General features: G+C 42.2%; 1 protein-coding gene across 1 annotated transcript; it reads left to right on the top strand.

Moving 5' to 3' along the window:
* Positions 1-8,392: 8,392 nt before the first annotated feature.
* Positions 8,393-52,399, top strand: ST8SIA5 (ST8 alpha-N-acetyl-neuraminide alpha-2,8-sialyltransferase 5). The gene is given in 8 exon segments (XM_026865528.1): positions 8,393-9,361; positions 24,874-24,981; positions 37,670-37,762; positions 40,140-40,304; positions 40,480-40,515; positions 44,980-45,150; positions 49,016-49,108; positions 50,102-52,399. Coding segments are annotated over 8 exon segments (1,266 nt in total). The 5' UTR covers positions 8,393-9,230; the 3' UTR covers positions 50,571-52,399.
* The last annotated feature ends 11,097 nt before the right edge of the window (positions 52,400-63,496 follow it).

The following is a 63,496-nucleotide window of genomic DNA, read 5'->3' as shown; positions in this document are numbered from 1 at the left end:
TTTTTTTTTTTTTTTTTTTTTTTTTGACAGCTACTCTCATAGACTGCAAGGACCCACAAACAGTACTATTATAGTAATGATTTTTGTTACCACATCAGAGGAGAGCTTTCCTCATCCGTTAGCCAACTTTTGGACCTTTGAAACTTCCAGTGTCAATTTGGCACCATGGTTCATTTTCTTAAGTGCTGCATGAGTTGTAAAAGAGGAATACTGATTTGGCTGTGTGATCCGCATCTGTGAAATGGGAACCAAGGTAATGTCACAAAAGGAAGATCCAAAATGCAGATACAGTATTTAAAGTTATTATGAAAAAAGCAGCTAGATGATGTAGAATATCTTCCTTGGTGGCTTTTTGCTGTTTAATGCCCCAACTTACTGAATCACATTTGAAAGTTAAATGCATTGAAGAATATGTGTGGAGAGACTCAGCCCAAATAACCATGTTTTTTAGTTGAGCCCCAGATTTATCTTCTTTACCCAGGTCCAAAGCCTTACTCAATCACTGCCACTAGCTTTTTCATTGCTGCTGGTTCCTCATGTGGATCCTATTTGTTGTGATTTGACAGAAACTAAAAATGCAGTACAGAAAATGTTTTATCAAGTGTAATTTCTTCCCAGCAAGACCTTTTTAACTACACAAAAACATGAAAGCATCAAAGTGCCAGGAGAACTTTTTTAAACTAAACTGCCCTGATACTAAAATAAGCTTTAATTGATTGAGAATTGCGCTGAGCCTGACAGTCTGAACCATTTATTATTATTTTTCCTTTCAAGCTTGAGCTTCGTGTGATTTAAAGTGACTGAATTACGGTTCCCACATACCTTTCTACCCACACTGCATTAAAAAAACCCCACGCACAAACTTCTTAGCTCCAAAGGAGCTGCTGGATGCACCTGGAAGAAAATAAAAAGCTGATTGAAAGTGAAGTTTACATAAAGGTGGTGATGATGGGAATGTTCTGCAAAAAAGCCCTATTCTGGCTGAATGCCATGCTGTGCTTCCCTCTCCTCAGGGGAGAGCTCTCCTGGGGATGTCTCTCCCTGTCAAAGGCATTTCCTTAATGTCTTCTTGTAGAACACTGGATCCCGTAGGCCAGATGCTGTTGCAGTTCCCTGTGTTGGAGATTAATAATAGGCTGTGGATAAACTACCACTCTGTGTTCTCCGTTTTAGGTTTTTAAAACAAAACCACAACCGAGTTAAATAAAAAAACCTCTTGCAGGCTCTCTAGCAAAAGGCCAGGACCACCAACAAAGACTGCTGATAAATGTGCAAAACTTCCAGGCTGATGGAAAAGAGTCTGTACTGGCAGTCCAGTGCTAGAGAGAAGTAAGCACTGGAAATCAAATGGAGTATTGTAAATGGGGTCAGTTATGGGGTTTCTTCTTGGCAGTATGTTGTGGAGGATGGAAGTCTGGTCAGACATTCATTAGAGATTAACTAGTGATAAAGGTATTTCAGCCATACTCCTGACATGCTTGGGTGTGCAAGCAGGGAAAGCATGGATCACAACATTCAGCCTGGGGTGTGTTTTTAGACCCATGACAGTACAGTGGGGCTCATGGGACAAGGGTAGCTGCGATCTCCCCACGGGCTGTGCTGTGTTCGGGTCAGAACAACTCCAAAGCTAGCCCCAAGCTTCAGTTGAGTATCATAGCTCTGGACAATTCACTGCAGCTAAGAGTCAAACGAGGATTTTAATTTAACTCCCAAAATTTCAAGAGGAGGAAGATGCTTAATTACTCTTTTGGCTGTGGCCAAAATCTCCCTGCCCATGTCAGCACTGCCCGTGACAGTGCAGTGACGTTTATGTTCACAGAGCCAGCAAAGCTTAAACTGCTGGTAGAGGTTAGGGGTGATCCAGACCCCGTCTGTGGATTTGTTTCTCAGTTTGGGTGGCCAGCTGTCCCCTCGTGACTCCCAGACTTGCTGGTCAGCAGAATGGATCCTTGTTGCCTTGGGTTTGCATCCTGGTACATATTTGCGAGCTGATCAGGTTGCATGCTGTCAAACATCACTTCTAAATTGCAATTCCTGCTCTCTGTCAAGCGGGCTAGCAAATTCCTCTCTCACCTTTCCTTCTTGCCTGCTGAAATTATAAATTCTCATGGCAAAAACTGGCTCTGCTAATGCCCATCCACAGTGTCTAACACTGTCCTGTTCCAGGAGTGGTCTGTATTTCCTACCCTAATACAGATAAGCATGACCCAGGAATTCACGGCAGATCACAGATCCAAAGGAAGGAATTTGAAAGGGTCGCCAGTTTTATTAATAGCCATCTCTGTAACCACATGCAGGTCAGACCGGACACTGTGCAGAGCTTTAAAGCTGAATCCATGCTCTCGCAAGAGGCCATAAAGATGTGCCTAGTGTAGGGCTAGGGACTTGTTTCTTTAGGGTTGGTTGTCCAGGCTTCTAGTGAGCACTTCCACAGTGCCAGAAGAGCAAAATAAAATGTATTTCAGGAAGAGAGGGGATTTTTGAAGACCATAGAGGCCAGCTGGATTTTTAAAATAATTTATAATTTTTGTCATGGACAAAGCATGGACTATTCAAAAATCTGGATATGTCTGAAAACACTTGTTGCCTACAGGGTGTAGTTAGTAATGTAATCAATGCTGCAGGAGGACATAATGAAGAATGTTTTGAAAGCAGAATGTCTGGGTTGCCTGAAAGTTTGTGTGAATTGAAGCTGATGATTAATTCAAGAGGAATATACTTCATTCCTTTGAATGCAAAATCAATGCAGAACTGTGGTAAAAAGGCAAGGTAACTTTTTCTAAATAATTTTCTGTAGTAGGTCTCTTCTACATCTTGATTATAACAATAGTGTAAAATTTACGTGGAAGTAATTAATGAGCTGATTATTCAGACGAATATTTTCTTTTTTATATTTGCCCCCATTCTGATTAGTACTACTCACTGACACAGCAAAACGTATTCCAAGATCAGATTCATTGTCTCTGTGAATTAAATCTAACTTTATATACCACATTATAGTGTTTTTTTAAATAACTCGTATGAACAATTTTATTTTTGATGTAAAAAATATTGTTAAAATAGTAAAATAATTATTGAGTTTTTCAGCATTAGATAATGTGTGATTCTTATTCCGACCATGGGAAATATTTGTTCATTGCAGTGTTAATTCTAGAATATTTTCAGCAAAAAGAAGTGTCTTTCAACTGCCATTAAACTTGTAAAGTGAGTGCCACTGACTCTAGCACTTCCCAGGTTTTCACTATAAGGTTTTAAGTGTGGTTTTTATGAACTAGGTGGGAGTTACAACTTGCTTGGGATTAGAGGCAGGATCATGCCCCTATTATGAGAGCAAGTGTCAGCCATGGAAACCCTTTGACCCCTCTATGGTTCTGCCAACATCTCAGTCCTGTTGATTTGGTGCTAAATCCAGGGCTCCCATGCAGCGCTCCGAAATCAAACTAATGTTTTTAACAGATAATTCCTGTAAAAGCAATTTGATCCTGTTCCTTTTTTCCTTCAGAGAAATGGAGCTTTCATCATTCTCAATTACTTACAGGGTTATTGTGAGCCTGTACAGGATCATAACCATCCCACTAAACTTCCTTTATTTTCTAGGGATTTGGAAATGCCTCTGGGAAAGCAAGGCTGTCCCTAGTGCTGAGCCCAGCTTAGTTTTGCACTTTGCTATATATTTTAGCAAGCCCTGTTCTAAGGAAATGTTAATAGTAAATGTACAGCACTATAGCCATGGCAGCCTCTGCATCAGAGCTTCCTACTGGCGAGAGGAAAACCTCATTCTTTTTCTAACAGAGATGGTGTCATCTGTGTAAAAAAAAAAAAAAGGTTATTTTATGCACTGGGTCATTTCTGACCCAGTGACTATGTGACCCATAATAACTGGTCATGATTCAATAGATGATGTAATGTATATCCCATGTACAGACCATATGTTATCTTCAGGACACTTCCTCTAATTCAGGTGGGTCCACAGGTAGGAGGCCCGGTGCCAGATTAGCTGTTGTCATCTCCTTGTGGTTTAACCCAACCCAGAAGGAAATAAATGTTTACATCTTAGCTGAATTCAGCTTACTTCAATATGGATTTTTGGCAGTAGTGGAGGACTAGACATTGTGTTAAGCACCAGATTATGCTAATAAATTCATGTTTTATATCTGCAAAAGAATTAATATTGATAAGCATATGTTTATGAGTTTCATATTCAGCAGAACCTTCCAGGCATATACCTATGTACCAGTGCTTTGCAAAATCGGGAATCTAGCAGTTGACATGAGCATAGTAGAAACTGTAAATAGACTTGATTTAATTTAGGGGAAAAAATGAGATGTAAAAAGTGTTCTGCTAAAACCTTTTACAGCCCATAGTATTCTGCTGTGCTGTGTGTGAAGTTCATTAGCCTGCCTAACAGTCATGAAGAGGAGTGGAGAGTGGCTGAGCAGGCAGGGAGAGAAAATCCTGAAGGGCAACGCAAAGCATGTTTTGCTTTGTTCTGAACCTGTAGAATACTGTGAGTTTAACACGTTCAGTTATCTGTACCATGATCTAAACAACCAACAGACAGATTCTGCTACCCGAGACACTAAGTGCCCTAGCTTTCAGTTGAAATTAGAGTGCATAATCAGTCAAACACTGATTCAAATGACAGGTTCAGTGAAAGGTACTTAAGGAAATTCCCAATTAGACCTGCCCATCAGACATGAATTTTTCTGTTTCATTTGCATTAAAAAATAAACCACAGGTTAGAATTAAGGCATGCATATTGTCCTTTCAGCAGAGAGTGATGTGCTTGCTCCCTGCAGAAGAGTCTGACTTCTATCAGGTTTTGTCCTTTTGCTAATTCAGCTTTCCTTGTGTGGAGATTCAGAAACATGATCTTGGAGGTTAGCCAAGGTTTCTTTGACTTTGAGATTCAATGTTAACTCTTTTTTTTAAAAAAATTGGTTCTCCTTTGTTTGGATTTAACAGCAAATGATGAACTCCCACTGGAGGGTATCCCTGTCTGGAACATATTCATATTTGTGTTAGAGGGCTCAGAGTCTCACTGCTCAGGCTGGAGGAATTTCTTGTGATAGATTAGCTCTGATGTTATTTAGCAAGCAGCTCGCATACAACAAATAAAGGCCAGCAATGTGTAAGACAGACTGTGTCTGGCAGCTTCATATTATGATAGGCTATGAGCAGTTCCATTTTGCCAAGTTTGCTTTAGCCTCTGAAATCTATGCTCCAAGAACCGGTGTAAGAATACCCTTTCTGAGACTGTAAGTACCATGCAGCTTATCTGTCTCTCCCTCACCATCTCATAAAATGTGTTTTGAGTAGCTAATACTAGTTAAGTGGATATTAACTGGTGATGGAAGAGATCTTATTTACTGGGTTCCTGTGCTCTGGCATGATGCTGACTGGAGTACAGTGTGATGTGGCCTGGACTCCCTGTATGTTCCCAGTGCCGTTGTAGCCACATTGCCCGCGGCAGGGTCAGGGCTTACATGACTAGCAGTCAGTGCTGTACACAGCACCTGAGGCCCAGTCATGCCCAGCAAATCTGTGTTTGCAACATAAGTTACTGTAAAGTCCTTTTCCCCAAGCTTTTCTCAAGCTCTGGAGGGGGGGTCTTGTTGGAGAATGGCTTGCAGAGAGCAAGGCCATAGCTCCCTGCAGAAGTCGGTCACAGCCACCTGAGGTAAACAAAGGAAAGAACCCAGGGTACAGTTATGCTAACAGGGAAGGAGATTCAAGGCTCAGTAATGCTAACAGGAACTGTTGTGAGAACAAAGAGATAAGTTGGGGCTCATTATGACCTTGGGGGTGAGACAAAAACAGCCCTCGGCAAGAAGCAGGCCAGAAGAAGGAAGATGTTGTGACATACCTGAAATGCCACAAGGGGCTGGGATATTATAATGTGACCTTTTAGATGTACCCAATGGCTGAGATATTATAATGTAGCTTTTTTAATGTATCCAATAGATTTACAAGTAGTGTATTGTAGACTGCTTATATAAGGTGTGATTTCTTTCAATAAAGTTGAAGCTTGCTCTGTCATTCACATTGAATCGGTTGCTTGCTTCCTCCGCCCACCGCAGGGTCTTTTGTTTTCCATTGCTTGCTTAAGTGCAGGGTGTAAAATAATTTACAACACATTTTAATTTGTTCTCTGCAGAGGCCTGATTGCTTTCAAGGAGGCCTCTAGTTGACAAGTCAAACTCTCAAAGGGCCCCTGGGAATGAGCGCTGGAATTGTTCATTCAGCTCTTTTGCATGCACTATATGACTGTTTTCTCTCACAACAAATGTTGCAGGCAACCTTGAGCATCCTTTGAAAATTTGTCAATAGACATCCTATTTCTTTATGCTTACACAGAGCTCCTCTGCTTCCAGTTCTTCAGTGTTATTGTAATACTGGGCTGAAGGCAGCAAACAGATTTCTTTTTACTTGTGACATCAAGAATGGCATCTGCGTAAGATCTGGCACAGGAAACCCTCTCCACTTACAATATGTATCTTTGTACTTTGCTTTTTGCTTTAGGTGTGCAGCTGTCTGCACATAGACCTCTCAGGTGCTGTATCCTCTGGCCAGCTCTGATATAATAGAGAAGGATGAGAGGACACAGAAAATCAGAGACTGGCTGAGAGAACTTGGTGCTTTCGAGCTGTTTAGTGCAGCTCAGGCTGACCGTCCATCCAGGAGAAAGAGCAGCTGCTTGGCTTACGAGTTTGGTGCACTATAACACAGATATCAAGAAAAAATCACTTTGAATGGAAGGGAATAGAGGAAGAAAAGCTGAAAAGTGTTTTCACCAAAACCTAAGTGATACTAGTATCTGCAAACCTGGCATCGCACCATGGAAGGTCGTAAGAAGCCAAATTCTACTCTCTGATACGTTGTTGTTATTGTAAAATAATTCCTGGATCAACCAAGACAAATCCAACAAATCAAAGCATTAAGTACCTTTTGCTTCACATCTGCCCTTACTGGCCTTACCTCTCATCTCTTCCATACAAATCTACCTGTGTAGTGTCCTGTGGGATTCCACCCTGGGATTCTGATGGCCATACTGCTTTTCTTGTAAGGGTGTGTGGTTAGATCTGTCTAAACAGCATGGTTCCTATGTGGATACGTTCTGGTATTATATGGGCTTACATGAACAGATTGTTAAAAGAAACGTATTCAGCCCCTAGAGCTGATGACTTTGAGAAAAGGGAATCAAATTGCTTTTGCTGTTTAATTTACAGTCCCCTGGTATTGTATTTATTCCCAGTACAGTACAAATGAGTGTGCCCAACTGAGTTATTTTTCAAATCAAAATACTGTTTTTCTTCCCCTAGTTCAGGAAGACCTCCAACCACAAAATGGTGGGAGGGTGTTTCCAAGGAAGCATCAGTATGTCCTTGCCCACTTCTTCTACTTTTCCCTGTGTAGCCATCACTGGCCACAGTCAGGGACAAGGCACTGTGATGGATAATCTTTGATCTGACCCGGGATCACCACTATTTTATAGGCACAGGTGATAACGGAAGCATTTAGCAGAGCTCACAAATGCATGTGTGGGAGCTTTGAAAGGGACAGAAGAAGGACACGTCAGAGGCTGGACCTGCACCTGCTCCTTCTCTGCAAAGTCAGGGTTGTCTGAGGGGTTGGTCTCCTCCAGACGTTCTTGCCTGTAGGAGTTTGGGGTGACCAGGTTCCTACCTTAGACACTTTTGATACTTTTGTTGCTTAAAATTAGGTAAGGCAAAGCCTGCTTTAGCCCTTGATTGTCTTGCCAAAATTGCCATAGGTCATGCTGAGGACTAGCCCTTGCATCAGGAGCTGGGTTGAAAGGGTTTCAAAAAGTTACCTTTGGCACTTCTTCCCATGCAGCACCAGTTGCAGCTGAGACGAAGTCCAGAAACAGTCCCCTTTTGCTGCTTTGCACAGCTGGGCTGCTGGCACACTAGAACATTTTGCATATGCTGGTATAAGTGTTGGAAAATTTATTCACACAAAAATCTTCCCATTCTCTTAGATAAAGGATTTTTTCCCCACATTTTGTTGTCAAAATCTTTTCCCCATCTGTTATTGGGGCAAAACAACCTCCTAGCCAGGATGTTTTATTCATGGATAAGGCTTTCATTGGAACTTGTTTTAAGAAGCTAAGGGTTGGGGGCAGATTTTGCTCCTAGTGAAATCAGCAGCAAAACTCCCACTGATTTCTCTGTGAGCCGAATCGAGTCTCTCCTGACAATGGGGAGGCTTTTAGAGGAGTTACGATGTCTGTGGACAAGGTCTCGTTGCTTTGCCTTTTCAAAAGAGAACTGTTTCTGGTGGAGGAACAATCAGAATATTTGTCTCTTTAAATGAATGGTTCTTAGAGCCTGCACTGAGAGGCAGTCTCCCTCTCTGCGGCTGTGAGGCTACTCAGAGCCTCCAATAAATCAGCATGCAGGAACTGAGAGCTCTGTCCTTGAAGAGATGCACAGTGACCTTGCTTATGCTTACTCTGGAGGAATAACCAGGGGAAATATAGGAGCCCAAATAGTGAGTGGTGTATGACTAAAGGCACTGCATTCTGCATGAAAATGCTACAGTACCGAAGGGACTGTACGGACAGCATGCTGTTACACAAAATGCAGCTTTCCTGCTAGCCTGACCAGATTGCTGCTGTTGTTTTTTGCAGGGGACTGAATGAAATCCTCATGATCGTTACATGCTTGTTGAATAATAGCACACCCCAGTCACGTCTCCTTGCAAGCACATTTCATTGGAATCACTGAGCAGAAGCAAAGAAGAGCTGACGACTATGTGTTTCCAACATGGGTTGCCGGAGCCCTGTGTTTGCCATTGGCTGCAGTTTTCTGGTTTATTTGCAGCTTCCCCCATCTGGAATATGAAAATGGGATTGAAGTAGATAATTGCTAGCAGCGCGTTTTCAAGAGAGGCTTAGAGGAAACAGAATGCCTCTTGCACAGCACAGGCTGCCTGCACCGAAAGAGCTCTGAGAGATGATTTTAGATGTTACCCACGTCTGATTCTCCTGGAAACTTTACCATGGAAGCCAGCCACTGCGCACAGTCCTGGAGCTAACATCCAAAAGGGGCAAGGAAGGGACAGCAGGGCCAAACAATGGGATACCTTGTCTTTGGATTGCTCAGAGAAAAGCCAGCAAGCGTTCCCCTCCGCTTCCCAGCAAAAAGGGCATGAAGGCGACAATGAACTGAATTTTACCAGTGCAGCTTCAGTGGCTTTTAAGAAGGATGGGCTACACTGACCCTTCGTCAAGCAGGGATTTGCTGGGGAACAGAACTTTGTTCTTCATATTCATCTGCGCCTTTGCCGTGGTCACCTTGCTGCAGCAGATCCTCTATGGGAGAAACTATCTCAAAAGGTAAGGGGGGATTTGAGGGAATAGGAAAAGTTGTCTGATCAGGCTGAATGGAGACAGAGGCGCAGCCATACCATTATAAGGGTTCAAACTACTTCTCGGTGTTGTGCTGACAGTGTTAATATCTTGTCAATCTGCGAAGGTGCATCCAGCATCTGTAATGTCTGTTAGATTATTAATAAAGGAGAATGTCAGGCAGAATATAGTAATTTGTGTGTTTCTCTAGATTGTGTTTTAATCCTCAGCTGTCGTAAAAATCTAGGTCTTACTTAACATTAACTAGACTGACTTGTACCACCTGATCAGACCCTGTCATATAGGCTTTTCACCCTGTGCAAGTTTAAGTTGAAATGCCTTGAGAGGTTGAATTAAGGTAGCATGCTCATTGCCTGAACTTTAATGTCTTTAGAAACAAACATGCAGATGCAATTCCTAAAATCAAAGTGTCAGAGAGCACTTTATTTTTTCACTGCTATATTCTTATGGATTACTGCTGAGACCACTTTGTTGTAGAGCACATCACGCTTTGATCTGAAAATGATACTGCTCTTTTTACAGCAAGCACCAGTGGGGATCTTCAAGTGTTTAACCTTGACCCATGCAGAGTTTATTTTACTTAAATCTAGTTTGAGGTGTTACAGCTTGTATGCTTTTATACACGGGAATCTTTCCCTTACATGCTTTGAGATCAGTGGGTTTCAGTAGTGTAGGCAGCTGCTGTGGAATTTTTTACTGGAATTTAGTTACATTTTGCCGGAAGAGATAAATGGTTTGATTCTTGCCTGGTTTGTAACTCATGTAGTTTTTTGCCTTGTGCCAACAGCAAGCAAAATGCTGACATATCAGCAAATGTTTCTCGCTGGGGGGTGGTGGGGGGGAACAGCAAGCATGACATTAATATGTATAGACAGGAGTGTTGTAGTTTGTCCACAGAACAATTTGTGTGCCTTGCTTAGCAGCGAGGCCTTGGCTGGGGGACTCGATCTGCTTTTGGGCACCTCACTTCCAGCAAGATGTGACTCAGTTGGAAGGGGCAAGAATAAGCAGAGGTGTAGAAAACATGTATTTGTTTGTCTTGGAGAAGATTGAGGGGAGATACTGTAACTGTCTTGAAATACCCAAACTATTTCTGCCAAGAGGACAGTAATAAAAGCATCTCTGTGAAGGCTCATGACATGATAGAAAGTCGTGGGTTTAAGTTGCAGAAGGAAAAATTTGGGTTTAACCATGAGGGGAAACTTTTGAAGAATAACAATACCCAAGAAGGTTAAAATCTTTATCTTCGGGAGCTTCAGGAACCTAGAATCATAGAATCATTCAGGTTGGAAAAGCCCCTCGGGATCATCGAGTACAAAGTTCTCCCCTACCCCACATCCCCCACAGCTCATCCCAACGGCCCTGAAACCCCCCCAGGGATGGGGACTCCCCCCTCCCTGGGCAGCCTGTTCCACTCTCGGACCACTCTTGCTGGGAAACATTTTCTCCTCCTGCCCAGCCTGACCCTCCCCTGGGGCAGTTTCCAGCCGTTCCCTCTTGTCCTGTCCCTGATCCCCTGGGAGCAGAGCCCAGCCCCAGCCTCTCTGCAATGTCCTGTCAGGAGCTGCAGAGAGGGATGAGGGCTCCCCTCAGCCTCCTCCTCCTCACCCTCCCAGCCTCCCCTCAGCCTCCTCCTCCTCGCACCTCAGCCTCCTCCTCCTCACTCCCAGCTCCTTCCCTGGCTCCTCACAGGATTTATTCTCCAGCCCTTCCCCAGCCTTGTTGCCCTCCTCTGCATTCGTTCCAGCCCCTCAATAACCTGTTAGATAGAGAAGAGTAATACTGAGCTGTCTTGGTGTTAAGAAGATGACTTTATGACCAGTTGAGGTCTCATCTTGTGTTATTTTCTCAGTTTTTCCCATTTGTCCTGGAGGCCTTGCAGCCCTACCAGTACTTGCTTTTCTAAATTGAAATGACTACAGCAGGATTAGAGCAATGAAAAATAAATCCCAAGTATAAACTGAAATGAAAAATGGCAAATTATAGATAAAATGTTGAGAAGATGCAGCTTAAAACTCTTTCAGTGAGTGATCTCCCAGTCTCTGTCCTGCGTCGTGCTCTGTGAGCCTCTCCTGTCATCAGTGGGCTGAAGGGAGTAAAAAAAAAGGGTGATGTCCAATTCCCTGGCTTGCTAGGAGAAAATCTGGTTCTGAGCACTCTGACATCAAAGGGGCCCAAGCAGGGAGATGTACGTACATTTTGTCACTTTGAGAGGAAAACACTGTGGTTTTGTTTTTTTTTTTTTTTTTGTTTGTTTTGTTTTTTAATTCCAGCTTGTAATGATTTGTTTCTCTCTCTTTTTTTTTTTTTTTAATCATATGAAAGATTCTCAAAGAGGGTTGTCCCCAGCTCAGTGCAGGGAAGAAGCCCTTTGGCTTCTTTCTGCTGGGAAGAGGTAGTTCCCATCTTTCATGGAAATAAAAATGCAGGATGTGGCAGTCTCAGGCTGTCAGTTATTAATGATAGAAAGACGATTTACGTAGCAGCCTACATAATATTATCATTAAGGTAGTTTTTCACTTTTTCTTCCCCTCTGTCACTCTCATGCCCTGCAGCATATTGTGGTGACCATTCCTGGGCAGTTTGATTGCCAGTCCGCTCCATGCAGGGATAGCTGTAACCTTTAATGAGTCTTTTCTTTCACAAACCTCCTGTGTTAAGTCCCCTGTTAGAAGCTGATGCTGGCTGTGAGGTTCCTTGGACATGTTATAGCTTGCACCTCCAGTGACCACAGTGGATCTGGTCGTTTTGGAGAACATTCTTGCAGAGGGAGAAGCGGGATATTTATATCTTTGGTGCTGCTTGCCAACCTGGAGCCTGGGGATGCTGCCTAAACCTAAAGCCATTTACTCACTAGGATTCAACATGCTGATTGTTTTATGACAGACTTTGCTTGCATCCCAACATCTACAACAATAACAGGCCTCTGGGCCTCTTCCCAAGGCTGTGGGAAGAAATTCCCTAGTGGGTTTTGAGAAACCTGAAAATTGCCCTGGAAGTGCTATTCCAGTAAACATACAGTTCTTTTAAGACTAAATATAACACTGGGTTAGCTCATTTCTCTTCGAGAAGATGATGGAAATGGGTAAAGACCAGAAAGGCAGGGGCAATCTGACTAAAAACTGGAAAAAGTACTCTTTTCTGGCAGAAAGATGGAAAAGTGAGCTGTATGGCTGTAAGCTGTGCTGTGCCACTTACCCTTACAGGCAGGGAGTGGCTGGGTTTATTTCCATAAAAAACCACCTAAAGCTCTCCATGGAGGGTGCCACGGAGGCTTGTGGTTCTGTTTGCCATTCTCCCAAAGGCTGGCTGTGGGGACAGCAGGACTGGAGACAGGAGATGTTGTTCCAGGAAAGAATCTCTGCTCAGTGAAATCTGATAAGGGGCCAAGCTTATGGTAAAATCCTTTCTTTCCCCTTAATGAGATATTAATGAGCTCTTGGCATTGCTGGAAGAAAGGGAGAATGTAGAGATTGAATTCCTAAGTATTCATGTGTTTTTCACTCACCATATAATATCCGCTCCTTCCCCTGCTGTTTTGTTCCGTGCCATTGGAAAGCACAATCTTGCCCACCTTTTTTTTTTTTTTTCCCCCCTTTTTCAGTTTTTCTCCAAGTGGGATGGATGTGGGTGCTCTCATCAAGGCAGTGCCTCATCCCCGTAGTAGCAGCTCAAGTCCTAATGAGAGAGTTGAACTGCACGCTGGAGAATGACATCGTGAAGCTCTGGTCTCTGTAGCTCCTGATCCTGAGTAAAAAGGATGATGAAATGAGATATAATTAAGGGACTTTAATACGGATCTCTGGGGTAATTATTTTTATTTTAGGATTAATGTGATGATTAAGAATACGCTGCATTGATCTGCTAAAGTAGGTTAAACACTGTGGACTTCTGCTTAAATCCAGAGCTGCCGCTTGCTTTTGTATTGACTCATCTTTCCAATGCTCGCCTTTCAGCTGAATTTTCTTTTGAATCAGATGCTCAGCTGAGGGCTGGCCTTTTTTTGGTGAGCTCTTGTTTGGCCAGCAGGGAATAATCCTGGATTACATCAGGAAACTGCCACTACAGTAAAAAATGTTAAAAATGTCCCTGCCTTCATCTCCCAACCTGTAGCATGGTATGGGTCAATAGGACGGTCCCTGCCTGCTTTGACAAGGGAAAAATATCAGAGCAAGACTTCGCTATATACCAATATTCTATTGGCAGAAAATTAATTAAATACTGTTTTTTTAACAGCCTGACTTCTGCACAGGATGACAGTCAGCTGAAGAAAGAAATCTGCGCCTTTAAAACTTTTTTTTTTTTTTTTTCCCGAAGCCAAGTGAGGAGAACACATTTTCAAAGCTATTGAAGACTTTAAAAAAAGATTACCCCGGGGTTCTGTTGGAGGGTGCACATACAATAACTCAAAGAATCACGCAGCAAGAAACAGCAAACCTTCCCCTGCAGGCAGCGTGCATTATTTGAAAGATTTACGTCTTTCAAATGAGAAAAAAACATCACTCCTATGTGTGTGTACCCTATAATTAATATCAGACTCTCATAACTTGAGGTTATACCACCATTTTTGTATTTCTGAAGCAGCTGTTATTCAACAGTTGAAGATCAATACCCAGGCATCTTTTCCCCTTTCCTTACCTGCATAAGAAATGTAGCTTATGAGAATTTGTTGCACAGCATGGGCAAATAAGGAATGAACTCACAGAAAATAAACCTGGACTACAGCTTGAGAGATCATTTAGTCTGTACTGTGCTATAAAACAAGATCAGATCTTACTTATACCAGCAACAGCAGTTGTTGTAATGTGGACACAGAGGCTGCATGTGACCTGAGTTGTATTTTGTCCTGAACTGGGCTCTTGAGGAACTGCAGCCATCTCATGTCAGTTGAGAACTTCTGCCCCATACCTGGCACGTGCTCCTCTGGCCTATTCATAACACCTTGTGAAGATGTTAACCGTAATGTAAGACCATCTATTCCAGTGTTTAAAGTCTCTTTCCATTTAAATATTTTTCCCAGGAGACATAAACTGAAGGTCACCTAGTGAATCATCCCGCTAACACACAGCTCTGTGCCCCCTCCACCTCTAACCAGAGTGAAGTATTATCCTGGCAAAATTACATGAGACCCATGAGTCACCTCTCTGCATCCCTGACAGGGCTGCAAAGTGGGTCTTGGTTTTCTTCAGAGAGGAAAACTGGAAACTTCAGGAGACAGCAAAATCTTGAAGCTATGTATATCAGTATGTGTATGTATGGGATATGGCCTTTACCTTAAGGTGACTGGATCTAGTCTAGCGTATCAGGAGAAGCTGAGACTCCAGCTATGCTGTTCTTGCTACAGGCTATTCCCAAGAGCATTTCAAGGGGATGGGGACTGGGATGCTGGCATCCCCATCATGCCTAAGTGACCTTGCAAAGACAAGGAGCTGAATCAGCTCCCTGAGAGGTCAGAGGAACACTGGAGCCTGTGCTGGGGAAGAGCTCAGGGCAGAGATGTCAATGGGATAGAGGGGGCAAAACAACCGGGGAGCTGTTAACTCAGCTGCCTGCAGTCATCCCCTGCTGGTCATCCCATTCCCTTTCTCATTGCTGCTGTTGGTTGCTTTATGTGATGGTCCTGTCTCCCCACATCAAATAAAAGGAGACAGTTCACAAGTACATGGCATATGAATTAAAGCACTGCAAGAATTTACAAACATTTGCAGCTCTATCACAGTCTTCAACAGAGGCTTTTATTGTGAAAAGTGTCCCGAAGCCAAAATCTTACCTTCTGCTACTTGGAGATTTTTTCTGATCTGCAACTTTAATTTGCCTTTAAAGAAAAACATCAAGTGGCTGAAGTTTTAGTACAAGAGCATGAGGGTATGTTGTTTCCTTTTGTGCTCCCTGGCAGTGATCTCTATAGCTCTGATGCAAAACACAGGCAGGGTTTGAATCCCTGCTCCCTCTAGACTTGCTTGATTTCTAGCCATTGTTGAGTTGCACCTCTGCAGTTCAGATGGCAAAACCACGTGCTGATCTGATCTGTGAATTGCCAGTCCTCCTCCATTCCCCAGATGACAGTAAGTTAAGGTAATGAAAGTCAGTTATTCAGTATTTTACATGTGCAAATTTCAATATCACGAGTGTGTTGTTCCCTGGTGTGTTAACACCGTGGTCCTCCCTGAGCTCAAACCACGGAGGATGTGAGTCACTACAGGTACTTACGCCTTTCACTATGGCTGTGGCCACCTGACAGTCCCTAAACCACTTCCCGCAAGCCCACCCTGCCCAGGAGTGTTGGTTTGCCTAGGGTTTGAATCGTGTTGGGCTGTAGGAGCTCTGCAGAAGCTTCTTGCCCTGGAGTAGTGAATTATAGTTGTCCCGTTTACCAGCCAAAAGGTGGCCATTATGCTCACTGATTAACACAGAGACAAATCCTAATTCTAATTCCCATAATAACCAGTAGCAGCTTGCTTCAGTCTGACTTTGTTGTGTGGAGATATTCTGTCCATTCAAACAGCTCTTTTTGAATATTTGGCTGAATATCTAGGATAACTCCACTTTTTGCACTTTACGCAGACCCGCTGTATGACAGAGTAATGGTTGAGTTTTGCCCATGCCCAGCATTCAACACCTGAGAATCAAAGCCCTTTCATCCACAGTAGTTTAAATCCCATTTCAAAACCCTTTCTGTAACAGCCTGCCATCAATTTGGTTTATGTCGTTTTGATAAAATTAGCTGCTTGCCCTCTCTGTGTATGGGCACAGGTACGAAGTTTAGTTTTACCTACATGTGTAAAAACCAAACCCAGAACCCAGTCTTCATGTTTTGTGTTGTGCTACACATGTGCCCCCCACAGCCCCAGCTGTGATGGTCACATCCCTGACTACTGACCTCTGTGGCCAGCGTTATAGACCTCCTGGTAATTTTGTCTTTTATTTTTTACCTGATTGGAGTTTTCTGATCATTCTTACATTTACTGGATTTCATTTGGATGTAATCTTTGTGCAAAGCTTTGTGTTTTCTTACTTTTGCTGTGCCTCATTCTTACCCTTGATTGCTTTTTCATTTCATTTCACATTTTTTACTTCAAGTGTATTCATTGCTCAGCAGTCCATGCCTCCCGCAGGCAAATTATGGACTTAACCTTTCATTTCTTTGAGGCATTCTTGCCCTCTGTTGCTTGCATCCATTTTGCTTTTTCATCAGCCCTGCAGATAGCCACTGTCCTTCCACGTCCTCTTTATTTGGTTAGTGTTATGCTTTAGTTCTCATGATGAAAACCTTAAAAGCAATCTCTGTCACTGGTAGCTTCATAGGACTTCCCATTAGAACAAATACAGCCAAAGACAGGCTTTTCACAGTTCTAGCTGAAAATCTTGGGCAGTCAGCAGTTTGGAGGTCTTGCACAAATGGTAGGAGGAGATGTGCCGTCCACTGCTGTGCATGGAGAGGGGGAACACTGCCTACTCCTGTGGCTCTAAATAGCATTTTGTTCATCATCTTCAACATGAGTCCTCGGTACAAATGGGGCTCTGTGGTTATGGTTTGCACTGAAGAATATAGTGCAGTATAGGGACACTTGACCTGCTGCTAAATATATTAGTTTTGGAAGCATAAGATGCAAAGCAATTATCTCAGTCAGATCTCTAATGCCGTGGCGCGATTGCTTGTGGTACCCATGCTGCATCAAGAACCTTTACAGTGAGCTACTGTGTCAAATGTCAGAATATGCTGTTATCTTGAAATATTTGGTATTCCCTGTGAATCTCCATGCTTGATTGGTCTTTTTCCTCAAAAAGAAAATAACCTGCCTTGCTGTCAGTTCATTCTGTTATGGATTTGTGTTGCTCCTAATTGTTACAAATATTTTAATTATGAATAATTATTAAAGATAGAATTGGTACAGATTATCTATTACTCCTTGAATATTTATCTTCCAGCCACAGGTGAGAAAAGGAAGGATTGTATTGTTTTTGAAAGGTATCCTTCAATGTCCTTGATGTCCTTCATCCTGTTTAAGCAGACTAGTTGAATGGTGGTGTTGAGTCTATTTTACCTTTCTTGGGAAGTGACTTTAGATAGGTTTTTCAGATATTACATGTGAATAGCTGATGCAAGGTTTAACTCGAATGTGAAATGTGCTTACATGAAACAAAATCTTTTTCTGTGTAATAGTGGTTATAACCCAGAAGCTTCCCACCTGTGTTTCCAATTTTTCTTATTGTGCTAGTCAAAATATACTCCTCCACCACTTTATTACTACCATTTCCCTCTAACATGTAGAGCCAAGCTTGTCCCTGATGTAAAACTGCATGGCCAAGTGTGTGGTTGTAACCAGACGTGCCCATTTCCCACCTCCTCCCTCCATATTTTGCTTTTCATGGGACCCATATTATTTCATTTCTTCCTTTTGCTGTGAATATACCATTCCTGCTCTCCCACATATTTTCATACATTTTCAAAACTTTTTCTACTGGTCTTCTCCCAATAACATAGCAGGCAATCAGCTCAGCAATTACACACTGTCAGTCAACTCACAAAGCTGTAGGTCACTGAGAAAAAGATTAGTCTGCTAATGCAGTGAGCAGAAGTATGTATGTGTATGCATCCAGACTAAAACTTGCATTTTGCTAATTTTACTGGAGAAATAAGTATTTTTCTGAACTGGACTGGTCAAATTCAACTCTGCTTCGACTGAATGTAAATGTGAGTTTTATTATGGACTCACATAAGAAGGGGATCATCCCCCTCAAGTACATGTGTTGGCCTCAGAAATGCTTTATTTCTTTGTGCTGTGCGTGGTAGGGTTATGCCCATGGATTCCTCGCTGAAAGAGGGCAACACACACGTGGCATTTTTCTGGAATTATAGCACAGGTGAATTGGACCTGGACTGCTACAGGCAGATTTATGTTTCTTTCTTTCATCTCTGCTGTGTTTTTCTAGATTGCTGTGCCTTGAATATTAATTTCAAAATGGGTTGAAATGATATTAAACTATTCAAGTAATCATTTGCCTTTCTTTTGTCAACTACCTTCATTGTCTTCAGGGACTGAGCCTGCCCCTTTTGTCAGGAAAGGAGAGTTTCTGGGCGCAGAGGCTAGTCTGCTTTGACACTTCTGGGCTGGGTTTGATCTCGGCATCTCATTGTGACCTAGTGGATGCTTTACTCCTTTTGAGCCCCTCCAGTGTCTTTCAAGTACAGTCTAAATAAACTTGCTGTTTCTGGCCTGTGTGAAAAAAACCCAAATCCTTGTTTTTTGCCAAAACTTCTCTTATTGTTATCTCTGTTGGCTGCTATGCTTGTCTTCACTTGTGCAGCAGTCTGTCACACTGGAGACTCCTGATACTCCCTTTTCTTACCCGGCCTCCTCTTATTCTCTGATCCATATTACAGAGTGTTTTCAATCACTCTCATCTGCAGGTCATTCATGCATACCACTGTTTTCGTTTTATTTTCCAGACACCCTGTGGACACAGTGAGTCATAGCTTCCTTATTTTGCAGAAAGAACGAACTGGATCTCCAACAAGATTAACCATCTGACTTTCCAGTATCTCTGTGACATCCCAGTTAGTAGGCTACGGGCATCACTTTACATTTTCAAAGGGAGTAACAGGATCATTTAACACTAAGTCTTCATTTCCTCCTCTTACGAAATGGGGAAACTGAGTCACAGTGAAAGTAAGTGATTTTCCACTGACTTTAGGAAGGCTATACAAGGCCTGGGTTGTCTGTCAGGGCAGGGACTGTATATGGCTTCTGTGTTTGGATAGTATGTAACAGTGTAGTGCAGCACCATGGCCAGGCCTGTAGAAATATGATTATAAAATTATTAGTGAGGTATATGGAATTAATGCATATACTATTAGCTTATAACTTGAACAGGAGCCAGAGTCACAAAATCTGGGCTTGCTGTCACCTCCTAATGGCCTCTTTGCTAGGGAGAAGGCATATAAGAGAAGGGATATGAGAACTGCTAGAAAGAAAGAGTAGGAAAAATGGACAAATAAGAGAGGGAGCTCAGACAGAAAATGAAGTAATTTTCCTTGCTCTCAGGGACATTTGTATCTTCCTTTCACCCCTTCAAAGAAGGAGTCTGTAGACTCTTCTGCTTCCCCTTGCCTGACCATCTGTGATGGGCTAGCAAGCTGAGTCAGATTTTGGCTTAACTTCACCAATATAAAATGACATTGGTTTCTCTTTGGTTTTGCTTGCTCTTGGGTTTAGTTTGCCTCTGGTAGATGCAGGATGGGGGTAATGGTAGGTGTCACCTTGAAGGATGAGTGGAAATAGCCTGCTGGCTGGGATTAAATGAGATGAGCTGGTGGTTTTGGAGGAATGGGTTGTCACTGGAGTGGCAGGGGGTCTTCTGTGCCCTCTCCTCACAGCACCTGCGTGATGCTCCTGTTGCCACTCCATCCCTGTTGCTCACAGGTGCTGATGACTGTGTTAGCCACTTGCACCAAACTGCATTTATGCCTTGAAAGCATGTGGGTCTCTCCTGAATAAATTCTGCTGCATACATGATCATGGCCTGCTTTTGGGTTAAAGCTCAGACAGGACTGATGTGCTTGAAGTCTTTTGGGTCTTCTCCATTTATTAGCTGTAGAATAATCCCTTTTAAAAGCCTTGACTTCTTGTCTGAGGTGAATTTTCACCTTGCCTTCATGCCTTAGAAAGGCAGTGAGACACCCCTGAGGTGGGATCTCGGTGTGAGGGCAGCATGGATACAAAGCTTCTTGCTGCAGTCTATCCACTTGTTCATTCTTGCCTTATAGTTCAAAAAGCTCATAATTGTTAGACATCCTCTGTTATTAAAACCTCCCGCTTGTGCAAGAGTTGTTTGAATTGCAGCAACAGGCTTTTTACTTTGCTTACTGCTGCTTCTTGACAGCTGATCTTGACAAGCCCTTCAGAATTAGTTGCCTTTTTAATTTTCTGGTTTTTCACACCCACACACACACCCACGCGCACACACACACCCCCTTCTTACATTACGCCAGTGTTTATTTGACCACACACTGGTTCAACATTTACAGTTACCAATTAGGATCAAAATATTGCTTTGACATTCGCCTGAAACTCAAGGTCTTTATTGCTAACACATCCAACGTAATGGAGTTTCTCTAATGCAGGGCACAATATTGCTCGTACTCTTACTTGTTAGGGATAAGTCCTGTGATTAATGATGTCCATAAACCTTGATTTGCTGACAGTGAATGGGTAAAACATAGCATCTCTGCACTATGAGTGTTTCTGGTTTATCATCTTTTATAAAGTCTTCCCTTGTCATCAGTTAGCATTGATGAACTAGTTGTGTTGGAGAAATGTACTAATTTTAGAAGGAAATAACATTAGGGCAAATTGAGCAAATGGCAAAGTTCCACCATTGGTAATCATTGGTAATGATCCCAGACTCAAAATTAGCTTTTCTTTCCTTTTTTTTTTTTTTTTTTTGACAGGAACTATCTCATTTACATAGGAGACATCTATGTCCAAGTCATTTCCTCTGCTTTCCTTCCCTGTGTTTAATCATTGCTTACACTCTTTTGTTCTGCTTCCTTTTCTCTTCCTTTTCTGTGTTAATATCCTGCATGTGCTTTTCTACTGCTATTCTGATTGATGGAATTAGGTGTTGGAATGGGCTGCCCAGGGCAGGGGGGGAGTCCCCGGGATCCCTGGAGGGGTTGAAGAGTCGGGCTGAGCCAGTGCTGAGGGATCTGGGGGAGTTGGGAACGGTCAGGGGGAGGTTCAGTTGGGCTGGAGGAGCTTCAAGGGCTTTTCCAGCCCAGATGAAAATAAAAGAAAGGAAGAAGAGAAGCTTAATTCTTTGTTTACCTGTTTAAATATAATTAGTGCTGAGGGTGAACATGGTAGAGTTTAACTATAGTAATACACCAAAGAAATATACTGATGGAGCAGTTCAAGTCTCTTTTCTATTTTCTCAGGCTGTTTGCAGATTTGGCCAGACAGCTTTTATAACCCCTCAGAACTGAGAGGATTAGAATATTTTATACTTCTAAAATTGAAATCTCCCAACTTAAGCCTGATTGAACTAAATGGTAAAACTCTCAGTAATCTTGTTAGGAACAGAATTAATTCAGGCCAGTGTTTTTACATGTCTCATCCTTCCTACTCAGTCCTTATACTACAAGCCATGATTTATGGGAGTTGTTCCTACTGGGAAGGTTTACTGTACCATCACTCCGGAAAACGCAGAGCAGCAGCTTGGTCTCGGTCTTGCAGACCCACAGTGAGACAGTCCTATAAGCTGTGCAATGTTTCTTCAATAGTGTTGTGTTTTGTGTGTGTATATAAGTCTGTGTTCTTAACCTCTGGAGTGCCTGTTGGAAGAAGAGCACTGCGTGATGCCCTTTTCCTCTCTGGTTCAGGGTCAGACACTTAGCTTTCTCCTGACCCTAAGCTAAGCTCACAACTTTGTACTTTGTCCTCACCATGTAGAAGTACCATACCCAGACCCTTGCTTGCCCTCGTTAGATATTTTTGTACCTCAATTAGATCTCCCATTCTGCCATTTCAAAGCTAAGTATTTTAAGCTGTTCATCATAAGACATATCTACCATTCCTCAGTGTTAGTCTTCCTGATCTCCTCTTGGATCTTACCCAAAATGTGCATGTCCTCCTTTAAACTTGGTGGCTCAGCTGCAGTACACACTGTTCCCAAAAAAGGCCTGGTGAGAGGAGGGTATTAAAGAGTGGTTTTATAATTTCTTTTGCCTTATGGACAGATTCACCTCCCTCCACCTTTGAGCATTTACTTAGTTTTCCTTCCAGCTGTTACACGTGGAGTGAAGACGTAGAAAGGGAAAGGACTTTGCTGAATGTTTTAATTCTTCATTTAATCTGCCTGAATATTGACTATGCTTTCGGAGAGTTCACCTCTGAAGGGCACACAAACACCAGCTATTTTTCTAGATTAATGCTCTTTATTTTGCAAGTGAAAGTCCAAGCCCAAAATATCTAATTTAAATCCAATTAAAAAGTACAATTCCAAATTGTTTTTCCCACACTTCTCTTTCTCCCCGTGTATCATTCAGTGCTGCCCTTAGCAATTAACAGATATTTTTAAGGCCATATATTTAGATTTTACAAAGACATACACATTCAAAAGAAACATGTTTCCATACCAGTTACAGTGTGGCAAAAAAATGTGTTAGACTGTGAAACATGGGAGAGAAGCACAAGTGTTTATTTCAAGAAGCCTAAAAGTGAAGGTGTCTTAGTAAAAGTGAGAATTTTCTCATGTTTTCTTGGGCAGCCTCAGCTGATTAAAAACTATTTAATAGCTGTCAGAGCAGTGAACAAGGTATGGAACTTCCTGACAAGCCCTAACACTGCATTACCCTATAGCCATTATAGCATAACCCTATAACCATTATAGCATAAACCCTGTGATGGGATTCTCCAAATTGTTCACCAAAGTATCTCTCTCCAAGCTGAATGTAAGATACAAGTATGTGGTATCATCTCATTTTGCTTATGGTGTTCGGCATAGTCTCTTCCACTTGTTTTGATCTTTTGGAAAATAGGAGAATTGCATCTATTTATGTAACTAAGAAGTAATCAGAATGAGTCTCGTATGAGCAAAAAAAAAATTGGCTTCTGAATTTGAAATGTTATAATTTTTATACTTAAGAAGTTCTTATTGGAAAATACAAAATCTGACCACTGGAGAGCATGCAAGAAATGAAAATGCATGTGAAAGATTCAGAGGAAGCTTTTTCAATGTTTTCATAGTGCTTTTCTCCCACCTTTTGTGGTGGGAGGCAGCCTGGGAAGGGAGGGGGCAGTTCAGAAGTCTAGCTCTTTCTTCAGTTCAGGGTTTTGACATGACTCCCTACCTTCTTCACAATTCCTTCTCCTCCAAAATGCTTTTACCAAAAGAAGTCTGTTTTCAGTAAAACAAACAGCCGAACAAAAAACCAAAAATGCAAAAGACATAAAGCATACAAGAATAAACTTCTTAAATTATTTCAAAATATTTTGGGTTAGGTCAGAAAAAACATTCGTGGTGGCATGCACTGCACTTCACTTGCATGGTGGGATTCTTCTGTCATGCACACCCACACTACAGGCAACCCTGTGCTCCCTGTACTGCTGGTGGAGAGAGAGTCTGGGGGGTGGATGGGTTCACCCTAGGGTGAAGGCCAGCCTTTGACTGGGTGACTCTTTCCCTAAACTAGCTGTGCGGAGCCAATCTCTACTGATTTTTAAGAAACAAGACCATTAGCTCATGTGGAAATGCCCACACTGCAGATACTTAAAATTAGGCAAGTTTGTCTTAAAACAGCTATGACAACAAAAAGTTATGTGCACACATTTCCACAAAACAGAACAAATAAACTCTTGCTATATTTTTTTGGAGATGTTTAAAGCTACTCCCCTTTTCTACTGCAGGAAGCAAAGAGGCCTTATTTTAGGGCCCTGTGCTGTTTCTTCTTAATTACACATGCTGATAACTGCTGCCAGTTAGGCTGGAAGGTGGATGTGGTCTGAGAGATTCTCCAGTCCTTGTAATAAGCCTGTTGACCAAGAAAACTAGCGGGGTCCTGGATGCCCTTTCTTTCGGGCAAAGCAGGCTGGCAGATTGTTTCCTGGCTGTCCCTGCACAGCCCAACTGGGAAGTGAACTTTCAGTATTGGCAGCACCAAATGTTCACAAGTCAGCTGCCAGGCTTCTGAAATCATGAAATCGGGTTAAAATGGAGAAGATTAAAAATAACAATCTGCAAGATTCTTTTTCGTTGACTTTTGAGCTAAGGGAAAGGATTGACTTGTGTTGTCAAATGTTTCTTCAGACGCAGATTTTTTAAATAACATGTGAGATTTCTACGCAAGTTTAGGTGGACTTTCCAAAAGACTGCAGGCATCATGAGTCTTGGAAATAATTTGTGAAAGTTTGGAAAAAATGACGATTGTCATACACATTGGCTTAAAAAAAAAAAATCTTCCCAAGCAGGGAAAAGAAGCAATATAGTGTGACTTAGACAAGTCATCAAATGACAAATCCTTTGCTAGCGTGGCCAACAAATCAGAGGAAGGACCCAGTGCCCACCACATTTAACAACTACTGTAGATGTGAAATTGAAGTTTGGAGGGTTTACTTCTTTGGCCCTGCAGTTTTCCACAAAAGTCTCCAGCTTTTTGCACTTGCGTCTCTGGGAATGAAATTTCCATCTTGCTCCACTCCACACATACGTATGTTGTTTATGAGCACAGGTGATTACTGGCCTTCCAATCTGGTTGGGGAGAGTGGTCTTGCTTTCAGCCAAGGACTTGTAGAGTCTATGGGAACTGAAATTAATTGTTTCTATTAGTAAGATGTCATGTGGTTCTTGGTATCCTTTTATTGTTTTTGGTGAATGTGTCATAATCACATTTCTGCGTTAAGAAAAAGGATGAGAACTCATGCTGATAGACTTAACCTAATAAATGATATCAAATATCAACTGCCTCATTTTTTTGCTAGAGGACTGCAGTTTAGCTGGCAGAATGGAGAGGAATTGGCAAATTGGACCGGCACCTTTAATTTCACGGATGACGGAGCGGTGAAGAGTGGCAGTGACACAGGCACCAGGTACCAACACCCGAGGGAATGACTACAGAGATATCTCTCTTTTTATATGAACCACAGATGTGAACACAGGCTGTATGAAAAATGAGGCTTGCAGTTTGCTTTGGCTGCTCCCCGTGGCACAGAAGACGCCAGGGATACTCAAGTGCTGTGCTGTTCTCCCCCTTGAAGGCCTTGGGGCCATTTTGATATATGCCGTAAGCATCCCTGCAGTACTCAGGAGGGTGACTTCTGTGTCCTGGTTTCTCCAGTTTCCATTCCCCCACCAATGCTATGTGTCAATATGTGGCAGTGTGGGAGAGTGGGACTCGGGCGGAGCATGTCCCAGCATAACAGTGTTGATGCACACAGAGCACGCTGGAGAATCTGGCCCGAGGCTTACTTTATAATAGAATATGTATTCTAAGAAAACATAGCTTAAACAAGAATCTTTCTACGGCCTGGCAGGGGAAAAGTGTTCTGTCAAGATAAGACTGGACTATTTCCTTTATTTACACTCATTTTAATATATGAGAAGCACTGACGTGCTGTTGCACTTTTACTTACGAATTTGTAGTGGGATCCTTTTGACTGGCACGCATCTGAAGGGACATGAAGAGCCACATGCATAGTCAGGAAACCAGCTGCAGTTGTGCCTAAAGACCTCCACAGCTATTGCAAGCCATCTGCATAAATCCAGATACAGACATAGGGCAAATATTTGGGTATCTTCCTGGAACCTCTGTTGTAGAGGTTAAAAATCCTGAGTCACGTATAGTATCAAGTTCAGTAAGTAGCAGAGAAATCTTAGAAAGACTGTAAGTTAAAAAAAAAATTATAAGAAGCTTACATTTAATACCTATATATAAATAAAACTCTCTCTGGATAAACTAAGTATTTTATTTAAAATATCATCATTTTGTTAACCATACACCTCTGCAACTGTGGAGCTGATATCATTTCAAAGGCAAGCAGAATGGAGTCTGAGCTGCCCCAGACCATCCAGTCCCACTGAAACACAGCAGTGCTGCAGTTCCCAGTAAGAGTCTTTGCTGTAGTGTGATTCTGTATGAGTGCTACCTGCCACTTGGCTGGTTTAAGTGGTTAATAAAAAGAACGAACTTAAACTGCAGTTTTTCACTCAGAGCAAGGGAAGAATGTACATATGTGTGTATGTGTGTGTGTATCTGTATCTACTTGTGTTGCTTTTTTTGTGTATGCATCTATAGTCTGTATGTGCAAAGTCTTCACTTTAGGCACTTGGCATATAAAAGAACTGAATATGGCACAAAGACTTCCTGAAGACATGAAAAAATTAATAAATATAGATTTCCCCCTCTGGGCATCCTTGACAGAGACAGTTGAACCATCACTGGTTGCAGGACAGGAACCAAAACCCCTGACTGCAAAATACATGCGAGTTGTGAGGCACCGAATGACAGTACTATTCTCAATCTCTGTAGCCTCTTCAGGGGCAAAGAGGTTCAGGATGTGTTTTTTATACAAAGGGGCGCAAACTGCACAAGTTAGGTATAAATTTCGAAGGTTATAATATCAATAAAATATGCAAATTTCGAAGTCTGTGTTGTGTTAATGGCTGTGGAGATGAAAGATGAGGATTTTGAGTTAGGGATAAGTCTAGCTGCAACATATGTGGCACATAAGTGTATTATAGATATTGTTTATCCATTTGTCTACTGTCCGAAAGCTGAGAATATAGCAAAATAGAAATGTATAAATGTGGAGGTGAGACTGTGTGGTGAATAACTGCAGAGCTATGTCATAAATTGTTTACTATTTACCTTTGATCACCTTTCTTACTGTGTTATCGCTAGACATCTCCTGAGAGTCTTAATCTGACACCCAACTTCAGGCTGTTGATATAAACTGAAAACAAGCCTTCCTCTAATGAATAATTCTTTCTACCAAATGGAAAACTTGCAGACTACATTTTACCAGCCTGATTTTACTTGTATGTATTTACAGGTCTCCAGAGAGATGTCTGAAGTGCACAAAATTAATTATATGTCAGCATATGCACAGTAAATACCTTTCACTACATGGCTCTGCAGTTTATTATGTGTTATCACCTCCTTGTAAAAGGTTTGGTGTTTAAAGATATTAACTAAAATAGATATTAATAGACTTTTCATTAGCTTACATCATTTATATATGTATATAGACACATGTTTATTCATACATATATGGTATCAACCCATGTATATTCTATAACTACTCTTTACCTTTTCATTATGTAACTTAATACATGGTATAGATACATATAATACATGACAACTCATTCTGCAGGAGTGATGGAATGAAGGACTTTCAAAGCAAAGGCACCCTGAGAGAGTAAGCGCGTTAGAATTGCAACACAGCCATCCTTCATGAGAGTAGTGGCCATATCAAAACCAATGAACAGTGAGAGTAAAATGTTGAATAAAAATTATTAAGTAGGACAGAGACGAAGAATGTCATGTTATCTAATTTCAACAGATTTTTTTCAGATTTTAACTAACGTATTAAGTTGAAGTGTGGCTTGCAATTGGTATGTTTTTCTACTGTCATGGGGAGTTCGTTGCACAGTTTCGAAGAATGAGCCCTATTCTGATTGCAGAAAGCTCCACTGTGCCAGAGCAACCAAACTAACCAAGACTTTTCATCCCAGTGCATAAGACACTTCTTCAGAGTGTATAGAACCATTCCATGGAGATCAGAGTTAATATGAGCTCAGCTCAGTATATGATACAACTGAGAATGTGGTCATGCTTGTGGCATCTAATATTGCTGTGAGTAGATGCCTGACAGAGATCTCTATTTGCTGGGGCTTTTGTGTGGCACCAAAAGATTCATTTTGATGCATATTGCACTGTTGCAGGTCTTCTAGGTAGCAAAGAAGTTGTGAATATTTGGAAGGAGTAAAGTTGAAACACTCAACAACTCCCCAAAGCCATAGGGATGTGTGCTTTCAACCAAAGGAGGACAAGATGGGCTGCAGGCTCTTTGAAACACCCACACAGATGCTTTGTCAACCAACTGTCGAATACTGGCTTATTTTTGGTTCTTACGTATCAGCCATTGCTCAGATTTCTACCTTTTGCTTTTTATCTTGTGCTACGTATTATAAATCTTACAACATCCTTGTGGGGAACCAGGTAGAGGGCTCTCTATCTGATGCTGGTTCTGAGAACTAATATGTGCAACTACGTCCTAGAATCCTGATTCCTCTGTTCTCCTTTAATATTTTGCAACTTACTGGGATTGTGAGTCTTCATGCTTAAAGCATTTTTTTGTTGCCAAGAATCTGCCTTAAAGATTTGATCTATCTGCCGTATCGGTTGGGTTATGGTGTTCTCTGCCACCTTCAGTCCATCTCGGTGTAGGACTTAGGTGGTGAGACCACAGAAATCTTTGATGGGTGGGAGGAGATGTGAGCTTTATACTTTTGGGTCTGTCAATTTGTACAATGAATTCTCCAGTATGACAAGTCTGGAGATTTTTCCTCAGTTGATACAAAATAGACAGTAGAATCAATTGGATTAATCAAATACACATTTTACAAGAATGAGTGTAAAGGACTTGAGCCATCAGACCTCATTGGCCAGGACAGCAGGTGAGGATGTTCCTTAAGTCATAGCGCTGAACTTCCCAAACAAAGATACCGAAATCTTAAGAACCACAAACACCCCCCCACCCCCCCCAGTTGCTTGCAACGATAAACTAAAATGTGTTTTAGAGATGCTACTGATTTATAAGTGTTGACATGTGTTTTGTTATGCCCCCTGGGTGGTCATGTGGATAAGAACATCTTGAGAGTGGTGGGAATGGGCTTGATTAAAACAAGTCAAACAGCAGTTTATTAAAAATATGAGAGTTCTGAAATTACATTGGTAAAATAGGACTTCCTGCAGCATACCCCACTGCTACTTATCAGGAGACAGTGTCGTTTTGACGCAATGACTGTGAAAAAAAAGAAACACCAAAGTGTCCCTAAAACTAGAATTCAATACACTCTTCAATAAATCCTTCTAACAGTGACACATTGTGCTGTGGGAAAACCTCTGAATGAAGTATGTGTGAGGGAAGACCCAGGAAGCACAGGGGGTAGTGGTGGTTCAGAGCACGGTCTGCAAGGTGGGCTTATCCCAGGTGGGTGAACAAACTGCAGGCGGTAGCCTGGACTTTGCTATGTCATTTAGGGCTGTTTCTGCTTTAGCTCCTGCTGTTAGACCCACAGCTGTGCAGCAGAGTGTATTAGGTGGTATATTCGACTGAAATTGCAGAGGGACTTGGGTCCCCAATAGGTGCACAGATGAGAAGGGAACAATGTGTCATTGGCAGAAGTGGATATTTGGTTAATTCACACTGCTAATGTGGTACGGGGCAGCAGAACCAGTCACTCCTAAATGATCTGAGTGTTGAGACATGAAGACAGGAGATCAAAATCAGAACGGCAGTGAGCAGTCAGTGCCAGTCTGCCAGGAGCTTTCACAGCCATGATGCAAAACATATCATCTTAACTGCACAGGTGTGTAAACTATCTGTGAGGTCAAGGGACCAAGTCAAACAAGGAATACAGAAAAGGAGCACCTCTGAGATATGACAGCTGGATTATTTTTCTAAGGTTACTTGGGAGGTACATGGAGCTATCAATGAACTGCTTTTACACGACAGAAATATAAAACCCACTCCTCTTTTGTGAAAGATCAAACTTATGGATTTAGGGCTGGTTCATGGAAGCACTTTTTTTTTTTTTTAAAGTCAAAATCTTTAATTTGGAAGATAGGCAGGGTGTCTTGGGAAACTGTCCTTGCCTGGGTGGATGGACATTTCTGATGCTGTCTACTATCAAAAGCCAGAAAGTCGTGTGACACTGTAAGGAGACAAATTTAGCCAAACATTTCAAAATATTCTAGCTGGATGATCAGGAGATTCATGAGTTAATAGCTTTTAACCTCAGCTACATGTGTCTCTTGGGAAGCATGCATCCCTGTAAAAGAATTCCAGTTCCTGACTTTGGTTTGATTACTCTGGTTCTTCTAGAAAGAAAATCAGCCTTGAGCTAAAGATGCCATTTCTATCTTTAGCTTCCAGGCATCGGATACTATTTTTCCTTGCTGTGCTATATTGAAAAGCTTCCTGCTACTAGTTATTGCTTCCTGGTGCAGTATCTCCCTACTCAGTTACCATATGTTTAGATTGTTTCATATGCCTCTCACACTTTTTGGAACCCAGATAATTTCTGTAGGTCCTTTTGTAACTCTTGACAGTGTCTCAGACCCTCAAAGTTGAAATACTACAACTAGATGCAGTAATTCAGGAGAACCATTATCACATAATGTACACAAAGTTATATGACCATTTTCTCTTGCTTATTTTCATTTTTTTACATGACACACTTTATAATGACACATTATAAAGGTGAAGTCCAGCAAGGCCAAGGGCAAGGTCCTGCCCATGGGTCAGGGCGATGCCCAGCACAAATCCAGGCTGGGCGAGGAGGGGATGGAGAGCAGCCCCCAGGAGAAGGACTTGGGGGGTTGGGGGTGGAAAACTGCCTGTGAGCCAGCAACGTGTGCTGGCAGCCCAGAAAGGCCCCGTGTGCTGGGCTGCACCCAGAGCAGGGTGGGCACAGGGCCAGGGGGGGATTCTCCCCCTCTGCTCCGCTCTGGGAGACCCCCCTGCAGGGCTGGGTCCAGCTCTGGGCACCAACAGCAGAAGGACACGGACCTGCTGGAGCGGGGCCAGAGGAGGCCATGGAGATGCTGGGGGGGCTGGAGCCCCCCTGTGAGGACAGGCTGAGAGAGTTGGGGGGTTCAGCTGGAGAAGAGAAGGCTCCGGGGAGAGCTTAGAGCGGCCTCCCAGGGCTGAAAGGGGCTGCAGGAAAGCGGGGAGGGACTCTGGATCAGGGGGTAGGGGCAGGATGAGGGGTAATGGGTTTAAACTGCAAGAGGGAAGATTTAGATGAGCCCTAGGGCAGAAATTGTTCCCTGTGAGGGGGGTGAGGCCCTGGCACAGGCTGCCCAGAGAAACTGTGTCTGCCCCCTCCCTGGAAGGGTTCAAGGCCAGGTTGGACGGGGCTTTGGGCAACCTGGGCTGGTGGAAGGTGGCCCTGTCCATGATGGGGGGGTGGGACTGGATGGGATTTAAGGTCCCTTCCCACCCAAACCACTCTGTGATTCTGTGATTCTATGATTTTGTTCCTAGCTACAGCCACATACTGAAAGTTCGTAATCAGATATCCACTGAATTTAGTATCATTAGAGATGAAGGTGGTAAAAGATTTAAAGCAGGTAATTCTAGTGATACTGACATCAGTAGGTGGTAGCTGGGAGGAATGTGAACCATCTTATTTTATATTTGTAGTCCCCAAGGAGGAGGTAGTCAGATAGTTTCACTGTCCCGTATTAGAGAAGACTATTGCTTCTCCAGCCTCTTCCTTTGTGCCCAAAGCACCTTCTCTCTCAGTTCAGTCTTTGAAGCACCATCCTGGTGTGGACAAGTTAACGCAGGATCTCAAACAGCAGAACCAACATGTGCAGCAATGTGATTTTTTTGTGCCACTGCCCTAGTGATGTGTAAATTAATCTGTCAAACATTTCTGCTTCACTTGCCAATTCTCGGAGCAAGGGGATCTCATTTAGTATTAGTATGCCCACAGGTGTTTTCTTTTGCAAGGTGCAGTGTGAAAGGTCATTACGATTCCATCAACATCAGAGGTTGCTCTTGTTCTTGGTGGCAATCATGTAGTCTAGGCAGAGCCCATGAGAGCAGGGCCTAAGGTCCCTATGCCTGCCTGCCACGGATTTACCTGGCAGTCAGCCTTTACATCAGCTATTTATCTGCCAAATGGGCATCATGACTTCCAAACAGGGTCGAAGTAATCTGAGGAGAATGTGCTGTGTGAAGCTGTAGGATGCACTTTTTGAGAGAGACAAATCACTATATTGATGTCAGGCCCTTAAACCTTTTGACCAAATCTTGTCTTTTCTAATGTTGTCACGTAGAAATATCAGTAGAAGCCAAGACTAGCAGTATTTGGTGCCTCACAACGGGCTCTGATGAAGTCAGCACATAGCTTGCTCTGCTCTGGATGGGTTTTTCAGAGCCCCTATAGCCATGGTATGTTCCACCTCAGCAGTACTTTGGCTACAAGGGTCTGAAGATGCCATGATGGCCCTGCCAGATGAACGTGAGTACCTGCGTGCTTTGGGGAGTGTGCTCTGGCACACTTGCAAGGTTACTGAGGAGGGAAGGTGAATCTAGACCTGAGGTGAGCTGTGGCTCTGCCCATGCTGATGAGTGCAGGCACTGCTAATTGGACAGTTCTCTTAAAAAGTATTTAGTAGAAGCCTGCAGGGCTTGGCTCCTTTATTCTCATTTCTTAGTCGCTGGATAATGTATATTTTTAGAAAGATCTTTGTTTTTCCTGCAGGGTAGGTGGAATCCTTCCTGCGATACTCTGCTCTCTTGAAGCATAAGTGGTGCAGCCTCACTGCAAACAGTGCAGAGCCGGCACTGCAGAAACGAGCAAAATGAGAAGGTGGCTGGTTCAGGAGAAAATGGTCTTGTTTAAAAATTGCCTGAAAATTATGCTCAATTGTATGTTAAAACCTTTATTCAATATATCAGACAAACCAGTGCCTCAATCCAAGTGTCACTTGAAGGTGGGATTGAACTCTCAAGTCCTTCTAATTCCTGTAGCATGATCAAGGGAAGCTTACTTTTGATCAAAGCAGGAGCAGCCCAACTGCAGATGATCAAAGACCCAAGAGTTAGCTGGTGTTCTGGAAAACCAAATCTGTCTCTCACTAGCGAGCTCAGTAAGCTGCTCAGCTCAAGTGAGGTTGCAATGGGAGTCATGAAGTTTAGAAAAGAAGAGAGTCTCAGTCAAAAATGGAAAATTGCCGTGTGAATAGCATCTCATTTCTGGGCATTCAGTACTGGGGCCATAAAAAAGAGTCCTCTCTAAGCACTTGCAGCTTGTGTGGTGTTCAGATGTGGGATTTGATCCTGGAAAAATGTAGATTTGAAAGATACAACTGGCCTGAATGGACATAGAGCAGTGAACCATGTGTAGTGCCTGGTACCCTGGGAAAACACAATCTTGTGTGCAGCTGTATGTTTTGCTGTGATTCGGTTGTAGTTTTGTTCCCTATTGTAAAGAATCATGAGTTCTTGTGCTGGTTTTCCTGTAGACTTTTGAGGGACAAAGGTTATTTGGATTTCATCAGGGGAAGCAAAGGCAATACAGGGGGAGGACATTCTGGTGGTGACATATCAATTCTGTTTTATGGATATAAAACATGACTGTCATTCTTGTAAAGCTGAATCACAGCTCTTTTCTGTAGCAGAAGAGTAGTGTGCTCAGGTCAGTAATCAAGAGCATAAATTAGAATAAACTGTGCTACAGCCTTGCTTCTTAGCTGGCTATCAATCTGAGGAAGATGATGGGGAGGACAGTTTTCATTTGTGCTGTTTAAACTGACAGGCAAATGTATCTTCGTTCACTGGGAACTGCATGGTCTAGAGTGGGAGTTAATAGGCAGAAGCCGCACTCAGAGCCCAGGGAGTGGGTGAGACTGATGCTTCCTCTGGGAGAGTGCGAGGGGCTGGTCTCCAAACACTCCTGGCAGGACTAGACCCTGCCAAGCGCAGGAGATGGGTTTCAAGGACATCTGCGGGGGTTGAGGGAACCCATGTTCCTTGTGCTAGAACCCGGTGTTGTGCAAAAGCTGTATTCTGGGAAAGTACAGCGTGAAAGTCTTCTGCGGGAAGAAGTTGGCTGGTACACCAGGGAGCTGCCTCTGCTAATTTGCCTCGGTGTCTGTAGCAGGAGGAGAGTTGTTGTGAAGCAAATAAATAGCATGAACACTCTTGGGGGAAAGAGAAGAAATCTTTTCTATTTGGTCTATTGACTAGATACTCTCTCACAAATTTCTTAATGCTGTTGTATCATTAATGCTTGCAACTTAAGTGCTACAGCATCAGTAGCATTAACACTAAATAGGCTTAGCATCTGGCTGGGTGCTTCAGATGTGGTTTGGGGCTTGTGAATGACAGCCCAGATGGTGATTATGCAGCAGCTCAGACAGGATGATTTGGTTTCAGTCAAGCTCACTCCATGGCCAGTAGCATCTTCTCCTTGCTCAGTGCAGAAGTGACACTGCTTTGGTGTCCCCTGCCTTTGTGGTGGGAGACACACACAGGTATCCCCATCGTCCAGCCTGCTTCATGGATCCTCCCTCTGCACCTCCATGAGGTGCCAGATGGTGAATTCACCACTCCCAGTGACTCTGATGGAAAAGCTGAGGCTATTGTGAGAGTTAGTGACTTGCAGGACAGTCCTGTGCTTTTCAAAGCTGTAGGCTCATGGAATAACTCTGCTACAAGTGGAATTCATTTCCTTTCAGATCCAGAAGTGGTTTATTTTGTACTTAATCCTTTTCTCCTTACCCTGCTGCCTCTTTGGTGACACATCCTTTTTCATTTCTATTTTTGGTTTGTGGATAGGGTAAACAGTCAGTGATCAAAGGGAATCTCTGGGACTCAGGAAATTTCATCTCTGTTTCATAAAATGACATCTTCCTTTCCACTGCCACGAGCTGAAGCCAACTTTCCCCTGCTGCAGCATTCCCACATGATAGCATGTGCTGTTTGACATCTGAGCTGCAGTTCTGTAACTTAGCAGCAGAGCCAGAAGTGTGCAGGAAAGATAAAAATACATGTTAATCTAGATTTTTGACATTCTTATCTGTCCTGAGGCACATACAAGGTACTGAAATCCAGTGTAGGTGAAAGGCAAGGATGAGGCTAGTAGTGATTGCTATCCCCCTTACAGCCAAAGAGGTAGGAGTGGTGTGTGATGTGTTGGGTGTTGTGTGGGGATGTATACCTGCCTCTAGCTATTGTGTAGAACATGCACATTCAGGGTCCCAGTCTTGTCTTACTCAAAGAGCCAAAGTGAAGAATGGATACTGCAAAATACAGTAAGAAAAATGAGCATTGCAGGAGGACAAAAATTTGTCCGGGCTGGTAGCTAGAGGAGACTCCTTCACCCCTGTAAAATTCCATGGCTGCAAGAAGAAGTCCTATGGTGTTGGCTCCACAGAGAGAAATTTCAGTTTAATTTTGGAAATTTATCTGGAGTATGTCCACACAGGGCTTTGTCCTGGTGCAATCAGATGAGCTCTTAATCCAATTTCAGTTGGAGCAGATCTCAAAATACGCAAATTGCTCAGCTCCAGCTCAACGAGCCAAGCATACAGGAAATGTGCCAATGCAATGGATTTCAGCTACTCTTTAGTAAAGGCTGAATGTTAGGTGAATGAGTTGGAAAGAGAGCCTAAGCCTTTTGGTGAGAGAACAGGTGACGGTTCATGTTACATGAACTTTATCTTGCTTCTGGAGGCTGAGGAAGTATTGTCCTACATTTGTCACTGATTATGGAGTGCTTTAAATACATATTTTCCTCTACAAAACTCACAAAAATATATTTGTTGCCTTGAAGACTATGCAAACACATTTCCAAATAGTCATATTTTTTAAAGATTGCTGAGCTACTGGGTTTTTTTTGTTTTGTTTTGTTTTTTTTCTGACAGTAATCAGTTTAATTCTTTATTAGGAATTTATGATATTCTCCTGCCATCTTCTAGGCATGGCCTTCTTCCTTTCAGTCTCAAGGTTTGTGCCTCTCACTGGATCAAAGAAATTATTAGTTTGGGATTTGGCAGAGCTGAGGTGGTGAAAACCTCAGGGAGAGGTAAAGGAGACATGTCCTAAAGCAGGATTTCACAGGATAGAAATGTTCCCAGCAGATTGCTTTGGGTGGCTCTTGGGCTTTTTCCAGTCACATGCTATAGTCCCTTTCTCCCTTCTATGGGCTTCCCTTGTCCCCACTTTATTAGATTGATTTCTGGATGTTCTTACAAGGCAAAATTCAGAAGCTGTTTGCTTTGAGATGCTTCTGGACTTTGGAAGCCCTGTTGGAGATACCTGGAGATGTTATTTTCTGGACACTCTTCTTACAGTTCCCCCGAGAGGTGTGAGTTCCTAGCACTTCTCCAGAACAGATCAAACTTTGGATCCCCGCAAATTTTTATGTTAACTGTTGTGTAAGCCAGCACGGGCAGCACACAGGAACAACCACAAAACTACAGATGACATGTAAAAAGCTAATTATTCTCGTTACTTCACGTCCGGGGAGATCTCTGCAGCAGCACCCAGGCAGAGGCACGCAAGCAGGGATGCGGGCACCGCGGAGCTCAGTCCTTGCTAACCAGAAAGAGGTGAAGAAAAATCTCGGTCCTGCTGCTTTCGCTTGTAGATATCAGGATTTTTGCAGGCGTACTTTAACACTGTGCTTTGATCTTTCTCACAGCAGGGCAAGAATCTCAAAGATGTTTGATAAGGTGGTCCTGAGCCTCCCCCAGGCCTGTGTTATCTCAAGGCAGATGTTCTAGGAGTCAAGCACACAAGGCCAAGCAACAATTAGTGAGATATATGTCTTTTTTGACAGCCCAGCTGCAAGTCACTTGAGTGTGATTACAATCTACCTTGCCAACCCACCCTTGTATTCCCACAACTATAAACATGAACTACTGAGGAAGCTAACAAGGATTTCCTACCTAAGGATTATATATTCAGAACTGAACAGCCACTCAGGTCAAACATGAATTTTGATACTATTTTGCAATGTCACAAACCCAAAATATTACATTTCCAATAAGGCTTTAAATAAAGCTCTTGCAGGAATCTGATGTTTTTCATTCATACTGAAAATTCAGAAGATAGTTTGGAATTAAATCCTCATGAATTCTGCGACTTTAAAGGATTCATCAAAATAACTTGCTCTACCCTTGGTTGCAATACCAATTCCTCCAAGTCGTCTCTTCATGTTTCTTCATTATGCTCGTAACTACTGTATATTTGCTCATAACTACTGTATATAAAACTGATACAGAGCTTGGTTTATACCCTAAATCTTTTTTGTCGTTTCAGTACAGTCTCACTGAATTTACTGGACAGGCTGGGCTTTCTCTGGCCCCTAAACATGAGTAGCTACCGTTCTGTTTCCCCTTCACCCCAGTCTGATAGCTAAGGTGGAGGATTTAACCAAAAAAGTAAATATTTTTGTCTATATTTTAATTAAGAATAGCACTGTCATTTGTTCTGTGCCTGAGCATTCAAATCCTTTCATTCTCAAAACCATCTCAAATTTTTTGAGAAGAAAATCCCCGCTTCCCTTACACTCTGAATATACCAAAAGAGTAAATCGTAATGAAAAGCTCAGTTGTGTAGAGATGTGCAACAGTCTCCACTGACAAGATGAAACCTCTAGCACTTTGCTTTCCACATAAGAACAAAATTTAAGGTACTTTTCGTTAAACTCTCAGCACATTCAGACACCCAAATGATGGCAACAGTGTTCAGTGCTTTTCCCCTGACTTTCAGTGGCAGCTGCCATGTGCTGACTGCTGGAAAAGGGCCTTGTTGGTGCCTACAAGATAGATGAACTCTATCTGACAAACTGGACATGGGTGGCTGTTCTACAATCAGCAATGACACCCGTGTTTTCCTGTGAAGTGATAACCTACTTATGGGCCAGGCAGTGTAGTCTCAAGTGAGGAAAAAATCATAAATTCCATTGATGTGTAAGACAAGTATTCTAGTCTAAGCCTTATTTATCATCTTTTTTCTTGTTCTTTTTCAGGTATTTTGAGTTTTATGAAGGGCCTCTGGAATACAACTCCACCAAATGCCTGGAATTACGGCAGGACATCATTGAGGTGAAGGTTTTGTCTATGTAAGTATGAATCAGTGCTTGCTGAAAAGATTACTTTTCAGGCAGGATGAAAGCAAAAGATATAAGGCTCAAGAGATCATGTCAATAGGGATCACATCAGGGATTCCTGAGGTTCTCATATATGTGCAAGTAGTGACATCTGAATTTGATCTGAGGTCCATTTGAAAAAAATGGAGGCTTTTCACATACATTGAGGCATTTTGGTCAGGCCCAGTATCGCTGTTTGAAATTAAATACAGTGTCTGTAATATTATTTGTAATATTATATTCCAGGTAGTTGAAGAGTAGGAAGAGCCAGACAGACTCGTACCAAGTGTCCATCTAGCTTAAGGCTCTATCATTGACAGTGGCCAGTAGTGAAGGCTGAGAAATTAAATAAAAAGGTTAGCCCTTCCTGATAACAAATACTGGCATGGGGACTTGCTGAGTGGTAGATGGTGACTAGACTAATCAGAGTGGACAACAGACCTCTCTGTTAATTTGTTTAGATCTTTTCTGAACCCATTTGTATTTATAACATTCTCAATCAGCAGGGAGTTTCACAACTTAATAACACTCAATAAGAAGTAGGAAAGTGTGATTCTGAGAAACAATAAAATAATTTTCCTTAGTAGTGCTATATGTACATCTGGAAATTTTTGAGTTGAATGAGATGTATCTACGAAGCCATAGCAATAAAATCGGACAAAGAAGTGTGGCGGTCAGTGGAACTCATTGGACAGAGCACAGTAGGGTATTTTTGTGTTGTCCTTTTGCATATTCACCATCACAGTGAATTTAGGTGCTTAGATTATGCCTAATCCTTTACCATATCTAAAACCAGTGGTTTAGTAATCTTACTGGCAATCCACAAGGTTTATTAAGGTGTGTAAAGTGCACTGAGAATCTCAGTTGAAAAAGTGCATAGCATTAAGCAATGAAGACTAGAGAAAATACAATTTGTTGCTCCAGGTCTGCAGGGTTTTGAGCATGTGTCCCTCCCTGACTTTATACACAGAAAAATACAGGTTATGTCATTGTCTTCTGTATTTGGTACTGGATTAAGGATACACAAGGAACAACTTTGCACGGCTTGCTGACTTGCAGTGCTTAAAAATAAATAGAAGGGGTGAGAATGTCACACTTCTGCCGATGTTCTACTGAAGATGGGGAGTTTTGAATTGCTTTTCTGCATACTTATCAGATGGTACAGAGAAATACTTGTTTCTCATCACTTTTGCTAATGGCATGTATAAGGTAGGGGGCTCCTGCTCAGCTGGATAGAGTTAGCCTTACTTCTACGATAGAAGCCGTTTGTCATTAAGCTCTTTTACTGTCCTGGGTTCTTCTGATGTGCTTGCTTCTGGTGTGTTACCTTTCCTAAGTCAGCCCTTATGGTAATGGAAGTTATCCAAGTTAATGTGCTCTGGTGGGCTACAGAAAGTACAATATGACCTAATTCCTTCCTGTAACTCCCACGGCCTGGGAAATCCTAAATTCTACTCACTTTAAATATATAATTATCTTAAAAGTCTTTGCTTTGTTCAAACGTTCAAAGCCCTCAAGCCTGAAGAGAACTCATTAAGATCTATCAGTCTTGAAGAAATCTTACACTTCAAAATTTTCTAGCCAGATGATGACATTGCTGCCTAGCTCTAGGTAGTTGCAAGGCTTTCATTATCTCTGTTGTCCAAATACAGAAGAACAGGTATAAACTTTAAGGTAGAAGTGGTTCAAACTCATGATATCACCGAAAATGTGTCATCCTGTATCAGCCTAGTAGAAATAGGAGTGTCATTTTTTGATGTAACTTAAAGTATATTTATTAACAGGGGAGGGAGAGATCCCGTAAAGAGCTTTTCATGTCCTCTTACCTTCACAGATTCTTATCCCTACACACATGCTCTTGCAGTTTATAAAGTGGCTTTAACGACAGTGCTGTTCTGTACCATCTCATCGATTAAGATAACCTCACCAAAATATAATCGCAGTTGGCCAAGTTATCAGAAGTATGCTCTTTTCCAACACCTGCTATGCTAGGTGCAACTTTTTCCCCCAAAGCCACTGCTTTCCAGCAGACTGTGGAAAGACATTGGTACAGTAGATGCTTCTTGCTCAGTACTGTATTTTTTTATCCTGAAGAAATGGAGAATGCCTACCAGGGAGTAGAGGTCAGTCCCAAACGTCTGAAGAGCTCCATCAATACCAGTGTATACGTGGCTTAGAGTTGCTATGTCTGAGGAGAAAAAAGAAATAAAACCGACAAATTTTGGACTGGCTAGACCGACTAGTTTGCCCTGTCAAAAGCCTACTGCATGGAACTCTGGCTGCAGCTGGTTTAGGAAGTGAGGCTCTTGTAATAAAGTGAATTTTTATTTTCTTTCTTTTTATCTTTCAGGGTGAAACAAACTGAATTGTTTGACAGATGGAAGAGCCTTCAGATGTGCAAATGGGAGATGAATGTCACAGAAGCTAATTTATTCAAGTAAGAATGGTCCAAATTAATGAGACTGAGTAAGATTTGTTTTAGTTTGAGTTTAGCTTCCTGTAGAGAGAGAAAACCGTCACATGGATAGCAAGGATAAGCATTATAACACTGTTACTGTTGGAGTACCATCCTTTTGAATAAATGTGGACTTTTTTCTACTGTACAAAAGTCAACAGCAAGAGTGAAAGAGAGCTCTTCTGGCATGTGGAACAGCCTTCCCAGGAAAGGCAGGGAATTTGATATGGGAAAGACTTCCATCTATGATTCAGGCAGAAGTAAGGACGGAGTCAAGACTTAATGGGTGCACCTAATACATCAACCTAACTCTCTAGTGGTGTAAAATGGTAATATCATCAATGACACTGCACATTTGGCCTACAAAATAATCAAACTGGATTTTTTTCTGTGGTGTATTAGGTAGTCAGACCTTGTTTATGACTTCCTCTTACTTAATGGCTTCTTAGCTATTACTCTCTGATTACCTAGATATTTTTTCTGGTCTTCAGAGACCTCTTCAGTTTGTTTCTGTAGTGCCCTTTGTGTGACTTCCTTTTTGCTGAGAGTCCTTTACGGTCCTTTCAAAATACAACTTTTGAAATGGGTCTTGTGAAGGCAGTAGTAGAATAAAGCCAGAACAATATTTGAATGTTGTATATTGATGTATTCAAGAGTCATAATTGAGTAGGGCTAGAGAAAACACATTATTTCAGAGTAAGTGGAATACAGACTGGTTAAATCTGTTAAGTCACTGGCACAGTTCAGAGATGTTGTTTAGAATAAGTCCCCACAGCTTTCTTCCAATATCTCTTGCATGATTCTAGGAAATAGCTGTCACGAGTTAATGAGAGAATGTGAGAATGCATGTGCTGAATTAGTCATTAACATCTTTAAAAATAACTAATTGTTAGTCTCAGGCTCATAGCAGTTTTTCCAATGTGAGCTCCACATATCAGGTTTTTAGGGTTTTTTTGGTATATTTTTTTCTGGAAATTGTTTGATGGATAGTTGTCAGAGCTCATGTTGAAGACAAGAGCCATTCAGGATTAGAGCCTGCTGTCTTAAAGGTTGCTTGGGGTGGGAGAACTAATGATTGTGCCTAGAGCGCAAGGAGCACATTGAAGTATGTGGGCCAGCTCAGAGGTGGGAACGGTGAGAAAGGACTGTCTAAAGCCCATCAGAAGGACCATCACTGTCTCTCAGGCCACCCACAGTAAGCAAAGAACCCTTCTCCATCCTAGACAATGCACTGAGAGAGAGCAGAGATGAAAGACCCCATCTCTGGCTACACCTGACTGCACGATATATCACTGCTTAAGAAACTCCCACTGCCACCTAGATGTTACCCAACCTTTGTTAGCTGGTTCCAGGAACAGTAATCATGCTAGTTATGAAAAAAAACCCGTTCAAAAGTCTGTTTCTTTTTTGTCTTTTGGGATAGTCTTCAGTGTGTGAATGTATGGAGAATCTTAAAAGCAGACCAAAGTCTCTGAGTTTGGAGCTAGACTGGTAGGAAGCTAAATGGTGGGAGTCTAACACCACTGAGCTGCTGGCTTTCAAACTTTGCCAGTTCTGGACCATCAGGTGAGATGGGGAGAATAGAGCAAAACTTAAATGGCAGCTACTTAAGCAGCAGGAAGCACAAAAATCACGGTAGCTTTCATACCTGGAGACTAAAGAAAGCAATTTCCTTGACAGTCTTCCTCCTCAGGTATCAGACATTGACGTTAAGGAACATGCCTCTGGAAAACCAGCTGGATATTAGATTAGAGGATAACATCACTTAACATTCCTTAATGCAGAACTAATGAAGAATTTTTTCGTATCTCACCACAATCCCACTACCTGCTTGCAATTATTTAATAATTTCATTATTAGAAATTATTTCTTTACTTATTCAGTCTCAATTGCTGCCTTGATCTGATCATCATAATTGTGTCATTCTGCATGAGTTGAGTATATAATAGTAATTGGACATCACTGAAATGTTTGCATAATTCTGTATTTGCTTTCTGATGCTTGTAATAAAGCCCATGAAGAAGACAGGCTTATTCTTCCAACTCATAATGAGGCCACATACCTCAGAGGCAAAGTATTTAATCTAGGTTATTTGAGAGCCATTTGGCTTTGTCTTCATGTTTGTGCCATGACATGTATTTTTCATTAAAGGTATGTGATGCATTGACTGAGAAACAAACTGGCTCTGGAGTAAGAGTAAGCTGAGATCAGGGCTTTCAGTTCCACCAGTAAAAGGAGAAAAGCATTTAGGGAAAGATGGGAGATAAAAATTTATTCCTATTTGAAAAGTGGCTTTTCCTGTTTAAATTTCATATCAGAGCTGAATGGACTTGCTCTGATGCCAAGAATCCCATATTTGAGGTTTCAAACCAGTTCTTGTTGGCATCGTAATACCTAACATTTTGTCCCAGTGACAATGTTCACCATTTATCTGAGGTTTTGGAGTCGTAGCCATGACCAGTCTGCCTGACACCCACCTCTTGGGTCACATCATCTTCCTAATGCACATATGCAAGGTCAAAGGCAAAACTAAGACCTTTAAAAGTTATTCTGTAAATAGTGTGCCATCCTCCACAGTAGTCTGGTGAGTGGGGTAACGTCTTTAGGTATTGCTGTGTTTAAGTCCCTGCCCCGCCACACTTCCAAATACCCAGATGAATATTTAAGCCCTGTGATTCCTGCCCAGAGATGAGTAAATAATTTACAAAAGTGGAAAACTTATAAAGCAGAGAGGGATTAATTCATTAGGATGGTTTCCCAAGGATATTAGGAGCAAAAGCTCGGCTTTGGGGTCTGAAGCAGAGCAGAGTTTACACATGTATTTCCTGAAGCCTAGAAGAGAAACAGGTACAGGGATCTCATTTCTTCTGGGTTTTTTCTTTTTTTTTTTTTTTTTTTTTTTCACAATGACCAACTATTTTTATACTTATTTCTGCTTGCAGCTTATCTGTGAAAAGGCTGCACAATTTTAAAATATATTCATCATAATGACTATTCAAAACCTTTTCAGCAAATAATCCTTGACCTAGGGGGTCATTCAAAGTTATAACCAGTGAGCAATTCCCATTGCACAGAGTGAATGATGTGCAGAAATGGGCTTATGTGACTACTGATTTATCACGGGTCACACCTCATGAATTTAAAATGGCATATTTGGAGGGAATAACTGACATTTATCCCCTTCAGAAAGTCAGAAAAATATTGAAGTACTTAGATTTGTGTCATTAGTGTTGTCCTTCAGGGTCTAACCACTTTTAATCCGTTGGCTTCCTGAGCACTACTAAGAGGTAGGGTAGTGCTGTTATCTAAATGTGCACATGGGGAACTGGGGCAGAGCAGGGGAAAGGCTCAGATCCAGGAAAGCGCTTTGACATCTGGAGACATGCAAAAAATGGGTACATCAAAATTCAGGAGTAGTATCCTCAAAATCCTGCTTGACTGCACAGATGAGTGCACAAAAGGCCAGACTCCTATGCTTTTACTAGGAGTGTCCTATAGCTGCTGTTGTATTTATCCAAGTATGCCTCGAGGATGCTCTGCGGGCTCCATCCCCTGCCCAAGTGCCTTTGGGATTTCACTGGGCAGCACCTATGTGGCCTGAGCCACCCTCTGCCTAGGAGCAGGGCTGCAGCACAGCAAATGTAGGAGATAAAGGGCTGAAAGCGCAGGAGGAAGACTGCAAGGTCAAAGAGCCTTTTGCTGAGTGCAGAGACCTGGATTCTGATCTCCCTGTCAGGACTGCTGAAGCACTTTGTGTTAAGAAATCACTGGATGAAGCACAGACAACTCTATCTTGCCTCTCTGTTAGGCAGCTGCTGCTTTTCTCAGACAGGTGTAATTGCGTGCCCTTTTGCCTCATGGCTTATGAATGCTATGGAAAGATCCTAGGAACAACCACCTAGAAATGTCATGCCACTATCACATCTCTCTGTAGTTTGTGGTATGAAATTATTGATAAAATATGTATGTACCAAAACGAGCGCTGTCATGCTTATATAAGCACATCTCTACATATTCATAAGGTGTAGCGTGGCTCAGTTCTGCGTCACAACCCTCTCACCCTGACAGCCCAGTTCTGTTCTCCAAGAGATGATTTTCACTCTCTGGCATCAGCGGCAGCTGCATGTCTGCATATGAAGGCAGAATTTTGCCTGAAGATGTCAGAAAGATACAGCCTACACAAGTCCAGAAAAGTGCCTGACCAAAGTCTCTAGACACTGCTGGTAGTACAAGTGCTAATTAATAATCACTAATACTATTAGTACAATTAGTGTTAGCAAGCGCTAAAATTTGGGCTACGTTCTGATAAATAGGTGTAGTGTGCTGTCTGACTTAGACTTCTTGGGCTTTACTAGCTGCTCTGAAACTATGTATGCAGACTTCCTGAAAGCCGGACATCAGAGCCCGAGGAGTGAGCAGGGCGCAGGCAGCCGAGAAGGCATTGCCTAGGGTATGATAATTTTATGGCTTGTGCCCTCATGTGGGAGTCAGAAGGGAAAGCCAAGTTTCTGAAATGACTTATTCTGTTATTAAATCTGGACAAAACCGGGTTATTGCTTTTTTTTTTTTCCCTCTGAGTTAGTTGGCCATGCTATCTCTAATTGCAGAGAAAACAATCCCTCCCGTTTATGTACACCATGGGAATACTACGGGCCAGAACCAGTGTCAGCTTCCTATGATTAGTGCATATGTGGCAAGATGCAGCTGCAGGAAAAAAAGGAAAAAGTTAAAAAAGAGATTTGTTGCTTCCACGTTTCAAGGTATTTTAACTGTTTCCTTACGTGATGTTGCAGGATATGCCATACCACCGCTCCCAGTTTAAGAAATGTGCGGTGGTTGGGAACGGAGGAATTCTGAAGAACAGCAGATGTGGCCGAGAGATTGACAGTGCAGACTTCGTGTTTCGGTAATCATCACAGCACCGTTTTTCTTTTTGCCTGTTCTAATGACAAAAAAAGAATTGCAAACCTGTTCTCTCTCACGTGGAAACATGGGATTTGTCAAACTGGCCCTATCAAGCCTGCTTCTTGCACAAAAAAAAGCAATGTTTAGGAAAAAAAAAAAACCCTCACTGTATATTTGTTCAAAAATTCTTTGAGGAATTATTTCTCCCTAACTCCATGTGGTTAATCAATGGCTTATTGACAAAGTTTGATGTCCTCTTTCAGGACATCCCCTGTCACTTGGGTTGTGGATCTATCCCTCCATGGGCATTAGCTCATAAGCAGTGTCCTGTGAATGTGGCCACGATTTTCTGGTGCAGTTCTGAACTAGAGGTACAACCTCTATTGCTTGACAAGCAGCTTGGCCAGGTGTTAATAGCTCCACGCTGTGCAGTTCATGTGCCTCGGAGGTGTGTTTCTGAAGTGGTGCAGAGCTCAAGTGCTGGATAATGGGAGACTCCAGGGTGTGCAGAGATGCCTCAATAACTCTGGAGGTTGAATGTCCTCGTATTGTGCTCCCCACCATATGTGGAGCTATTCAGGTTTTGTAGACTGGGATGTCCCACAACTTTTGTCCCTGGATAACAGAGTTTAGCAGCACTTTTTTCATCCTTAATATATATGGGAAAGATTTTTTAATTATTCATATGCATGACTAATCCCTCTCTAAATCCTGTTAAGCTCTTTGTCCAGGTCATGGCATGTGACAACTAGATCACAGATTCATGACCTGTTCTGTAGAAAAGAAAAATCTTTTTACTTCTGTTGGCCTGTTTTCTGATTTTGGGTATGTTGCCAGCACTTTAGAATAACTGTGCATAAATCGATTAATTTATCTGATTTCATACCAGCAAAAATTATGTCAGATTTTGGCTCACTGCATTCTTAATTTAATTTGGCATCAAATGAGAAATAAAATTTTACAGGTCCTACCTTCTGTGTTCATTGTTTTCAGATCCTTGTGTCTACCGCTTGGGCCCACTTTATAGAAAATGGTTGTCTTAGTTTTAATCTGTGAAACAGTCCAGACTTCACATAATTTGCTTCTTCAAAGCCTAGTGTACTCTGTATACGTTAAATAACTACTGTAGATTCCCTTCTGTTGTGTTGGATCACAGCCATCAGTGTGGTTGAAAGGAGTGATACATGTTACACGTGGAGATGAGAAGCTGTTGAGTCGAAGTGGAAATAAGGGCAGCAAGTGTCTGCTTTCAGTGGAGGTCCCTTTTTACCACTGCTCCTCTGCCCTGATATGTACCAAAAATGATTAAAAAGAGCAGATCAGATCACTGCAGAACTTAGAAATCGCGTTGCTTTTGGTACCAGTAATTAATTAAATAGAGAGTTAAGTAGAATTGAAATATGAATAAATGCATCAGTACTTGCGCACAAAAAACCCCAAACCCTGGTTCACCATCTCTGAAACGTGGAACCAGCACAAAGACATGCCAGTGTTTAAGAGCTTAAGGTCTGCTGACATCAGTTTTAAAGTCAAGCTTGTATGTAAGGTCAGATCTAAACACATCCAATTTCTAGTCTAATACCAGTTCACCAAACCGTCAGGAATCACCTTCTTGGTCACCAATGAAATAATTATTTGGAATTATTTCAAAAACTGCCTGTGGGGTGGTATCAGCATTCACTGATTCCTTCAGGACACCTGGAAAAATCTTTTATTGCTAGGAAGCTTGTGGCCAGCAGGATGCAACCAAGATTTTTCTATGAAATAAATTTTGATAACAATTAGTTGTAGTTCAGTAGTATATATAAAGTACACACACATGAATTGCATTTACTAGTTGTTATTGTCTGTCTCCATCTACTGGCCAGAGTAGAGGTCTGTGATGAAACACGGTGCATTTGGAGACGAGACTATTCTCTTTGCAGGGATGAATTTTTGGAGTTTTGTGGCAAAAGTAGAGTTTATGCAGGTTGTATCATTTTTATAAGGGATGACCACTTTCAACAAATTCAATTTTCTTAATCCTTGTGGCAGTTTATTGTTGGAAAATATTGAAGATGAGTATTTGAAAAGCTCTTTCAAATATAATCTAATGAGCGCAGTGCCCAGTACTAGGTGGAACTGAGGATGCTAGAGGCCTCCAGAAGGACTTTGCATGACCTAGCAGAGAAGAGTGCTGGAAATAACACTGCCTATGAGGAGGATGGGTTGGCTAAAAAAAAAATTCTCTGACCTGGTAGAGAGGGAACCTCCTGAGTCTGGCAAGGACTTTGAAGGACTTTGTGCATTCTTCTGCTCCCCCATTTGCCCTCTACCCGTGACTAAGAAATTATGCTGACAGCTGAACTCTAGTATTGTGAAAACACCGAGCATCACTTACCCTAAATAACTTGACAGTTCTCTCCTATTCAGCCCTGATCTTCAGAAATAGGAAGATGTTTGGCACAGCACAGCAGTATTTTTGTGATATGGGGGTCTTAAGAGTGATGGCTTTTACTGAGGCTTGTAGATCACTTCAAAAGTTTTCAAAAGGTATCTAATGCTAGCTTAAACTGAGTGTAAAACTAGTCGCAAGGCTACTTACATTGCCTCTGATAACACATGCTGAACCTTTTTTTTAAGCTGGGTTTCGTATAGAAGTGAAGCTTGCTTGTGTGTGTGTGTGTGTGTGTGTGTTTCAATAACTTTAGCATCCCTTGATGGATGCTCTAAATTTTGTGAGATGATGAATTAAGGTCAAGGCCAAAGTGAGTGGAGGCTGGGCAAAGTCAAGGTTTGCAAACCTTCACAAGTTTGCTCCTGATAGCTTTGACATCCTCTGGTGAATCTGTAGAGTGAGAACTGCAGTTCTTACACTGTGCTAGGAGACACTTATAAAGAAAAAAGAAAGGGAAGCAGATAGTTTTGGATTCATTAGGACTGGGCAGGTTTCTCTCTTGTGGAACATTTCCCCTAAATTCTCTTGGGTAAAAAACAAAGCATGTTAAAAGCTGTATTATAGATTTAGTTTATCTATTAATTATTGAATATAGCTCAGCTGTTGCTGAGGAAGTCTTTGATTTTATGGGTTGGTTGTGCTTGGGGCTTGTGTGAGCCAGCACAGGCAGGATTCAGGAACAACCACAAAACCATGGATGAAATGCAAAAAGCAAGTTTATTCTCGTTACCTTGCAACCCAGGGGATCTCTGCAGCAGCACCCGGGCAGAGTCACACAAGCGGGGATGCAGGCACCGCAGAGCTCAGTCCTTGCTAACCAGAAAGGGGAGAAGAAAGAAAAGATCACAAAACTGCTGCTTTCACTTGTAGATATCAGGGATTTTTCCATTGTGCTTTGATCTTTCTCACAGCAGGGCAAGAATCTCAAAGATGTTTGATAAGGTGGCCCTGAGCCTCTCCCAGGTCTGCGTTATCTCAAGGCAGATGTTCTAGGAGTCAAGCACACAAGGCCAAGCAACAATTAGTGAGATATATGTCTTTTTTGACAGCCCAGCTACAAGTCACTTGAGTGTGATTACACTCAACCTCGCCAACCCTCCCTTGTATTCCCACAGGGCTTCATCCCTTTTCTTGTCCTAAAGTGCCAAAGTAGATAGTTGAAGAAAGAAAAATGAGTGAACACTGGCTACATCCACAAAAAGGAGTCAGCTCTGGCAGACTTGGGGTGGAAGAGAGTTTTTCATCCAGCCCCTAAGAACTTGCTACTTTAATGCGTTGTTTGGGCATCAACACGTTTCATAGCATTTTAAATTCTCAATCTGTTTCTAGATTTGTTGCTTGGAAGAAATGCTTAAATCAGTTCTGCTTTCTAGTCCTGAAAATGCACAAGGAATTGTTTAACTTTCTTACTAATTTCTTTCCTTTATAGATGCAATTTGCCTCCTATATCTGAGAAATACTTCACGGACGTTGGGGTAAAGACGGATGTTGTGACTGTCAATCCCAGTATAATTACTGAGAGGTCATTTATCTTTTTTTTTTTTTTGTATTTTCATCTCCTATTGCTTTTATAAATCTACTTTTCATTAAATTCTGCTACAGAGAATCCTTTTCTCCAGTATTACTTTAAACTGATGCTATGAATCACATATTTCATTCTGAACTTAAGTTATTCAGTACGTGCAATCTATAGCAACCTATAGAAATGTGTTAAACACTTAAACCAGCACACTGGTAAGTGGGAATTGGGAAGCTGATGAGCTGAAATCATAACAGCAGAGTCATTCTTCACCTGGAAGTCCTGTACCATGCTGGCAAGGCCCAGGCAAATGGGACACATTAGGGTGGAAGCAGCTGGTTCCCACCCTAAATTCTTAAATAAAGTAGTACACATTGTAATATGCTTTTGTAAAAATGCCAGTTAAACTTTGTAGCCAGGATTGACTGAGTGATTTTAAATTTAAATTTCTTAATGCCTTAATGTCACATTGCTGACAGGTTTGGGATCATGAGGCTAATTACTGGTTTCCTATCTTGCTGGGGGAATCTGTTTCTTTTCTCAAGCAACATTTGCTTGCATCGTGGATTTCTTTTAAATGTTACAGTTAGACATTTTAGAAGTGGTTTTGCTTTGGTATTTGCCACTTTTTTTTTACAGTTCTGCACTGTGTAATGCGCTATACTGCTGACCAATCCTTGGGAAAATTACATACTTTTTATAATAAAATGCAAAGTGGGACATTATCAGAATTGTCTGTAAAGCTTATCCACTGTTTAATGAATTGTCAAAAGAGGGGAGAATATGTTTTTTTTAATCCCCTGCATTTTTGCTGTACATTTCATACTGATGTTTTATCTACGAAACTAAATTTATTCCCCTTGTTAAATGAAACGTAGCTTCAGTTATCTCTGTATCAGAAACGCTTCTGTAAAACCCCATTGGGGGTTTCTTATCTACTGGGTCCAGATTGAGTCCGCACTGGTCTGACCGTCACTTGCATCCTTTTCCCTTTAGATTTCATAAGCTGGAGAAATGGAGGAAACCCTTCTACGACGTGCTCCAGGTCTACGAGAACGCTTCCGTTCTGCTGCCAGCTTTCTACAACACTCGCAACACGGACGTCTCAATCCGTGTCAAATATGTCCTGGATGATTTTGAATCTCAGCAAGCTGTTTATTACTTTCATCCCCAGTATCTCATCAATGTCTCACGCTACTGGCTCGGCCAAGGGGTGCGGGCCAAGCGGATTAGCACTGGACTGATCCTGGTGACTGCTGCCCTGGAGCTCTGTGAAGAGGTTCACCTTTTTGGCTTTTGGGCCTTCCCCATGAACCCCTCAGGGATTTTTATAACTCACCACTACTATGACAATGTGAAACCTCGCCCTGGTTTTCATGCTATGCCCTCAGAAATCTTCAACTTCCTCCACATGCACAGCAAGGGGATCCTGCGGGTCCATACAGGGACCTGCAGCTGCTGTTGACAGGGACATTTCTTCCTCTGACACAAAAGTGTAACAGGAAGGAACTCAATGCCTCTGTATGGTGGAGGAGGTTTTACTACACCCTGAGATTATGCAATAATTGTTTGATAGAAATTTCCTCAAGGCATTGCATCCCATAGGATCTAGGATACCAGCACCTTTCCTGATAGCAGAGTTGGGTCCGTAACAATGTAGGAGAAGCAAAACTCCTCTCTCCCAGGGTAGCACTGCCCTGGAAAGCAAGTCAGATAAGAAGCACATTTCCAGTAGGCTTAGGGATAAACAGAGCACATTAATATAGTTATCATTTCACTATGAAGAAAAGCACCAAACTTTTGAGGAGAATCAGTGATGGGGAATTTTAGCATAGACTGCATGACTTCACATAGGTTTCTGAATCAAGTACCTTGGGTCATCGCCAGATTTTACTGAAAGCACTGTTCTCTGGAATTTGGGTTTTTGAAAATACACTTTAGTATTGTAGTTTTACGGGGAAATACATAACCCGAAGTCTTTGTTCTGTAGCGTCACAAAGTACTGGTGAAAAATAGCAGATAGATCTGATAGGAATAAACAAGAACACTTTGTTAATTTTTTCAGCCAGGATAGAAAAGAATGTTAAACTCCCATTCCCAGCAACAGCTAACTGTGTTGATCATGGTGTGCAACTTTTTTTGTGTTTCTTCTTCTTTTATGTGTCCTATATTTCTGGTCTCCTCTGCTGATCATGTCTTCTTCCTCATTGTCTGTAGTGCTTTCTATCTAGCTAACGCATGAGCCATGTGCGTACTTCTTCATTCCAGATTAGAGTCCTTATTAGAGGAAACATGCTTCTTCACACTTCTGCAAGCTGAATAGCAAGGAGATTACGTAGTTATATTTTCTAAGTTGATTTTGGGGTTCAAATACCATCACAGCATAAGACTAAAAAAAGCATTTCCTCTTTGATTTTTATTCAAGACTTTGCAAGAGTATCTGAATGTTGGTTCACTGTTCTGCGGGTCAAGTTAAATACTTTCAGGTATCTGTAATAGGTACGAGCAGAAAACAGTTAAAATACAGAGAGGATACTTTGTGGTTTGGATTATGATACTTATTTTAAAATTATGCATCTTAAGATGTCAGACATCTTAATGTGACATTTTTGTGTGTTGAGAATGTTGCTAGAATAGTAAAAGGACTGGTGTACTCTTTAAAATTTACCAATGCAACTCTGTCAGTTACGCCACGCTCAATTTTTCACCTGATACAGGTTAAATTGACACAATCCTGATGCAGAAACTCCTGCCACATATTGCGGGAGTTTATTTTGTCTGCTGAACTGTGGTGTAGTGGGCTGCTGGTATATGCCCTTTCACACCACAGTATGAGTGAGGGTGAGGTTTGCTGTTTGAGCTGTACTGGCATAGTTAAATGAACAGAGTTTCCTCGTTTAAGTTCTTAGTCTGAAGCACTTGGGCTGTTGTCCAGTGCCTTGTCTTGCTTTGATCAAGGATTGGAGTTTAACATGCTAGTTCTGTATGAGGAATACTTTTTTTTTAGGAGGGGGGGAGAGGGTTTAAATCCAAATCTGGACTTGGATTTTGATTTTGTAATGCATGAATGCACAAAGCTTGTTTTAAAAGACTCTGTGCTAAGCTGAGAGCTGTGAAAGTTGCTCATGCTACGGATAAAATGATCCAAAAGGAAGTGGAGCGTGATGGTCACCATTTCAAAAGTCCCTACTGGCCAGCAGTGACCTGGATGGTATGCGAGAGTGTATTTCCTTAACGTTACACTAGACTCCAAAGGTCTGATTACTTTTAAAAACAACCCATATCCTTGATAAATGTGTCAGACCTTACTTGGGAAATACCATCCAGGGGTAGGTGAAGGACCTGCGCTTGCGCTTTGTCTGTTTGTGTTGTTGTGCTTTTGGTCATAGAGTTACACTGTGTTAGTGAGCACCCCCTTGTATGGGCTAGCTGTGAAATGTGCAGCACACTAAGAATGAACCTGTAGATGAAATGGTTTCCTTGATTTAATATGCAGAGGAGATCTTTGTCTTTGCTGTGTTTTGTAGATTTATGTGCAAAGGGCTTTGATAATGCAGTAATCAAAGTGCTATTTAGAGAGCAATGTGACCCTGTGGGTTGGCCATCTTGCTGTGCGTTAAGCTTTATGATAACAAGAATGACACTGAAGTTGGTACCTAGAGCCTCTACTCCTTGTTCTGCCTAATTGTGGAAGTAGTAGTGACTTCAGTATTGCTTTGCTGCTGCTGCTTTGCTAAGCTTACCTTCTTTAGTAAGGGATTTTTCTCTGCTATGGTGATTGAAGTGAATGAATGCAACCAAAAGGAGTCTGATATGTTGTGGAAGATACTTCAGAAGAGATGGGAAAGCACTGGAGAAGCATCCATATGTTGGAGAGGAACTGTGCAAACCCCTCTTTATAGTTGCAAAAATCCTTCTGGACTTTTTGGACAGACAAAAGGATAAGCAAAACTGTAATTACAGTTAACCTGTAATTACAGGGTCACAGACATTTCCTTTCCTTCATATAAATGAGCAATGTAAATTCACCTAGGCTATACTGTAATAAGTGCAGCTTTACTGTGTTTAAATTTTGATCTGTTATAAATCTATATCTACTATATTTTTTTAGTGATGTTAAAATGTGTGTGCAGGATACTTGCACATATGCACCAAAGGCCCAGTCTTGCCACATTTATCTGAAAAGAGCTCCCATTCAAGTGGATGGGTATTTTGTTTGTGTAGGGACTGCAGAAACAGGCACAGACACGTCTGTGAAAGTGTACATAGCTGTATAGTTAGATATAAGGAGTGATTTGCAAGCCAGAAAGATTCTTAAATATATATAAAATAGTCCATGAGATAAAATGCATGTTGCAACACATTTACTTTCTGATTCATTTTTCAGGTGTTGCTCAAAAAATGATTGAAAAACTATGGCATTTGTCACAAGTGCTGCCATATGCAGAAGCTTTCAGATTTTTTTTGGCCTCTTTACCTTGCACCGGGTGCTGGAAAAACAGATTCCTGCCGCTGTACCACAGCATCTGTGGGGTTGAGTGGAAATGGCGTGGTGGCAGCTTGCAGAAGCAGGGTCTGAGGATGGACCCAACCTGCTGCTCAGTTCTCCATGGGTAGCAAATAAATGCTGCCCAGGAGATTTTAGCTAGGTGGAGGTCACTACCTGTGCAATGTCACTGTGGGCTGGGTGACCCAGCATTGGCCAGCCTGAGCTTCTGCTCGTCCTGCTTAAATGGATGAAAAGAAGGGCTGTTGCAGAAAGAAGGACCCTCCTTGTTTTCTGCCATCATTCTTTTGTATACTGAGCGTAAGAAAATATTCCTTTGGCATCTAGAATTTGTCTGAGTGTGAGGCTGTTTTGTCTTCCCTTCTCCCATGTGGTCAGAGCTCCAAATGTCCTATCTTAAGCTTCTTTGAACAATGGGATACCCGAGTGATAAGAAGTGACTGTCAGGAAGCTCTGTGTGTTTGCTGCACACTGTTATGGCAAGTAAAGGTCTTGCATAGTATGTAGTGCTTTCCCACAGAAAAGGCTGCAGGCCCCAGAGAAAACCCCCGATACAAAAATCTGATCTGTCCAAGAAGAAACACTGTCAGCTGTCTGGTACCACATCCTGAGCTCAGGCTGTAATCCCAGCTCTGTTGCTGAGGATATGAAATCTGCGACAGGGAGAGAGAAAATGGTGATAATATTATGGTTTAATCCCCAATTCCTCATATGATTTAGGAGAATCTCTTAAGAAGTTCCTGAGATCTGCATACACTGGCAATGCAAATTCAGTCAGAAAAACATAACTTGGACTGCTTCTCCTTTATTGTCAGGTCAACAGAGGAGGCTTATGAACCTGCCAGTGCTTTCATCAAAGGGAAGGAAGTATTTAGTCAAAATAGTTTAGCTGCTTGCTTTTGATTTATTAAATCCAACTTTGCTGTTGGACAGAGTGGATTAAATAGTGATAGGGACATTATAATATTTTAGCATATTTTCTGTAGCTGCAGTGGGAGTTGTCAAAGCCAGCTCATGAACTGCAAAGGGAGAACCATGCCGTGGCAGCTCCTCCTGCTGTGATCTTGGGAAGGAGAAGCGCTGTGGTGAGTAGGTCCATGGTCACTTAGAAAAGCGATGTAAAGCGGATATAGGGGATTGCAACCACTGCAATCTGGTCCAGAGCCTTTAGCTCTGTGGAGTAACATATGCCAGAGATAATGAGTGAAGCTTCACAGCTTGCAGCACTCAGGAGTAGCTCCCCTGGTCCCTGACAAAAGCTGCCCCCATGCAGGCTCGACCGATGATAAATTAAAGGTGATGTTCACTCGGGGTGGTTAGATACAGCAGAGAGAAGGAAATCAGCTCTAAGAATAGTCCAGTCTGTGGAGGTTCAGTGAATCAGTAGAACTGTTGCTCAGACCTTGAAGGCAAAAACACTGTTGGTGACGCAGCTACGTGGGTGGACTGCCCGTGCTCAGCTTTCCATGGCAGGGGAGAGAAATCCTGGTTTGTGTGTGAGGGAAACCGAGATGGATAAAACACTTGAGATGTGGAGCGAGAGGGAACCTGTCCTTTTTTAATCTCCTGAGGCCTGGTGGCTTGTCAGCAAAGCTCTGATCGTAGAGAGCACAAGCTTGGGCAATGAAAATGGAGAGCTCTGAAGTGGTCCTTTCCCCCTATCTTGCTTGCATCTGAGCTTGCAGAGAACTTTGGAGTTTTTCAAGTATACGAAGAAGGAAATAACAGAATCCAGTGATCCTTAAGGGGCAGTTTTCCTGGGAAATTCTGGAGTGATCTTGAGGTCTTAGAAATAAAGGAGTCTGTATTTACGCTTAGGGCCTTTTCCAAAATCCAGTGAAATCTGTGGAAAGTTCAGTGTACTTCAGAGCAAGCCTCCAGAAACAGGCCCTGATCATGGGCAGGAAGAGCAGCCTCTTATTTCTTACTTGCTCGATTTCAGATACACTTCTTAATATATTGTAGATACAGTACAGTAGCAATACTGTGTTTTTAATGGTGTGCGTAAAGAACAAACTCATCTGGAAGCAGAAATGTTGTGACTGTCACTCTCCCTTCCAGATTTCAGCACTTTTCATCTTTTCAAACTCATCTATGCAAAGCATTTCATCGTGGTGGTGTAAATTGCCATATGAAACCCCAAATGAACCCTCTGTACCTGACTGTATGTATGCGAATCACATGCCTCAAGAAAAGAGGTTTTTCTGCTTGCTTTAAAATACCCGCCTGGAATTCATCAGTGATATGAATGTGTTCAAGGCAGGATTCAGCCTGTTCCCTCTGAAGTCAGCGCAACGTTTTCATTTGGCTTCAATAGAAAAAATACATCTGGTCCAGTGCTTTTAAATCAAGCCAATGACCTGCATCTCCCAAACTCCCTCCCAGACTGTATCATTTTATGTCTTACTATTATCCTGCCTGATATGGGTGAGGCTGCTGGGCATCCCTATGTTGTCTGCATGGTATTCCAGATCAATAAGAAATTGTACTCAAGTGCTTTTTAAAAATAAATTTAAGGGAAATCCAAATGTACTCTAGGCATTAGAGTGAGGGAGCCTGAGTTCAAGGCTGTCAGCGCCTCCAATGCTTCCTGGAGCCCTGAGTATCTGAGAAATGTCAGAAATGAGGGACTGGGACATAATGGAAAACTTAAAGAAAGACAAATCTGCCTCAGCGCTTCAAGAATTGAAAGCTGTAAATATGTCATTGACATGTCTGACTTTCCCTTTAGAAGCCATAAATGTTCTCGGTGTTTGATCTTTGGGTAAGTTGATGTACGTTCTTAACTAATCCCTTAAAATGTGTTAGCATGTAAAATGGTGACAAGTTAAGCCAGCAAAACCAGATACTGTGTTGGCTTGTTCTCGAAATGTCTGTTCTACCTGAAACTGATGGACCAAGACACTGAAGTATCTCCAGTGCTCCGTATGGTTCTGGTTATTACCCATTTTAGCAGTGGGGAGCAAGCAGAATTGATTTAATCCCCGTTTGTTAACCTTGTGTTGGCCAAGTGATATGCACTTAAGTGTGACACTAGAGCCTGACCCCTTAGAGACGACGAAACTGCCTGTACTTGCGCTATCTGGGACGGGATGTGGTGGGTTTTGCTTCATTTCTGGGTCCTCCTTATTGCCAGCCTTGAGGTCCCTGTTCAAACCTCCGTTGTTCAGCCCATGTAAATGATCTCAAACAGCTGCTGCCTGTTGAATATGCCTCCTGTTTTCACCGGGTGGAAAACAAATGCTTAGTTTGGAAGTACTGGAGAAAAACTGTGTGTCTTCACGCTAGGGGATCATGGGCTGTTACAAAAATAAAGCTTATTTCATGTTTGTTGTTTCTGTAAGGCGGTGATGGTGGGGGTGGAGAAATCCAAGCGGAGTCATGGCAGTTTCATGCTGATGTTAATCCCTCGTGTCCCATTGACTCACCTTTCTTTTTTCAACTTTCCACCCTGTAATTTTTACTTATTGTTTCTGTAGCTGTATTATGGTTGTAATAGAAAGCCTATCAATTGATGTAAGCCATAACTAAAACAGTAATCAGGGTATATTTTGGTCTGTGTCACTGTGTTTGAAAGATGATTTAATTCTATTGAATAAACCACTTTAACAGTTTTATGGGAAAGGCAATCATTGGGCCACTTTTTGTGCCTTCAGACTCATTTTCTGTTTTCTGCTGTTCTGTGTCTCTGAAGAGAGAGAGTTGGGGGCTCAGCTGATAGAAACTGGTTTACATAACTAGCAAGTAGAATTATATGATGATATAATGTCATATGTGTATACAGATATATAAAAGTATATATCAGGCTATACAATGATATAAATTGAGAATGTGGTATTTTTGATCACTGGACATTCAGTGTTACATTCTCGATCGTAGCCTACATATGGGCACAGTAAGGTAATTTATTGCTGAAAGTAGCAATTTGTGCACAGAGGAGCTTTGAAAAGCCTCTGCAATCTCTGGGTTTTGCCTTCTTACACCTTCCTAACAGCTCTGCCCTTTAGTGTCCTCACCCGTCACATAAACTCATCTTCTGTGGGTCTGGTCTGTCTTACTGAGCCACAGTAAGCTTGCAAGCTTACGCTTCCCTCACTATTCTCAGCATCAGGAGAATTAAAACATGAATTTAAAAATATTCGTGTGAATACAGAATAGATGATGAAGCAACCATATATTTTTTGATTTTGGGTATTTTCCTGTAGCATTCTGTTGTTCCTAGGTTATAAACTGAGATAGGAGTAGATAATAGAAATAATGTGATCATTATATCAGCATTGGTATAAGGAAAATGTAAATGACTTTGAAGATGCAGAGCTGTGGTGAATGCTGGAGGAATCAGTTCTCATTCTTGCTGACATTAAAACGGATGGATGTACTTCCTTCCCCCAGCTGCTTGTGATTATTGTTAGTGATTATTCAATCAAGAAGAGGAAACATGTGGAGAGGGAAAAATGAATAGACAAATTGACATTGGATGATATAATTGCTGTCTATCACACTGCAAATTGCTCAGCTAAGCAAGCAATCAAAGAATGGTTCATTTTCTAAAGACTGCAGCATCCGTCATTTTCTTTAGTGGCATTTGCAGCCTTTCCTCTGAGAAAGTCTCAATAAAAAGCTGTAGTGAATGACAGAGATGTTTCACCACAGTCTGTCTCTGACAGTGCCCAGGAGTGGGTACTTAGGGAAAGAGCAGAAGAAATTTGGAACTTAATAAATGGCCCTTCTGCTGGTATTCCCTCAAACTGGTATTTCCAGCTTGTATTTCTGGCCTCAGCAACACTGTGTGGTATGAGTGTCAGTTTTTAGCTCTGTGCTTGTGTGATTAAGTGCTTCCTTTGGCTTGTGTGAGCTGCTGCTTTCTCCCAGGGGTGCCCAGCAAGATGTCTTTGGGTTGTGGGACCTGCTAAGTCGAGCCAGGGCAGATACTGACCTCCCTTCTTCCACCACAGTCATCACCTCTTGGAATAAAAGCTTTATAATTTTTTTAAAATTTCTTTTTGTTTGTTTGTCTCAACCAGCTCTAGAGCTGTGATGAGCACTGCTAAGCAGAATCTACTCCTGGGCAGTGAAGTGCTGGCTGTCAGGTAATTTTTATCACTTGGAGGCTTCAGTCATCTCTAAACCCTCCCAGTGGGTCAGATGGAGGAATAAACCATTTAAATCCATAAATGAGCTATTGTCCATCACAGACATTAAGTGTGTATAACTGCTGCCACGGGCACCTTTTCAGGTGGAGAAGACACCCTGGTTACAAGCATCTCAATGCCAAAGCTTCCTATGAGTAGAAACTCAGACCCCACTATTTTTTTCTACACTTGCAAACTACTGAGTTAGCAAGTTCAGGTCTTAACCATGAGTTGGGAGCATGAGTATTTTGTTGAAGGTAGGATGTAGAAAATAGATGGTTATGTAGACCTCAGAGATGATAATACAGCCCTCAAATTACACAAATGCTACTGGAGGGTGTCTCACTAGGTGTCTGCTAGTAACTGTGGGGAGTTAAAAGTACTAAAAAATAGGTATCTGTAGGCAGAAGGGCAGAGATGTGAAACAGAACTCTGAAACAATTAACCAAATAATCCTTTCTTTTCTCTGTTTTTGGATGAGTGACATACAGATCATCCAGCACAGTTTATTCTTAACACCTAAGCACACAGTTTTAGCCAGTACATAGGCACTGTCTTCTCTCTCGGACATGTCTGGTATCATTTCACTGCAAATTTCAGCTCCCCATGACCAGCTTTGTCTTGCACTGCATTACAACTCGTGGAGGTGATATCAGAGGTCCAGTACACCTCGCCTGCTCTTTACTGCCCAGAGCTGTAGAAAAACACCGTGGCACTAGCATCCTCCTTCCTTGCTGACAGTATCCCACAGGGTGCTCGCCCCTCTCTGCCTGCAGCCTCCATCACCCTGGGGCGGATGGGGACATCTTCGCCTGCTCCATCCCTTGCCTGCGACTCCTCTTCCTCTGGCTGCACCTGACAAGGGCTTACCAGAAAGATAAGGAGGGTTTGGCGCTAGAAAAGGTTTCCTGGGAGCCACTGAATTCACTGTCACCAGTGGGTCCAAAATGGGTTTGTACAGAGGTCCTTACTGTGGGGTAGCTGGTCCTGCAGGGGAAGGACAAGGGGCTCTTGTCTTGGCCCATCCTAGTTGCTGGGTTTCAGTGCTGCCTTTTGAGACCTCCAGACATGCTGGTATATGAGGGGTCTCCCAGATGCAAAGTTTGCTGCCAGGCTGGGTTTAACTGGTTTGACAGAGCATGACAAAATTGGTCCACAAAAATAAGCTCTCTCTGGGCTGCTTTGCATATTTAGAGATAATAATGGCTAAAATCCACTGTTTTCCTTTCACACATCTTCTGTTTATTTTTGCAAGGAACAGATCTTATCAGATGTGCTAACAGCCAGGACTGCCACACTGTCAGTTTTAGCAGACTTTCTGCCTTGCTGGACTTAGAGTCAGTTTTTGGAAAATGAAGTTTATTCTTTCCCCAGACGAAGTGAACAAAATGCTGTCGAGGCTTCTGAGCTGATGCCTGGAGCTTCATGGGAGAGTTTTCATCTCATTGCCCGTTTGCTTAATGACACGATAAAATTGTGGGCTGCACTCGGGTCAGGCTGGCAAACGCCTTTCAGGCAGTGGAAGTTAATCTCGGTAACATCCATGTTTCTAAGCACGTTATTTCCCTTGAGAAGTGCTGAAGCACTGAGGGAGTCTGATAATTCTGCAAACAATTTACCATCTTTGCTGGTCACTGCAAATGCCATCAGGTGATAAAATACAATACTTGAGTTCCTAGTGCCACGCTCTTCAGATGTTTCCATGAACATGTGGTGCAGGATGATAAATATGGACTATGCATCCCTTTCCCTTCAAAAGATTAATGGCATTTTTGACTTATCATATAGGTGTTTCATGAAGTACTGCGTATTGTTTTTTTTGTTGTTTCAGAAGTGTCTCTTCCGTCACGTCTTTAATAAATCTCTCAGAAACTTTGCTTAACATGGCAACAGTTGGGAAAGGCTGTGCAACAGTGATGTGTCTCAGTATGTCACTATGTGAAAAACGGATTGAGTCGGCTCTTTGAGTGACGGTGAGAATGAAAATTGACCACCATCAGATATTTCTCTTTCTCCTTTATGGAATATCAGTTACTTACGCAGAACTGGTCCTATCCTAGCAATCAGAGGAGATGGTCTCGTTTTCCCCTCCAAGTCTCATGGTCCAAGTGTTTTGTAGATAAAACTGGTTAAAGTCAACATATTTCGGAGAAAGGGTAGCCATGTCTCTGGAGCAGCAAGGGAAATTGGCAGAATATCCTTCTCTGTTTACCTGACATGCCCATTTTATGACCAGCTCACCTCCACTGAAGGCCCATGGGTGGTGGGACCCAGATTTTCCCCCTGTGGGAGGAGACCCCCGGGGGTGATGGTGGTTTTTTCCCCCTGTCCATCCCATGTGTGTAGAGCCCCCTGTAACCAGGTGATTCGACATGTGCATGCCCTCTCTCCTGCTGAGATTTAGGGTGGGTGACAAGCAAGCACAACCCATCAAAGGGCGTATCATAGCATGGTGCAAGCGGCTTTGTCCACCACCTCCCTTCCCTGCCGAGGAGGGATGAGTCTCACTGTTCCTCCTGCCTTCTTCTGGGAATCTCGTTTCCTTCCTCTACAAGGTAATCAGGGAGTGGTGAGGGGTCTCGTTCTGCCAGAACACATAACTCTAGAAAAACTTTGGCTGACAGCAATCTTCAGACTACTGTGTATGTCCTGGGGGATCTCTCTGCTTCTTTTTTTGCCAGCAGCTGAAGGGAGGCAGGAGGATGCTGCAGAGCCTCTGCACATCTCTCTGCGTCAGTCTCAGACCAGCCCCAGAACCAGACTTGGCCTGACCTTCTGCCTTGCTGCCTGCCACTGACAAAACTTCAAATCCAATCTCATCTGGCACCTTTGCAACTTAGCCCGGGGTGTTCCTGTTCTTGCTCGAGCCGCCTTCTTTTCTAATGAAGATGCATTTTTCTAATGCATTTCCTTTTCTCCTTCACATGGTTTTGTGGCTCTTTAGTCTCTGTTGCCTTCCAACCATATACAATGTCTTGTATATACCAATGCAGATGTTGGGATTAGATGGATTTCGCTGGATTTTCCATGCTCATGGGACCAGAGAAGCCCCACCGTCTTCCCCTTTCTTCAGGATAAGCTGCGGCAGCAGTAGATAAGCCAGTACTATATTTACTGGTGATTATAAGGGTTGAGGTTGTCCCTTTGCATGCTGGGGACACGTAGGCTGCAGGGGTAGAACCCACCCTCCAGGTGCCTCTCCAGGCTCAAGCACTCTTTATTCCCCCCAAACCACTCACTTCTCCTGGAGCTATATGCTAATTTGTTGTTCTTATTTGTTATAAACTCTAAGGAATGGAGGACAATCAGAATGACTGGCTCCTATCTAGTAGCTGCTTTAATTGGGGTTTGGAGTTTCACCTCAAATCACAGAGCTGTTAACACCGGCGGAAAAGCACCTCTGGCCTTTCAGTATTTCTTTATCCACCTTTACAGATGTGGTTCTGTTTACATGATCAGTGTGTTACCTTACTCATCTGAATAAAGAATAATTAGTAAAAATCAATGTATACAATATTCTACAGAGAGCAGATTGTGACTCTGTGCCTGCACAAGCCTCTTACTCTATAAAATAAACCTGCTGGCACCACTTTATTTAACCTGATAGCAGATTCAAGTGTTTATACATCACCGCAGGAGGAACCATGCGTGTCCACAAGCTGAAGACATCTAAATCACATCCAGAATGGTTTGGTGAGCAGTGGAGCAGAGGAAAATTATCTCCTTCTGGATTTATGGATCATGGTGGGCAGATTTTTTTTTTTTTAAATAAGTGCAGCAGTGGGTTTATCCTATATTAGATCTTGTAAGACTGACCCAGCAGAGAGATGTTACAAACGCTTACATGAACAGGAGACATTAAATCAGATTTTCTGCCATGTTAGACACCAGACACCCCTCTCCTTGGTTGGGATTCCTGCCCTTTGCAAGATCTTCAGTGTAATGAAAGCAGAAGCACATGTGCACTATCCACAATAGCTCTTTATTTCCCTAAAATGTTCCATAAACTATCTAGGGAGAGCCTGTCTCTGGAAGCACTGACTTGCTGTCAACCTTGACTGAAATTTAGCACATGCGTTGGAAGGCAGAAGGGAGAGGCTGGCAGACAGACACGGGCAGGGGCCTTGCACAACCCTTTCTGCAAGAAATCATGTCAACGGGCAATATTGATGCCAAAATATTAAGTGCTTGCCCGATAACTGCTCTCTATCTTAACATTTTTTATCCCAGTGAATTTGGAGACACTTCGCCAGGCTGATGCTCAACCGTTTGTCACAGAGAAGAGGCTGATAAGACACATACAAATGTAACCTGATGATTCAGTTGGAAAAGTAACAAGGATTTATGTCTTTATAAGCTCTTATTATTACATTTTTTTGGGTGAGTTTTCAACCAGCTGACCAGATGCTGGCTGTCCTCTGCAGGGTCTGTAGTGCACTGAGATGTCTCGTCAGCCGTGGGGCTTTGTGGCACAGCGAGTTTCCATCTTCTGTCCCGAGTGTTTTTGACCACCCATAGGGCAAATCTGTAGTCAGTATTGCTAAACTTTTTCTCAAAAAATGTTTTCATGACTATCAAACTTCGTAGCTGCATGAGCAAAAGATTTAATTTCTGTGAATTAATTAACCTATACCTTAAAACCTTTTTCATCTATTAGCCTTCTGATTGTTAATTTTATACTGATAACCGGCAGGAAAAGCAAACAAGATCCATTCACTGAGTGATCAAATTTATGTTTTTACAGTCAATGCT

This window comes from Athene cunicularia, assembly GCF_003259725.1.
Source record: "Athene cunicularia isolate RWA chromosome Z unlocalized genomic scaffold, athCun1 chrZ_part1, whole genome shotgun sequence".
Lineage (NCBI taxonomy): Eukaryota > Metazoa > Chordata > Aves > Strigiformes > Strigidae > Athene > Athene cunicularia.
This window is presented reverse-complemented; position numbering and strand designations above follow the sequence as displayed.